At 39.4% G+C, this 72,089-nt stretch overlaps 4 protein-coding genes, 1 long non-coding RNA gene and 1 pseudogene across 5 annotated transcripts; all 6 read right to left on the reverse strand.

Annotated features, from left to right (window-relative positions):
• Positions 1-3,440: 3,440 nt before the first annotated feature.
• Positions 3,441-6,746, reverse strand: LOC128314687 (40S ribosomal protein S16-like; annotated as a pseudogene).
• Positions 3,441-11,529, reverse strand: LOC128314688 (uncharacterized). Its single transcript, XR_008296558.1, has 2 exons — positions 11,175-11,529; positions 3,441-5,161 (listed from the first exon to the last, which is right to left on the reverse strand). It is a non-coding gene; the product is annotated as an uncharacterized LOC128314688 (long non-coding RNA).
• On the reverse strand, positions 9,015-10,032 carry LOC106980752 (olfactory receptor 2A1/2A42). Its single transcript, XM_015078823.3, has one exon. The coding sequence runs from the start codon at positions 10,004-10,006 to the stop codon at positions 9,020-9,022; it is 987 nt and encodes a 328-aa protein (XP_014934309.3). The 5' UTR covers positions 10,007-10,032; the 3' UTR covers positions 9,015-9,019.
• Positions 11,530-26,629: 15,100 nt separating the features above from the next.
• LOC106980731 (olfactory receptor 2A1/2A42-like) lies at positions 26,630-27,670 on the reverse strand. Its single transcript, XM_015078804.3, is given in 2 exon segments — positions 26,630-27,555; positions 27,557-27,670. Coding segments are annotated over 2 exon segments (924 nt in total). The 5' UTR covers positions 27,662-27,670; the 3' UTR covers positions 26,630-26,736.
• A 6,645-nt stretch (positions 27,671-34,315) lies between these two features.
• LOC106980732 (olfactory receptor 13) lies at positions 34,316-40,595 on the reverse strand. Its single transcript, XM_015078805.3, has 2 exons — positions 39,654-40,595; positions 34,316-34,453 (listed from the first exon to the last, which is right to left on the reverse strand). Exons 1-2 carry the CDS (start codon positions 40,584-40,586, stop codon positions 34,316-34,318), a joined length of 1,071 nt encoding a protein of 356 aa, XP_014934291.3. The 5' UTR covers positions 40,587-40,595.
• A 25,734-nt stretch (positions 40,596-66,329) lies between these two features.
• LOC106980733 (olfactory receptor 2A2-like) lies at positions 66,330-67,588 on the reverse strand. The gene is given in 2 exon segments (XM_027075781.2): positions 66,330-66,430; positions 66,433-67,588. Coding segments are annotated over 2 exon segments (933 nt in total). The 5' UTR covers positions 67,265-67,588.
• Between the last annotated feature and the right edge of the window lie 4,501 nt (positions 67,589-72,089).

Here is a 72,089-nt window from a genome sequence, read left to right on the forward strand (position 1 = left end):
TTCTGCAAATAGTCCATGAGGTCATATTACTCTATCAGTGGCATTGCCATAGCCCACAGAAGTATTCCCCCTGCACACACACTAACAATTTGTTCTGCTGGACCTGATGGAGAAAGATCGAACAACCCAGGCATGCTGGATATCTTCTGCGCTCTGGAACATTCAGTCCCTTAGAACTTTGCCTCATAACCAACTTCAGTCATTACTTCCTTCTGCTCTTCGGGTTCAATGCCAACGCCTTGCGCCTTGGAGGCATCATTTTGGATAGCTAGAAATGCAGCCTTTCCATTCTTCCCACCCTCTTAAAGTATCAGCTGTCCAATCTCCTATTCCTATAACAACCTGCTTTCTGGATAAGAAGGATCATAAACCTGTCTAACTTGGGGTTGGCTACCATTTCAGTCTCTGAAAACTGCCCTTTTGCCCAGTTACATCTTTTGTTCGGACACTTTCCTTTGGCTCTTCTCTGATATCTTCCTTAGAGCCGCACTGTCCTTGATCTCCTTGCAAGGGGGTCAGTTAAAAAATACAGAGAGAATGCAGGGAAGGGGAAAATAAAGGCGAGAGAAAAGAATTGATGAATCTATGCTACAGGACTAAGAACAATGTTTAGTACTTCTTTTCAGTTTAAAAAGTATTGACAGGTATATCACCTTTTCTGAAGCTCACAACACCCCCTTGGAACAGACAGGGTGGGTGGTATCTCATCACCATTGTATAGATGGGGAAGCACAACAGTAGCCATCTGATCGTGGCATACCTGAACCCAGGTTTACAGGATTACCCACTCCATCGCAATTCGGTGCTTCAGGGCTGATACCCGCCCTGAGACCCTCAGGAAGTGATCTGGGGAGCAGGAGCAGTCTGGAATGTCTGTACTAGAGTGGGTCCCGGGGGATTTGTCTTAAAACTCTATCTGGGTGGTGTTTCACATAAAATTGAAGATAAAAACATCGATTGTATAGATCAGTGGGAGTGCTGCTGTCAAAGATCTGTGGAGGAAGATCACATGTCTCTATTTCTTCTCTCAGTACCCTTTAGAGTTTCACTGTGGTCCTGAAGGGCCACAGGGCTAGAAACTCAGACCCTCTGAGTACTTGTGGCAGAGACTGCTAGATGTTTACCAAAGTAGTTTTCTCTTATTCCCGGGTACATATGGAGACTGTATCTCCCAGACTGCTTTGCGTCTTTGTGAGACCCTATGACCAAGTTTTAGCCAATGGGATGTGAGCAAAAATACCCAGTCCACTTGGAGGTCAGGCCCACTAAAGCCTCCATGCTTTTTCTCCTTCCAACATACGGGACAACCTTGGGAGCCACAAGGTGTAAGGACCTGAGTCCTCCCCCCCACCTTTTTTCTTTTAAGTTGCAACACTGGGGCACCTGGGTGGCTCAGTCTTTAAGTGTCTGACTCCTGGTTTTGGCTCAAGTCATGATCTCAAGTTAGGCTCCACACTTAGAGCATGGAACCTGCTTGGGATTCTCTCTCTCCCTCTCTCTCTCTGCCCCTCCCTGACTCGTGCTCTGTCTCCCTCAAAAAAATAAACTTAAAAAATAAAAATTGTGACACTAACACTTGATTACCTTAAATTTTTATAATAATGTAGTGTTATTTTCCATAGCACATTTCCCATTTTGAGAGTCATCTTCTTTGACCTTTTAATGTTTATCATTTTGAACATTTTCCTGTACCTTAATATGCCCGTAAACACACACACACACACACACACCCCTTTTTCTCTACATGAATGAGAAAGTACTATAACAATATGACTTCTTTTACTCACTTATTTTATGAGAATCTTCTCTGGACATTAGAGGGATAAACCTTATTTAAAAAACAAGAATCCCCAGATACCAAACGCCTGCCTTGTTACTTGGAGGACTAAATGTAGATGTTGTTAGTATACTTTGTAGAATATTGTGGACAGAGAAATAAGGCACTTTGCCGTTTGGTAATGGAAGGAAGGGCAGCAGATTTAGAAGAAGTACATGCACCCAAAACCACACCAAACCCAAAAACATAAACTCATGTCTAATGTGTCCAGTGTTCATAGTCAAAGGCTTTGTACTGCTACGAAAATTGCCAAATAGTTTTAATAATACTGGATTTGAAAAAAAAAAGTATAGATTTATAATGTTTTATTTAACAAACTCACTACTGAAGGATATTAGTTTGTGACATTCACTATTGTAAATAATGCTTCAATTTAAAATAAATGTACATGTATATATTTTGCACATATATATGAATATCTCTGTAGGATACGTTCCTAGAATTGGAGTTGCTGCATTAAAAGGAGTGCAAACTTTAATTTTTGAAGATATATTCCCAAATTATCACTGAATCAATTTATATTGCCATCCAGACTATCGCCCACATGCGCAGCAACATTGGAAAATATTCATCTTTTTATTTTAGTCCCATTTAACGGGCAAAAAATGGTATCTCATGCTTTAAGATTTGTTTCTCTAATTACTAGAGAGCCTGTACATCTATCATCATATTCACGAGTGGTTGTTACTCGTTCTACAGTGCATGGCTCATTTGTCTCCACTTATATCTACGTAATTTTTGCTCAGTTAAAAAACTGATGTGTATATTACTGTTTTGTTCATTATATAGGTATTGAAAACTCTGCTGGCTCTATTTTTATCCCTTTTTTTTTTTTAATGGGTTTTCAGAACATTCAGGCTGATTTTCTTGAATGTTACCTAACAATTGACGGAAAAAGATTCCCTGGGTCTAGGCTACAGAGAGGCCCTGTGCTTAGTGGCGGTGGGTGTGGTTTCTGGAGTCAGGCCGACCTGGATTAGAGCCCCAGCTGTCACGTACTTGTAATCACAGGAAAGCTCTCAGTCTCTGTGTCTTTCTTTCTTTCCTTCTTTCTTTCTCTCTCTCTCTTTCTTTCTTTCTTTATGAGTGCAACAAAAAGCACTCAGCTCATTAAACTCAGAATTGTCATGAAATTTGGGCGAGATAATAACGCGTATATCTCCGTAAAATGCCTGACACTTAGTAAGTGCTCGATAAGTACAAGATACAACAATTACTTACAATGTGGGCAACAGAAATACCAAATTAGATACAAAGTTTGATTTCTGGTTCTATAACCTTTCCCAGTGAAAGTTCTATTTAATAAGATCCAAGGAGGCTAAAAAAACTTCCTTTTCTAAAGAGAAGGCATTTCACTTCCTATTATGCAGTTTCAAGAGAGCACTAAAGTATTCAACTCACTTACTGACTCGGGCAGTTACTCTTGAGTTCCTACGATGTTTAAGGCCCAGGATATGTGGTTATCTTTGAGTCCATTTCATTTTCTTCACATGGAACTTAATTTTTACTCCTCTGAAAAAATGAAAATCCAAATTCCAATGAAATGAGAGGAAATCAACCAAGGGACAGAAAACTAGAAAATAAGAAAGACTCTTAAAGATCGTCTAGCTCAACGTTTCATTTTATAGATGAGGAAACTGAAGGCCAGAGGAGTTAGGCAACTTTTCTAACACAGTGAGTTAGTGCAGGGAGCTGAGAACCCACACACCCCAACTCTGAGCCAGCGCCGTGTGGACTAAATCCAGACATGTTCAAGGATCCGCCTCCTTTTGCGATCAAACGATTTCAAAAGTAAAAATTAAAACAAAAAACAGAGAAACACTGATTAAGAAAAGACAAATCAAAATGAACCCATAAAGTTTGTCAAGAAAGCACGGAGAGTAAGACCCTGCCCTGCTAGTTGAGGGAAGAGTCATGTTTTCATCCAGTGGGACTACATTCCTGCCCTCCTTTCAGACAAAATTCTGCCCTCGACAACCCATATTTAACACGGATGCTTTATACTCACAGCAAATAGTAAACAACAATCCCGAAGGTTGGCGGTTGGCAATCCCTGGTCCACATGCCAAAGATGCTGCAGGTGCTAATTCCAGGCGGCAAGTGAAGCCACCAGGCACAGATCCCCACCCTATCATTTCCAGTGGTTACTGCCCGCAATCGCCTCCACCCTCTTGCCAGTTTTCAAGGGCAACACCCTCACATGGCTCCCCATCTGGCACCAGGATCATCCTGGCCTTCCAGAATCACAGGCGCGGCAGTGTGGCACATTCCTTTGAGACCACTGCTTCCTGCGATAGAAATAAGTAAGCACCCCCAGGACTTTTGATATTTAGTGCTATGTTTCTATCCTAATTTTTCCCTTTCTTCTCTGTAATCTTAGAGCATCAACATATTCTTAATTATTAATGTCCATCATGTAAGAATATACTAAAAGCAAGGGTTGGATACATCTGATGGACTAGAAGATACCCTAACTTAGGGGCGCCTGGGTGGTCAGTCGGTTAAGTGTCTGCCTCTTGAGTTTGGCTCAGATCGTGACTGCGTGGAGCCTGCTTGGGATTCTCTCTCTCCTGTGCTCTCTGCCACTCTCTTGCTTGCTCTCTCTCTCTCTCTCTCTCTCTGTCAAAATAAATGAATAAAAGATATCCTAAATTAGAGGAATGAAGGGTAACCCATCCCCAGGCCCATATATTATGGGTAGAAATCTAAATGCAATGAATATTTGTTCGTTCATTCCGTTGAAGCTTACTAAGTACGTACTATGAACAGTTCTGATGCCAGGCACTCAGGTTGTGGGCATCAGTGGATCTGCTACAAAAGAGCAGTTCGGAGTTGATCTAAAACCAGACAGCCTAGTCTTGGCTTGTAGTTCCACCAGTGAATAATTTTGTGACCCTGGGTGAATTAATTCATTTCTCTAAACTTTATTTCCTCATTGTTATGTAATGACAGTAGCAGTGCTCACTCCACAGATTTGATGTGAAGATTATATTAAAGCATTTTATGTCACGTCTACCTACAGTAAGTGCTCAATAATTACCAGCTACAGTTAAACTTCCACTATACTATAAGCTGCCATTTGAGGCAGGTAAAGAAGGGTAGAAACCAGAAGATAGTTCAACGCTGAAATTTCGGAAGTGAGACAAATGGATAAATTGTCCTTTATTTACCTACCAGGTGAGTATGTTAAGGGTGCTTGGATCCTGGGGATGAAGAGATGAGCAGATTCTTGTTCTTCTCTTGAGGGAGAGAGGACACATAATTGAGAAAGGTCCTATAAATCCCAGATTAGAGATGGTACATGTTGGAAATCAAAAACAAAATCTGAAAAAAACAAAAACAAAACAACCCTGAAATCTGGACTCCTTTGCTTTAGGAAAGGTCCCCCATGTTTTCTTGGTGGAGGGGCCAGGAACAGGTTCAAAGGGAGAGAGTTTCCCCATGGTGCCTTTGCCAACTGACTCACAGAGAGGTCCCTGAGTCCGGGCTGCAGGCTGGCCTCAGGGAAAGGCTATTCCCTCCAGGGCTACAGGGGAGATGCAGAAGCCTCTGGGGACAAAGGTTTGGGTGACCTCCTCCCCCCTTGTGCTCCTCCTGACTAGGGGATAGCTTTGGTACCAGGCTCAAAAGTTTAGCAAGTCTGACAGTATTAGAATAATTTCTGATCTAATGTTAATAATAACAACAGCAATATGTTTGTGTAGTATTGCAAGTCTTTAAAATGCATCCATTTGCACCACTCTTGTTTGAGACCTTCAGCAGTCCTGTGGGGCAGCCTAGGCGGCTCTCGTTAGGCATAGTTGATGGATGGGAGACAGAGATTCAGGCAGTCTTAAAAGACTGCCCTGGAAAGAGCACAGCTAGCAACCAGTAGACCTGGGACTTGAACCCTGTCTATAGCCACAAATCGTGGGCGTTTAAGGGTCCGGGGCAGGATCTTGGGCTTCCTGGATGCCTGGGCTAAACTTAGGAGAGCACTGCAGAGTCCGGAGTCCATGCAGGTGGCTCCCTGGGCATGGTTTCTCCGTCCCACACTTTCCTGCTGCTCCAACTTGTCCTAGGAGAGCTATTTTCCTGTGAGATGCATCCCTAGAATGACAGCTGTTCACGATTTGTCCTGCCCACTGCACTGCATCTCACTGAATGTCGCCATTCAGCACAGCAACATCTGTCAGGAGGCAGATTAAACACTGTTTTAGGAAATATTGGAATTACAAAGTACATCCAGTTTAGGTAAGTTACAAGAACACTTTCTAAGGCTCTTCAGTTTGGTGAGCCATCCGTTTAAAACTGCATTGTTAACCTTTCTCTTCCATTGTTTTCTGTTTTACTGTCCAGCCTGTCGAAAGGCCCCTTCTCCATCCCTGACCCCTGGAGTCACAGCTTATTATTTTTTTACTTCTTCACCTTTCTTTTTAGTCCAGTATAAAGTCAAGCTGCCTTTTTTTTTTTTTTTAACCCTAAGTCCCATGACAACTGATTATACAGGTGAACCCTGATCATCATGATGGTTTATTGGTAGGATTTCCGGTAGCGAGCACAAGCACCAGGAATGCCAAACATTTTGGATTCGCAGTGCTGGGGCTCAGCTACCAGCAGGGTCTGGTCGTCCTCGATGAGGATGTCTTTGACCTCCTTCTTGGAAGCCTCATCCACATATTTCTGATAATAAGCCACCAGGGCTTTGGAGATGGAACCACAGATTGTGGAAGTCTGAGCCACGTGACCACCACCACACGGACTTAGAGGCCTCCGGCCTGGCAGGTCGCTCCTTGCCCAGCAGCAGGACAGGTTCCAATAGCTCGTCCTGCAGCGAACGTGGCTCGATTATCTCCAGGGGCCGCTCATTCACCTGGATAAGGCCGCTGCCCCATTTGGAGGGTGCCACCGCTGTGGCCATCTTCTTGCGCCCACTGCAGGGGACGCTTGCACCGCCTGGCTGGGAACACAGACCAGAGCGGCTCACCGCACAGCACGGCACCCGGACAAGGGCTCAAGCTGCCTTCTTTAGCACACATAAGTACCCTTTTTATCTGGAACCCGATATCTATCTCTGGCTAGAGGTTGAGTTTCTTACTCCCTTTCTCCACTTCAATTTCCTTCTTCTGGAACCTCACAATCTCTTTGACTTTTACTTGGTGGGTGGTTATGACTATCGGTTTGGCAGTCAGATCACCTAAGTTTGATCCTGGATTAGGTGCGTATCAGCTGCAACGTTTTGGTTAAGTTACTCAATCTCTTTGTGTCTGTGTTCTCTCACCCAAAGAGTGGTTGATAATAGTCCCTGTCTCATAGAGCTGTTATGAGGGTTAAAAAAGATAATACTTGTGAGGTGCCTGGCTGGCTCCGTCAGTTAAGTGTTGGACTCTTGATATCGATTCAGGTCATGATCTCGAGGTCGTGAGGTTGAGCCCTGCATCAGGCTCCGTGCTGAGTGTGAAGTCTGCTTGGGATTCTCTCTCCCCCACGGTCTCTGCCCCTCTGCCACTTGCACCCTCTCTCAAAATAATTAAGTAAACGTTTTTTAAAATGCTGTAAAAAAAGACAATACTTGCAAAGTGCGTAGAACAGGCATCACCTTAGTAAGCACTTCATAAGTGTGTGTGCACGCATGCACACCTGTGTGCACGATCATGTGAGTGGTGGGAAAGTGGAGATGCCTTCGTTCCGGGTCTCGCCACCATGCTGAGTTCTAAACAGAACCTCAGTGAGAACAGCCTCCATTCCTACCCTCTCTGTGCTCCTCTGAAACTCCTAAGGTTCTTTGTGACCGTGACCATAGGGCTCACTAACCCAGACAAGAAGCCTTCCATGCATAGTCTCTGGCTCCCCCAGCCTCATTGTGGCACAAAAATAGACTGAGAAGAAAGCCACATTCACTTAACGTATCCTAGCTTGGGGGTAGATTAGTCTTACTCTGAAGTTGATAATATTGATAATGATGTACTACATTTGGTGTTAGGTAGAGAAGGCTCGGGAGTCAGATCGTTGGGGCCCAGGTCTAGCATTTGCTTAATGTTTGCATCTGTAAAATGGGATGCTAATGAGAAATGGGTTTTTACGATAAAGTGAGATGATCTCTGAAATCAGCTACATATGTGCAGTGGATGGCACAGAGTGAGTACGTGATAATAATGTTGACTACTACTATTATTATTAAAACCCTTTTTCCCCCCACTCAGTTGCCTCTGCTTGGGACATTCCAGCCCCACCTGATAATTGAGAGTTGGGTTATAGGACTTGCTAACTTCTTTTTTTAACGTTTATTTTTTAGAGAGAGTGAGAGTGTGAGCAGGGGAGGGGCAGAGAGAGAGGGAGACACAGAATCCGAAGCAGGCTCCAGGCTCTGAGCTGTCAGCACAGAGCCAGATGCAGGGCTCGAACCCACGAAGTGTGAGATCATGACCTGAGCCGAAGTCGGACACTCAACTGACTGAGCCACCCAGGTGCCCCGGACTTGCTAACTTCTAAGTGGAGAGTGTGTGTTTATTCATAGAAAATCACAGATACTCTTCTTGAGCAGATGAGAAGAGTTTAGAAGCAAGTAGCCATCAAAAGCTCAGGGCAGACTGGAAAGGGGATTTCGTTGGGTAATTCCTTGGGATGCCAGCTGAATATGTGTGGACTTATTTTCTGACCCCAGAAATTATAAACCAGATTACAGGGTTGAATCAACAAAGTCAGTTTTCCCCTTAACCTAAGTAGGCATTTAGGTGCATTGACTATAAGAGGAAGTACAATGGATGGAAAACATCCTAATTGGGGTATAAATGAAAAAGGTATCAATGGGTCCTAAGTCTCTGTGGCTGCAGTATTTTTAAAAATTGTCACTGATGTGGCTACGTCTGCCAAAGCCTGTGTTCTGCTGTTATTGAACATACCTGACCAAGTCAGAGATAGAGTGCCTATTTGAACTTTTTGGAACCCACAGCGGGGGATGAGATAAATTTATTCCTCTAGATATTCTTAACAGACTATGCAGTTAGATGAAAGAATATGTTTGACAGAATTAAATATAATGATGCAATAAAACCTAAACACTTTCTAGACAGAAAAAGGGAGTGCTTTGCAGTTTCTTGGATTACCCAGTCTCAGACATAAAAAGAGTGATGAGCTTAGTTGTTTCTCAGTACCCAAGGCTCTAGGGGACTACTGAGGCTAAGGATTCCAATGTCACTCCAATTAGGAATGATTTTCCTTGTATAGCACTCTCCTCAGGGCGCCCTTGACCTCTGCATTCCTCAGGCTGTAGATCATTGGGTTCAGCATAGGATTGAAAAAACTGTAAAACAGGAAAAGGATCTTCTGTTGCTCCTCAGGGTGGCGGGATTTGGGGGCCATGTACATGACAATGGCGCTTCCAAAGAAGAGCCCCACCACGCAGAGGTGGGAGGAGCAGGTGGAGAAGGCCTTTCTGCGGCCCTCCCCGGACTGGATCCTCAGGATGGCCAAAAGGATGCGCGTGTAGGACACCAGCACCAGGCAGAGGGGCCCGACTAAGATAAACACAGAAGCAGTAAAAATGACAACTTGGTTGAGCCAGGTGTCAGCGCAGGCCAGCTTGAGGACAGACAGGATCTCACAGAAGAAGTGGTTGATTTCATGAGGCCCACAGAAGGGCAGCCTCAGGATGAGAACCACATGGACCAGGGCCAGCAGGGAGCCACATGCCCAGGAAGTCACCACCAGGATGATGCAGCCTGTCCAGCTCATGATGACAGAATATCGGAGCGGGTGGCAGATGGCCACATACCGATCATAGGACATCACCACCAGGAGAAGACATTCTGTTAGAGCAAAAGTCAAGAAAAGAAAGGTCTGCGTCATGCAGCCAGCAAAGGAGATGGACTGGTCTGGCTTCAGGAGGTTTACCAGCATCCGGGGCACCGTGTTGCAGGCATAGGCTATGTCAACGATGGCCAGGTGGGAGAGGAAGAAGTACATGGGGGTGTGCAGTCTGGAGTCCAGCCAGATGAGCCCCAGGATGAGCCCGTTCCCCAGCAGGGTGAAGGCATAGAACAGGGAGAAGAGCCCAAAGAGAAGCATCTGAATCCCTGGGTCAAGACAAAATCCCAGTAGAATGAACTCTGTGACTGATGTCTGATTTTCCCCCATTTCACTATGAAAAAGATAAAATGGATAACTTGGGACAGAATTGTCGAAAAACATCCAGGCATTGCAGTATACATTTTGTCATTTTTAACAGATAAACTTTTGACGTTAACAATCTAGTTACACCTGAAGTTAATCACTTAACCTGACAACGAGTTTTACACGAGAGGGTCGTGTCATTGGAGACAGATTACCTAAAGCCAATGACAGTGTAAGGGGGAGGAAGAGTGTCAAGCCAAAAGAGAAAAGAAAGTAACCATGAAATACAGATTATCTTGGAGCTGCACACGCCAGGATTATTCAGAGAAGTTGCTGGAGTGGAGAGGTAATCAGTGCTGGAAGAACTCCAGACATGAGGATTAGAGGAGCCTCGAGAAGAGGTGTGAAAATTCGGTTTCTCAACAGAAATATCGGCTCTTCTGCGTTCGGCAATGGAGATCCATCTTTGTGCTCTACAGAAGCTTATGCCATGAAAGAAGGAGCATTTTTGGTGATCGTTTAGGTTGCTAACAAGGAATCAGTGGGTGTGCTACGTATGGGCTCTGCTGACTATATTTTCCAATGGGTGATGGATACAAACCGACAATTGGCCACTTAGCAATCTACTGATGGGCTCTCAGTTACTGATTTACCAAAAAGTTGTTTTGAATAATAACACACAAGCTTCGTAGGAATTGGTGTTCCGGTGGGCTGCCCAGTGTTCATGCATCACGAGTCTAGACTTTGTGTGCAGAGGGTGTAAATGTGTGTGAGGTTAGGCGTTCACACTTGATTTGAAGGCTGTGGTGTGTATGGATCTGTGTGAAGACATGTCAAGATGCAGCTCTCTATGCACGATTTGTAATTCACCTCATCTCTACTCCCATTCAGAAAGCAAATCCAGGGGCACCAGGGTGGCTCTGTCAGTTGAGCAACCGACTCTTGATTTTGGCTCAGGTCATGGTCTCACAATTCATGAGTCCGAGCCCTGAATTCTGTTCTGTGCTGACAGCATGGAGTCTGCTTGAGATTTCTCTCTCCCTCTCTCTCTCTGCCCCTCCCCAGCTTGCTCTCTCTGTCAAAAATTAAAGAAACATTATATCTATCTATATCTATATCTATATCTATATCTATATCTATCTACCTATCAATCTATCTATCTATCTATCTATATCTCAAGATCTCAAGGTACTAATCCAGGTACTAATTAGTATACAGGTACTAATATAACTAGGAAAGGCCATACCTGGAATGACACCATGTTGGAGGACTCACTCTTTGTGTGATGGCTTAGCATTTGTATCACGTGCCCTGTGTGAGATTCAAAACCATTATAAACAACCATTTACCAAAAAATGAACTCTGCCTCACTTCAGCAATAGAAAGATCACCAAATGCTTGATAGATAGCTAATTTAATTTTTTTTTTTTTGGCAAAGAGATAATTTAGTGAATTTGTCATTCACAGATTGCTGTAGCAATACTCTGGCAGTCGAGTGGGTATTTGAGACTTCTATGAATTGATGATGAACCAAATAATAGTTGGCTTGTCCTTGTGTCCTCAGTAACAGTGTGCAATATACCACGTAGAAATCAGCATCTTTCTAGTGCACACATTTTGTCAGTGCCTTTACTGGGCAAAAATAACCTGAGGCTGAACGATTGAACTTGTACCTGCTTGCCTCTTGAGGAAAAGGCTCTCCAGGATTACAACAAGGAGGGTGCTGCTGTTTTAAGACCCTGGTCCAGGGGTGCCCGGGTGGCTCGAGCAGTTAAGTGTCGGACATCAGCTCAGGTCATGATCTCACGGTTCTGTGCTGGCAGCTCGGAGCCTGGAGCCTGCTTTGGATTCTGTCTGTCTGTCTGTCTCTCTCTCTCTCTCTCAAAAATAAATAAACATAAAAAAAAACCCACCCTGGTCCAGCTGTCATTAATTCCAGTGGAGAATCAATGAGATGCTCCCTGAGGAACCTGAAAATAAGAGCAATAACACTGCTTCTTGAAAACTAGAACTTGCAAATCCACTCATAATGGATGAGAAGAACTGGAGGAGGAAACATGACAACCACAGTGAACGTGTAGGTGGGGGCTGTGAGTACATCCCAGACTCCACTCGAGATGCTTTGATGCAACCTCCTGGGACTCGGGGAGGAGGATCCAACTGTAATTAGGGGACCCACATGTAATAGGTGTGCAGGATACGTGTCTACAGAAAGGCTGAGGGGTAGAGAAGGGGGTGATCCCCGAGGGCCAGTGTGTGCCAGCACATTTTCAGCACCGTCCAGGGAAAAGTGGCCTGCTGATCTGAGAGAGCTGTCCTCCTGGCCAGTGTGGACCCACGGTCCAGATGGCTCGCATGATCAGCAATCAGCCACCCTAGCTGTCGGGTCTCCAGTGAACCCCCCGCCTCTGCTCTGAGCCCGTGCTCACCAATTAACCAGGAGGTATTAATCTGCCTTCTTGTGCAGATATTGTGACAAAGAGGAAATGTGCTACCAAGCAAAGCTCTTGCCAGTTTTTTTAATGATAAATAATTCCATTCAGATTTGTTCATGGTTCTTTTTCTCCCCCCCCCCCTTTTCAGTTTGGATAGTATGAGACAGATGGAAATGTATATACTAAACAAAATTTCCAAAGCTGGATCTACAAAGTGAGGACCAGGCCGTGGGCAGGGATAACCTCACTGAAATACAACACAAGGAAAATTTCTCTGAGCAGCTAATTGGGACCTGAAGGACATCCCCATTAGATCCCTCTCAAGCAGCATTAAATGCCTTTTTTTAGAATAATGATTATCAATAAATTAGATCATCAGGTCACAAATGAATCTAATGACTATACTATGAACTTCTAACACATTATCAGGACTTTTTTTTTTTTTTTCTGGAACAATGCTGTGCGAGGACAGCCTTTTAAATTTATTTGGAGGTGCCTGGGTGGCTTGGTAGGTTGAGCATCTGACGTGAGCTCAGGTCGTGAGCTCACAGCTTGTGAGTTCAAGCCCCACATCAGGCTTTCTGCTGTCAGCATGGAGTCCACTTCGGATCCTCTGTCCCCTTCTCTCTCTGCCCCTCCCCCACTCATATTCTCATATTCTCTCTCTCTCTCTCCCTCTCTCTCTCCCTCTCTCTCTCAAAAATAAATAAAAACATTAAAAAAATAAAAATGTTTATGTGGAAAATATACAGAGTATATGGAAATGTTTAGTTGTGAAAATGCATTTGAACCCGCATCTCATAAAAAGCATAATCTCTTTATTCAGTCCTCCCTTAATTCCTTTCTTAGCTTCCAAAGGGTTCCATAAAGGGGAAAAAATTACTTGCCAAGTATGAATCTCTTTGAAACTTAAAGGGGCAGACAAGAGAAAGGAGGGGGCCTAACGAGTACATTAAGGTTAGGAACAGTTGCCCTATGGACTGAAAGTCTGCTTTCTTTTACAGGAGTGGGTGATAACACACCCTTTGTGAATAAGGAACAAGGGCACTCATTTTTGTAATTCTGGCACTTAGCAAATATTTACTGAGTGAACAAATGAATGAATGAATGAATGAATGAATATACAAGAATAAGTGAATGCCTAAATATTGAATTTTTGAACTCTCCTTGTACTGGGTCTGGAATTTCTAGCTTGCTTAAATTTTGGTTGCCTAATTAAGGACATTCTTCCTGAGGCAAAACAAAACAAAACAAAAAAACAAAAACAAAAAAAGCCCCTCTATTACTAGAATCTCCAAAATGTTGAAGCATTGGACACTTGAAAGATACTTCCATTTTCTTTTTTCCCCATTTGTTATTTCATCCCACATAATATTGAGAGCATCTTACCTGTGGCACCTGGGTGGCTCAGTCGGTTAAACGTCTGACTCTTGGTTTCAGCTCAGGTCTTGATCTCATGGCTTGTGAGTTTGAGCTTTGCACCGGGCTCTGTGTTGACAGTGTGGAGCCTGCTTGGGATTCTCTCTCTCCCCCTCTCTCTCTGCCCCTCCCCTGTTCACACTCTCTGTCTCTTTCAAAATCAACAAGTAAACTTTAAAAAGTTAAAAAATAAAAAGAAAGCATCTTACCTGAATGCAACAGATTAAATTTGCTAGGACTGACAGAAGTGAGAGGAGGAACTAAAAGAGAAATTAAATGCCTCTCAGTTCCAAATGTAACATTCAGACCTTGCTTTGTGCTATAAATGATACATCCTATATGTATGTACAAGTTAGCAATTTAAAAACTGGCCAACCGTTTGATGACCAATAAATTATCCAGTGTCTTCATGGTTTCAAAGTAAATATCTAAGATTGAAATCATTTCTTTACACAGGAACAAACCTGTCAGTACGAGATGGGGCCTAGGTTTCAAAAGTAAAATTTGAGATCCGATGAGCTGACAAACTTTTCTAATGCTGTAGGCATGAGTCACACAGCATTCCTAAAATGAAAGCTATTTTTAAATCCTTAGTTCAACTGAAGTATTAGATGGTTTGCCTCCAAGAAATTAAAAAAATAATTTTTGTTATAACCAATTTATTCAGCATAACCCTTTTCTGTTTCTCCTTTAGTTCAAAATATTGTAAAGTTTCTGAGATTTTCCTCCCTGGCCCATGTGTTAGTTAGAAGAATGTTGCTTAATCTCTGAATATTTGGGGATTTTCTGGCTCTCTCTCTGCTACTGATTTCCACTTTAATTCCATTGAGGTCTGAGAGCGTGCATTGTGTGGCTTCTTTTCTTTTGAATTTGTTCAGCTGTATTTTATGTCACAGAATATGATCTATCCTGGTCAATGTTCCATGTGAGCTTGAGAAGAATGTGTATTTTGCTGTTGTTAGATGAAGTAGTCTATAGATGTTCACTATGTCCAATTGATTGATGGTGTTGTTGAATTCAACTGTATCCTTACTGATTTCCTGTCTGCTGGGTCTACTGCTGATAAAGGGATGTTGAAGTCTCCAACTCCAACAGTAGGCTCATCTATTTCTCCTTTTCAATTCTATCGGTTTTGCCTCATGTATTTTGATGCTCTGTTGTTAGGTGCGTACGTGTTAAGGATTATGTCTTCTTGAAGAACTGACCCTTGTCGTGCATGACCCTCTTTATCCCTGGTAACTTTCCTTGCTCTGAATCCCCCTCTCTTGATGATTATGTCTCCCCGTCTTGGTTCCTCTACCTCATTCTATCATTGTCTCTATCCTGATCTCTTTTCTCTCCTGGTCCCCTTTATGACATTCTGTTTCCATTCCCAGTTTTCCTTATCTCTCTTCTACAACCCCCAATTCCCGAAATCTCTTATTTCCTCTTCCACAGTATTTCTAGAGACTTCTCAACAGTTCCAATATTTGAGTGGTGTCTTAGAAGATTTTGATTACATAGAAAAATCTATATTCGGGTTAATTGTCTACATTTAGGTTGTCTTATAAGAAACCTTGGGAAATACTATCTTGTAATTCACCATAGCAGTAATATCTGTCAGGACATTTATCTGGGATATTGAAATATTACCTCTTGATATCATAATGACTAATGAGGGCTAGCTACTTGTACTTAAGAATTCATCTAACAAAATATACCCTCAGATTGAAGGAATCTTTTTGATCTAGCAAGTGATGAAAAGATCATATATTGGATCATGCACTGTGCCTGGAACGTTGTAGGTGTTCAATATTTTTTTGACTGACTGGATATCAATTTGATGAAATATGAGAAAACAAAACATTAATGAGCTCTCTGCATTCTGTCTTGAGCCAGATTCTAAAAAAAAAAATCCAACCCCCCCCCCAAAAAAAAATCCCCAAATATTGAAAGGCAGCATAGAATAGCAATCAGAGAGCATGGGCTTAGGGGGTGACATACACATGTACTTCTTTGTATGACTCTGAATATATTTCTTAACTTCTCAAGCCCTATTTTACCACTTTTTTGAAAGGAGTGATTGTATTTATTTCACAAGGTTGTTGAGAAGACTGAGATAATACATTTTAATTAAGATAAGTGTATTAATTAATTCAATGAATTAATCGAGATAATATATTGAGCACATTCCTGCTGCACGGTGAACATTCATTAACTTAAATCAGTTATCGATCTTTAACAATCACTGATCTTTAACAGTTTCTTGAATAGCCTATGACTGTATGAATCTGACAAGCCCTCCTTTTTTGCGGTTCCAGGAGGTCCCTAGAAATCACTCCCCTTATTGGCCATTATCCTCTTTAAGCCAGTTTTTTCAAAGTCTTCACAACAATGTAAGTCTACAATGTGATCTTGTGGATAATATGTTGTTGAAGGACTACTGAGGCAGATTTGGCCTCCCGACCTTTTGATGTCTTTCCAGGAAAAGAGCACAGTCTGTTGAAGAGCTTGGAGGGATTAAAAAGAGCACAGAACTACAACAAACTATTAAAGACGAGAAAGAGTATCCTCTACAAAACAATGCCTTCTCTTTTCTGCACTTCCTCTAACCTCATCACACACACACACATACACAGGCACATTCACTCACATGTGAGTCCAGGTTTGGGAACGTCTCACATTTAAAAGCTGAGTACTTTCTGTGTGCCTGACACTGTTCTCCAAGTTATAAGTAATGCAAGAACTGTGTATGGGCAGCATAGACTACGTATTGTGGTTCTATTGACAGAAACATAAGGACTAAACCAACGTCAGTTTTCCTGAAATGTAAAGCCCCTCCATAATACACCCCAGTGTAAAGTTCTTTGGCTTAAGAAGGTTATTCTACCTATGTAACCTAAGTCCGTCATGCAGAAATTTCCTATTCTGTATCTAGCTTCACCATCCACAAGGTTATTGCTTTCATGCAGCCGCTTTGCACAATGTAAAATGAAATTAACTGAATTCTATACCTACTTACATTATTTGTGAGCAACATGTTCAATCAACTTAGCTTTGGTTTTTCCTCAAACTATCCCCATAGCAGAATAACAATCAGCTCATATTTAGACAAGACTGAATTTCCTTACCTGACTTTAAAAAGAATAGTTAACAGAGTGATAGTCCACTGAAGGGTAGATGTTACTCCACGTCTAAGAGGAATTAATGATGAAGTAAAATAAGGTGGCTTGGTTAGCTCCCACGTTTGGACTCAGGGACCCCAGAAGGGGAAAATACCTCAAGGTTGGGCAAGATCGTGCTTTCTGGGAGTGCCTGTGGGAGCTGCAGAACCCTCACTCCTGTTCCTGACTGCAAAGGTGGCAGAATCCTCAGAAAAGGCGCTTTTATTCTCCTATGGCCTCAGCCTAGTCGGTAGCGTCTAAGGGCTCCCTGGAGGGGTGGGCTGCGAGATACAGTGCATGCCCACTCCACTGGGAAGGGGACAAAGCAGTTCCCCAGTTCTGCTCTCATCCCCAGCAGGACACATGATCAGGATCACAACCAGCCACAGAGCACACCTCTGAAACAACACCGGTCATTACGGCCCCGGAAAACTTGGCATTATTTGGATTTCATGAATCCCAGCACTGCCCTAATTCCCAAACCATCAGGTCCTTCAGGGGAACCTAGAAGGAAGCAGAACGAGTGTGACAATGAAGAAGCTCCTGGCATTCACCTCTGTATTTCAGCTTCTCCCCACTGTACTCTGGGCCACCTTGTGTAGCAGCAGAGGGGGGAAGGAAGGACCCTGAAAAATCAGCTGGTTCCAAGCAACAGCTCAAGATGTGGAGATGGCATAGAGAGCAGGTTATGGAGGCAGGGAGCAGACCGGGGAGTCTGAGGAGAAACACGGAGTCCCAGTGGGGCTTATTAGAACATGCCTGAGGAGGGGTTTTCTAGAAAACAAACCACCCAATTAGGTCAATCTTGGAAGGATTCTCTCATCTCTATTCTAAAAAAGGAGCTGAAAGAATCTATTCCATCCGACGAGGGGAGGAGAGAACCCTCTCGAAGGCAGCTTCCCCTCCAAGCCACTACTTCTCCCAGAAGGGTGGAGATATTTGCTGCCTAAGGTCTTCTCATGTTTATTTCTCTATTAAACTAGACAGAGGAGAGCTAGGAATTTCATACCAAGCAATTGTGCAACTTACAAATTAATGAGTTTGTTACAGTATGACCCTCCTGGGGTCATGGCATAAACTCGAGGAAAATCTTGCACAGATTGTCACACGTGTCTTGCGAACACGCTTACCCGTGCTCCAACTGTAGATGTCCATGGAGAAGGGCCGCACATTCATCCAGGGACAAAGAGGTTGCTCCTGATTAGATAAGAAGCCTGGTGTGCGGGAGGCAATCCATAAACACTAGAATCTTTTCTTCTTCTCTTTTCACACTCAGGTGAACCACAGAAAATGTGGAAAGTAGGAAACACAGATGAACAACAAAAATCCCGCGAAGACAATAGTTAGGACGTGTTTTTCTACATTTGACATCGTGAAAACATCAGTTACAAAAAATCATTTTGGGGCACAAAAAAGAGAAAATTTTAACTAAGATGATCAGAAATATAAAATTTTGTGATACCAAACACAGTAAAATGTAGGCAAGACATCAAAATAAGGTGTTTTCTATTAGCATGAAATTGATGCAATTTTAGCCTGTGCACAGCTTCTAAAATGTGGTCAGAGTGAAACAGGACCATGTTCAAAATGTGCAAATATACAAAGGAAAGTAACACACAGAGAACAGACAGATCTTATTTGATATGACTATTCTCTCAAGTGCTTACCGTATATGCCCGGCTGCGGCACAGGAAGCCACCTTTCGTGAGCAAGTACTAAAGTGAAAACCTGGGTAAAGAACGATTTTAGAGAATACATTTTTATTGTCAACATGTTAGGAATATTGGTTCTAAATAGACATTTTGATAAAAATGAAAAATTAAAAGTTAATAAGTAACTCAGGATAACATTCGGGATTATTGCACAAACTAACAGGAAAATCCTTCAAAAGATAAACAAACGTCAACATCTATAAACTCAAAATTGTCAATATTCTGTTAAAATTAAACTGCAATAACTTTTATCTTGATCGTGTTTACTTTTTTTTTTATTTTGAGAGAGAGAGTGGGGGAGGGGGCAGAGGGAGAGAGAGAGAAAATCTCAAGCAGGCTCCATGCTCAGTGTGGAGTTTATTTTTTATTTTTTAGAGAGAGAGTGATAGTGTTTACTATTTAAAGAGAGTAACAATAACATAAATACAGGAAAGAACTAGGGTACAGAAAAACAAGGTCAGGATTAATTAAAATGAAAACATTATCTGCTAGCATTGGGCATTTGATTTCACCAGACCTTTTCATTTATACCTTTTATGCACGAAGTCAAGTACTGCCACAATTTGACTGTGGGGTTCATTTGATTGGTACATGGATAAAAATCAGGGTGGAATGGGTGGATTTAATCATCTCTCCAAGTAAATTACCGTAATGGATGTTTTTGCACAAAAAGCAGAGGGTAAGGTTGTGACAAATGACCAAGACATGATTTTCAGGATCGCGTTTTCAGAATGGCATGACCACAGTATATTGGTACAGAATGAAAACGGTAATGTTCTCAGTTGTATTTCTTAAGTAGTTATCAGCGAAAAGAGCAGACATTTGTTTGGAATCCTTAACAAAAGGGAAGAAGGAGGCGGGATTTCCAACGGCTGTTTTTAGAAATTTTATTTTTGTCCGTTGCTAGTGTTATCTTAAGGAAGACCCAGCTCCTTAAGAGATCCCTACTTCTCTTCTATACACCGTTGTCTCTGGGCTGCGGTGGCCAGCACGTGGCTGTACTTCCTAGCTCTCTGCCATCGGTGGTGGTGGTGGTGTCATATTCTTACAAAAGGAACATAAGCAGAAAAGATTTGTGCCGCTTCTAGGGCTACAGTGGGTATGCCTCCCGCACAATTGCTCTTCCCATCACTGGCTGGAAGCAAAGATCTCCAAGGCCAGGAGGATGGTGGTAGGTCCACGAGATGGAAGGTCCCTGCATCACCGCATGAGAGACTCTCACTTGCCTGCATCGGACTTAGCGGAGCAGGAAGTAAACTTTTGTTTTGTAAAAATTACTTTGATTTGGGGCTTCGTCTGTGACACCTTTACCCACAAATCCGTTACTTCACATTGCTTTTGGAGAGAAAAGGAATGAGGAAGGGCTGGTAACTCTCAAGTATTCGTGGCTTCTGAGACCAATTCACGTTGTAAAGAGCATCTCCTTATGGCGCAACATGCTAGGTTTTTATTTATGTCACGTAGCTGCCTTAGAGTCTGGGGAAGCATAGTTTACTCTGCATGATATTCGGTGTCCCATTCAAATTATTTCAATTAATAACATAGGTCATCTCACCCCTAAACATTACAGCATATGATTGAATAATGAAGTAAACAGATACAAAAAGGACATTTTCAGAGACACCTTGATACAATTCAGCAGTCCCACAAGATTCTGAACTGCTTTTAATTGCTTCGTTCTGGCTTTCCCTAAGATATGTAAAAAATGTGTACCGATAAATATTTGAGAACGTAAGGGTCCAGAGGTGCCTTGGAAGAAGTTTTTTTTTTTTAAGTTATAACATTAATACATGTTCATTGTAAGATTACTAAAAAACACAGAAGTATGTATTTCTCAAGCTTACTCTTATTTTTAAAAGCAACTTCTATTGGCTACTTCAGTGTGCATCATCCTTATATTCAGACATCTAAACACACACACACACACACACATGCACCCATGTGTATGGATATGTATGTATGAATTCGTGAAGAGCTAGAAGTTTCTCCTACAAAATGAAAATGAATTTTTAAAGTATGACACATTTTCTTCATTTAATTACATTTGATGAGTAATTTCCATGGTAGCGCATTATAGATAATACTCTTTTTCAAATACTGCATATATACTTCTTATAATTTACTAAGTCCAAAATTAATACATTTTAGATCATTTAGTATTTTTTATAATAAATGTCAACTCAAAATCCTTGTACCCATTTCTTCATGCAATTACATATGTTAAGTATTTCTCTAGACTAGGTTCTTAAAATTGCTATTTCCATTTTTAAGCGTTGAGTAGATATTTCCAAATTTTTTAGCATATAAAAATCTGTGCCTATTTATACTGCCACCAACAGTGTCTGAATGTTTGCTCTGACCCACACACTCACGAACAATAAAAGTATTGGCTTTGACCCACAATTTGTTGGTCAAAACATGGGTTCTCATTTTAAAGTAGATTTTCCTGGATGAGGATAAAGACATCGTCATATTTATTTTTGACTTGTGTTTATTCTGTGAATAGTCTGTAGCTACATATTTTCATTTTTTCATGGATTTGTATATTGCCCTTCTGTTTTATATACATTAAAATATCGTAGGTATATTATTATACCCTTTCTTAGGATGAGTTTTCAGGCCAGTTAAAAATTCAGTCTACTCTTCCCAAGCTTTAGTTTATCGTAGATACTTGGGGCGCCATAGGTCAGGCTGTGTGTGGGGACAGCCTAACTTAGTAGTTATAAATATGGTCTTTGGCCTTTGGAAGACCGAGATGAGGGTTCTCCTGTTCCACTCACTAGCTCTGTGAGCCTCAAGGGGTACTTAACATCTCTGTGTCTTGATTATGTTCATGTATAAATGAAATCTAATGGTAAAACATACTTCTGGGAATTATTGTGAAGATTAGATTGATATTAATGGATAGGTCCTCATAGAACAGTACTTGATATGACATAAGCAGTCAATAAAAGCGAGCTATTAGTATTATTATGCTAGTTACACAACACCAGACAGAGATCTGGGACCCTTTGCAAGTGAATGGTATTATTAATCCTTCCCCAACAGAATAACAAAACTTTTCTTTTTTTGGTGGGGTAGGACAATTCATGTAGAATATATCTTATGCCATCCGTAGTTCCAAGATCATTATTATATGCAAACCATTCATTCGGTATTTACTTTTGAATTCCTGTGCAACGCTCAGGAATTAATTGTATAGATTAGTCTCAAAATAATCCATTTAATTTTGTCTCTTATGTAAGAGAAAAAAAATTGAAATTTTAGAAAGTTAGTTGAGAGGCATCGAATTAGAGGTAATTATAGATCATCTAGTCCAATGTTTCATTTTCCAGGTAGGGAAACCATGCCCAGAGGAATTAAGTGATTTTTCTAAGGTCACACAGTGACCTGGTAGAACTGAGATAGGAACCCAGATGTCTGGCCCTCTGAGCCAGCCCTCTAAGGGCGAAACCAGACTGTGATCACAAACACACCTCTTCTCTCGGCCCAACGGTATTACACAAATTAAAAGCAAACAAATAGAGAACAAGCAAAACAAAATACCAGATGACACTAAAACAGTGCTGTAGTCAAAGTTCATCAGGAAGGAAAGAAAGCAGACCCTTCCCTGTGGTCTGGGAAAAGACATCAAAACTATGATGTCCAGTGAGGCCACATTCTAACTCTCCTTCCATTTTCCTCCCTAAGAACGAAAGATTTAACAGGTCTTCTCTATTGCATCAACATTCAAAGTGTGGTCTGTGGCAGCGAGATAAGAGAGATTGTTAGAAATGCAAATCTCTGCCCATCCTATTCAGGCCTGCTAACCTGCGTTGTTGCAAAATCTTCAATGATTTGTATGCACACTGATGCCGGAGAAGCACTGGTCTACACCATCTAACAAAGAATAAACAGTCATCCTATAGGTCAGTGGTTGTCTGTGCCCACTCCACATGCCAAAGACACTGGGGAACTCGATTCCAAATGGCTTGTGAACTAGCTCCCACCCACAGCATCCCACCCTATCATTTGTACTAGTTACAACCCCTAATTCTCCACCATCTTGCAAGTCGTAGGAGGATTAACACCCTCTGCTTGGCTGCTCAGCTCCCACGAGCACCTCCTGGCACACCATAATCACAGGCTTTCACAATTTGGCGTGCTCTTTTTGAAAGGCTCATATCCTCTGTTCCACATGACAGAAATCAATATACATAGCTCTTTATGTTAAGGAGTAAATACCTTCTCCTAATATGTTTGTAATTCCCTTGTGATCACTGGCAAATGAAACATGATTCATCACCAATATTCACTCTATAAGAAACTTGTAAGAACTGAGTGCATTTGAAACTAAAAGTGACTGATGGACAATCAGATGTCTAACTTTGAAAGAATAATGGCTGCTATATTTAAGTTACGTATTTCATGGAGCTGTACTGTTTTTTGCTTTTTGGTTTTGATAGGAGTTTAGGCTAAATGATCATTGTTAGCCAGCATTCACTAAAGTACTACTCTGACATGAGCCTGGTCTAGCTATTGAAGTATCAGAAGGTCCTGTTCAAAAGAATCATGCAGTTAATCTAGTTTGGATTTGATGGGATTTGAAGTGTTGGGGTTTGGAGACAACAGTCAAGGAAGAATTATTGAGATGTCTTTGGTGCAAAAAGGTGTTTTATTTTTTTATGCTGGCTTTATTAAAGCAAAGGGACAGGACCCCTGGGCAGAAAGAGCTTCCCGGACTGTAAGGAGTCAGTAATTATATACTAGCGAGTTGGGGGAGCTAAAGAGAAGGGAAAGTTTCCAAAAGGATTTTCATATGCTAAAGAATCACAGGATCCCAGAAGCCTACCTATTGTCAAGCTAGGGTTGTTTTCCCCTCTAGCAAAGTATTAACAGTAAGATAGTAGGGACTTCCTGCAGGAATGTTTTACTCTGTCTGCCTCAAGTATTTGTCAGTGGGCTGCAGGTTATAAGGAAAATTTAATTTTGCCTGCCGTTTCCTTCTGCCTTTGTTTCCCACATCAGACTGACTGGATTTGAATTCTGATTCCACTACTAGATTTTTGTGACATAGGGTATGTTCACTAATTCTTTAAACCTCAGTTTCCCTTCTGTAAGTGGAAATACCATTAATAATTCACAGCTTTGAGGTGAGGGTTACACCTAAAGAATTTAATATAGTGTCTGGTACACAACCATTGCCAAATAAATTTTAGCTGCAATTATTTTCTACCATACTAAAGGATTTTGAAAAATGTGGAAATCATAAGATAGTTTAACATTGAAGATTGCATGTAGCTAAGTGATAAAGGCTCATGAGTGCACCTGACCAGTGCTCGCTGAGCGCCTCCTATGTTCGAGGCAGGGTGCTAGTGTGGATGAAAAAGAAGAGGTGGAGAGACTCCAGTTCTTGCCCTTGGGGAGCTCCCATCTTACCTATGAAACTCGGTACCTTCCTGAGCAATATTCTATAAATGCCCCCTGAAAGATTATTACAGCAATTTTCAACACCGAAAAGGAAATCTAAATTCCTTTGTCTTGAGAACGGGCTCCTTTAGGTAAACTACTATCAACTACCCATTCTAATTCTACTCCATCAAGCGAAACTGAAACGTCGGTCTTCTCTTCCACTGTTTCCTGCTTCCCTGCACAGCTCCTGGCCAGAGCCCTCCTCTGGTCTCTGACCCTTGGAGTCAAGGTTCGTTCTTGTTATCACACCCACTGCTTACATAAGTTTAGAGTCAAGGTGCTTCCTCTAGCAAACAAAGCTTCTGTCTGAAGCCTAGTGGCATCACTTGATCTTAGTCACTGATTTTGTTTTACCAACTTGATCTCTCTGGTCATTATCCACAGATAGCTCCAAAGGGGCCATGTTTCCCAGTGGTTATGGCTATAAGGTCAAGAAATAGATTGCCTTCGTTCAATCCTGGCCTGGACAGTTAGTATCTATGATACTGGGCAAGTTACTCCATCTCCTTGTGCCTGAGTTTCCCTATATGTGAAGTAGGGATACTGTCTCTTGCCTCAAAGGACCATTTTGAGGATTAAATAAGAAATATATGTAAAGTGCATTAACTGGCCTATAGTGAGAGAGACAGAGAGAGAGGGAGAAAGAGGGAGAGACAGACAGACTATGGTGTTGCTATCTTGGTGTATTGGTTCTGGGTCTTAGCTCAGCTAAATCACCAATCTCAATAAGAATGGCCTTTATCTTCATCTTCTTTATGTTTTGTGTTCCTTTAAAAGTCCAATGATTTTTGCGACTCTGCCCATAGGAATCATTGTGCACAACAACCAACTTCCCATAAATGATTTCATCTTCTAGGCCTTACAGAGCACAGATCAACTCACTGTGGCATAGAAGGCTGGAAACAAGCCCTCCTTATGTAACACATTCACCTTTGGGATAACTTAGCTTTGTTCTTTATCGATAACACTGATGTTGAGGCACACAGTGCATACTGTTAAGTACTGAGGGCTTGGGAGCCAGACTGTCAAGATAAAGTCCAGATACTTGTTACTTTCTGGTATAAGTGTATATCAAACTGACAATAGGACCTTCTTCACAGCTTTGTTATAATGCCTAAATGAGATAGTCCATGTCAAGTGTTATCATTTCATAGAGTATGGCACTGGGAAAGCCATTAACCAAAATGTTAGTATTATAAAAACCCATTTTGTTTTCACATTTAGTGAGCTTTGCTGCCCAGTAATTAGGAATTGGGTTGAGTAATTATTATTTTTTTGAAGATTTTTTTATTTTGAGGGGAGGGGGCAGCGAGAAAGGGAGAGAGAAAGAATCCCAAACAGGTTCTGCACTGTCAGCACAGAGGCCAACGTGGGACTTGAACCCACGAACCATGAGGTTATGTTATGACCTGAGCTGAAGTCAAGAATTGGTGCTTAACTGACTGAGCCACCAAAGTGCCCCTGGGTTGAGTAATTATTGATTCCCAAATGAAGGGCAACACATGTATTCTTCTGAACAAGTGTTCCATTCACTCTTAATATGAAATTGTGAAAGACTGGACACAAAGTGGCCATTTTAGTCTCCAGGCAGGTTAGAAAATGGACTTTATAGGTGACACCCTACAAAGCCACCTGAAATGTATGGGATTCATCCCTAATCATTGGATTTGTAAAGTAGAATGAATTAGTAAAAACCAGTGCATTACCAAGCCAAAATAGCCAGTTATACTCTACTAGCCACTTACGTTCTCTGGTCAGATTTCCTATTTCAAGGATAAAACATCTAATGAGGGAAATTATGTACATGTGGACAAGCAAGGTGGACATGCTAATAAAAAGACTCTCATAAAAAAGAAAAGCACATATTGAGATACTCTGTACATCTAGATAACTTACAGCTTACACTCAAAGTTTTCTGGCGAATCCACAAACAACCCTAAATATATGTTTTCTTTGATACCCCTTATCAGCCTATTCAAGGAGAGAATGCACAGTTTTGCTCTTTTGTTACCTACGAGTAACCAGTTTATCTCCAGAGCTATAAACAATGTGCACTATTCCCATCCTGTCTACAAATTTTTCCTTCTTCTCTCCTTTTTCCTATATTCTTTGCATTAATTTTGTTCTTTCAATCAGCCTGCTTGTTTACTTCCTAATGTGAGTTAATTTTCATACAAAATTTCTCACCATCATGCAACACGTTAAGTAAATACCTCTGAGTTTCTTTAACAGTTATTCTTTAATAGGGCAAGTACAATTTTGGGATAATGGACAAGTGTGCCTCTGGGTTTGGAGGGTCACTATCTTTCACTGCAGCTTTCTTTTTTTCCCTAAGTCTTATGATATATACAGTTTAGTGAGTTTAAATACTTAGGTTAGAAAGAGAGATAGACTGTGTTCAACCTTTGGGACCTAGAAAATGAACTTAAACATTTTTTAATGTCACAGATATTAAATTCAATGAGCAATAAAAGAAAAAGATCGTATCTGATAAAATCACACCTGTAGATAATCAATGAATACAACATATCTAAAGCTTTTCATTCAAAGGAAGAGGAGGGCTTGTCCTTTAGGTATACCTAAGATGAGAAAAGTGAAGTTTCCTGGATTTAGGCAGTGATCAAGCACTTAGTCTGGTGATTCCAATGTCACTCCAATTGGGAATGACTTTCCTTGCACATTGCCCTTTTCAGGGCACTCCTGACATCTGCATTTCTCAGGCTGTAGATCATTGGGTTCAGCATAGGGTTGAAAAGGCTGTAAAACAAGGAAAGGATCTTCTGCTGCTCCTCAGGGTGGCGGGATTTGGGGGCCATGTACATGACAATGGCGCTTCCAAAGAAGAGCCCCACCACGCAGAGGTGGGAAGAGCAGGTGGAGAAGGCCTTTCTGCGGCCCTCCCCGGACTGGATCCTCAGGATGGCCAACAGGATGCGCGTGTAGGACACCAGCACCAGGCAGAGGGGCTTGACTAAGATAAACACACAGGCAACAAAGATGACAACTTGGTTGAGCCAGGTGTCAGCGCAGGCCAGCTTGAGGACAGACAGGATCTCACAGAAGAAGTGGTTGATTTCATGAGACCCACAGAAGGGCAGCCTCAGGATGAGAACCACATGGACCAGGGCCAGCAGGGAGCCACATGCCCAGGAAGTCACCACCAGGATGATGCAGCCTGTCCAGCTCATGATGACAGAATATCGGAGCGGGTGGCAGATGGCCACATACCGATCATAGGACATCACCACCAGGAGAAGACATTCTGTTAGAGCAAAAGTCAAGAAAAGACAGGTCTGCGTCATGCAGCCAGCAAAGGAGATGGACTGGTCTGGCTTCAGGAGGTTTACCAGCACCCAGGGCACTGTGTTGCAGGCATAGGCTATGTCAACGATGGCCAGGTGGGAGAGGAAGAAGTACATGGGGGTGTGAAGTCTGGAGTCCAGCCAGATGAGCCCCATGGTTGAGCCCGTTCCCCAGCAGGGTGAAGGCATAGAACAGGGAGAAGAGCCCAAAAAGGATTATGTGAATCCTTGGACCAAGACAAAATCCCAGTAGGATTAATTCTGTAACCATTGTTTGATTTTCTCCATTTTACTATTAAAGAGAGAACCAGATAGCTGTATGACACAATTATTTTAAAACAACTCTTTTTTATTATTCATAAATTTTTGGTATGTACAAAATTATTAAGAAACAACTTTAAGAAGTCACTGAATTAAAGAAGAAAGGAAGGAAGGGAGGGAGGAAGGAAGGAAGGAAGAAAGGGAGGAAGGGAGGAAGGAAAGTAGGAAGGCAAGCAGGCTTACCTATTTAAACAAATTTAACTGTCTTTAAGCTAAATTCTTAATCTGACATCTAATTTTACAGGAGAGGAATATGTTATGTGATTACCCACATGGAGCCTTTGACACTGTGATGGAATTAGGAAATATCAAACCATATTACAAAGAAAATAATCATGAAATCTGGATTGTTTCAGACCTACATATGTAAAAATATGTAAGAGAAATTCTAGATAGTAGAAATAAGAGGAGCTTTAAATGAGAATGGTCTCTGGAAAAGAAAATAATTTCACTTACTTCAGCTGAAATCATGATTGAGTTCTATCAGTATCTAAATCCCATGTTCGTGGACTGGAAGAATTAATATTGTTAAAATGTCCATAGTTGTCAAAGCCATCTATTCAATACAATTCCTGTCAAGATTCCAATGACACTTTTATGGAAGTAGAAAAAAAATCTGAAATTTTAAGAAAGCATAAAAGACCTCGAATCCTGAGAAAGAAGAAAGCAGGAGTCATCATCCTTCTTGATTTCAAGCTATATATGAAAGCTATAATAATCAAAACAGTGTGATACTGGCATAAAAACAGACATACAGACCAATGAAAAAGAATCAAGAGCCCCAAAATAAACTCATGTAAATAATATTTGACACAGGAGCCAGTGGAGAAAAGACACTGTCTTCAATAAATGGTCCTGGAATCATTGGATATTCACATGTAAAAGAATGAAACTAGACTCCTACCTCACACTACTCACAAAAATTAACTCAAAATGGATGAAAGACCTAAATATAAGATGAAAAACCTTAAAACTCCTAGAATCAAACAGGAAAAAGTCTTCCTGACATGGGTTTTGGCAATGATTTTTTAAATATAATACCCAGGGGGGCCTGGGTAGCTCAGCTGGTTAAGCACCTGACTTTGATTCAAGTCATGATCTTATGGTTCGTGGGTTCAAGCCCGCATCGAGCTCTGTGCAGACAGCTCAGAGCCTGAATTCTGCTTCAGATTCTGGGTCTCCCTCTCTCTCTGCCTCTCCCCTGCTCATACTCTGTTTAGCTCTGTCAAAAATACACACACACACACACACACACACACACACACACACACACACCTAACACCTAAAGCACAAGCAACAAAATAAAAAAATAAACAAGTGGAATTATATCAAACTAAAAAGCTTCTGCATAACAAAAGAAATGATTAACAAAACCAAAAAAAGACAATCTATGAAAAGGGAAAAAATATTTGCAAACTATATATTTGATAAGGGGTTAATATCCAAAATATATGAAGGACTGTTGCAAATCAACAGCAAAAACAACAGGGGCACCTGGGTGGCTCAGTCAATTAAGTGTCTGACTTTGACTCAGGTCATGATCTCACAGTTTATAAGTTCGAGCCCTGCATTGGGCTCTGTGCTGACAGCTCAGAGCCTGGAACCTGCTTCTGATTCTGTGTCTCCCTCTCTCTCTGCCCCTCCCCCACTTGTGCTCGCTCTCTCTCAAAAATAAATTTAAAAACATTAAAAAAATTTAAGCAACAACAAAACATGAAAAAACCTCCCAAATAACCAAATCAAAATGGACAAAGAACCTGAATAGACATTTTTTTTTCAAAGATGACACACAGCCAATAAGAGCATGACAAGATGTTCAATATCATTAATCATAAGGGAAATGCAAATCAAACCCATAATAAAATAGCTCTTCACTGCTGTCAGAATGTCTATCATCCAATAGACAAGGGTTAACAAATGCTGGAGGAAAGGGAGCCCTTGTGCACTGTTGGTAGGAATGTAAATTGGTGCATCCACTAAAAAAAATAATATGGAAGTTCCTTAAAAACTTAAAAATTGCATTTGCATATCACCCAGCAATTCCACTTCTGGGAACATATCCAAAAGAGCACACCATGTGGGAGAGATGTTTGTGCCCCGTATTCATTGCAGCATTACCTATAATAGTCAAGGCACAGAAACAACCTAAGTGACCATTGATGGATAAATGCATAAAGAAGTTTTGGTATACATATAGGTTGGAATATTATTCAGCCATAGAAAAGAAAGAAATCCTGCCATTTGTGACAACATGAGATCATTGTGCTAAGTGAAATCAATCAGACAGAGAAAGAAAATATGGTATGTTCTCACCTATACGTGGGATCTAAAACAAATAAACAAATGAAACCAAACTTATAGAGGGAAAAAACCTGATCTGTGATTACCTGAGGAGGGGGGTGGGTGGAGAGGGAATTGGCGAAAGGTGGTCAAAACATCTTTTGATCAAACTGATCAAAAGATCAATTTCCAGTTCTAAGATAAATAAGTACTGGGGATGTCAGGTATAATATCATGACTATAGTTAACAATTATGTATGATATATTTGAGCGTTTTTTTTTAAATTTTAATGTCTATTTTTGAGGGGGGGAGTAGGGGAGGGGCAGAGAGAGAGAGAGACAGACAGACAGACAGACAGAATCCGAAGCAGGCTCTAGGCTCTGAGCTGTCAGCACAGTGCCCAATGTGGAGCTTGAACCCACAAGCCGTGAGATCGTTATCTGAGTCCAAGTCAGATGCCCAACCGACTGAGCCACCCAGGTACCCCTGTATTTGAACTTTAAGAGAATGAACTCTAAGAATTCCCATCACAAAATAGAAAACCTCTTTTCTTTTTCTATACACACACACACATATATATATATATATATATATATATTTATATATATATACATACATATATATCTATAGGTGTATATATATACACATATATATCTACAGGTGTTTATATATATACATATATATATAGGTGTGTGTGTATATATATATATATATAGGTGTATATATATATATAGGTGTATATATATATATATATATAGGTATCTGAGATGATAAATGTTAACTAGACTTACTGTGGTAACCATTTCACAATATTTTTAAGTCAAATCCTTATGCCTATATACTTTAAACTTATATAGTGTTGTATGTCAATTTTTTTTAATATTTATTTTTGAGAGGAGTAGGGAAAGGCAGAGAAAGAGGAAGGGAGACAGAAGATCTGAAGCGGCTCTATGCTGACAGCAGAGAACCTGATTAGGGGCTCAAATTCATAAACCGTGAGATCACGATCTGACCTGAAGCTGGACTCTCAGCAGAGTAAGCCACCCGGGTGCCCCTGTCAATTTTATCTCAGTAAAATTAGGGGAAAAAATTTAAAGGTCATAACCTAGAATGAATAGAAAGAGGAAATATACTCATCTTGCTGTTAATTCAATCCTTCATATTTCTAACATGTATTATAACTGAAATCCAAAACATAAGAAACTACTATTTACATCAACAAACAGTGGCTGACCACAACACCATGAGTTAAAATATACTTTATAAGTAGCTAATAGGAACAAATTATTGACCAATGGTAATTCAGTTTGTCTACTGAGAAATGGACACATCAACAAATTAGTGATAAAATACTTAGTCTATGAATTTTATCCTAGACTTGGTAAACAAGAGAATATCTGGAAATATATGACTGGAGAGTTTTGGGAACCTCCAAAAGTCTAGTCAAGGTGCTTTGATACAACCTCAGGGAGGCAGGGCAGGAGGATGTGACAGCGAACCCACGTGTAGTTGCTTGTGTGGGCTACCTGTCTGGAGACAGACTGTGGAAAAAATAAAGGCGATGATCCATACGGAGCATAGACACAAAGTCTATGAGAGAGGCAGAACTTGTGCGTCTTTAAAGTTTTTTTTTTTTTTTTTTTTTTTAAGAGAGAGACGGAGACAGCACAAGTGAGGGAGGGGCAGAGAGAAGTAGAGAGAGAATCCCAAGCAGGCTCCACACTGTCAGTGCAGAGCCCAATGGGGGGATTCAAACCATGAAGCCATGAATTCTTGAGCTGAGTTGAAACCAAGAGTTGGACGCTCAACTGACTGAGCCACCCAGGGCCCCTGTCTGTGCATCTTCAATGGCCTTCAGGGACAATAAGCCTGACCATGTCATACCTATATGACATGCATTAGTTTTACAAAATCAAATGAAATGCAAACAGATTAAATTTCTTATGGGCTGGTGGGGGTTATGAGGGTGGCTCAAAACTGTAATGTGTTCCAGGTCCAAATGTAACCTTCAGGCATAGCGAGGTACATTAACTTACATAGGTACAATTTCAGAATTTCAAAAAGGATAAATTGTCTGGTTAATGAATAATCAGGTAAATCTAAACTTCTAAAGTAAATATCTAAGAAGGAAATAATTTCATATATAATCATCAGAACTTGATAGAACCTATGTTTTATTATATATATATATATATATATATATACACACACACATATATATGTATGTGTGTGTGTGTATAATTTATTGTCAAATTAGCTAACATACAGTGTATACAGTGTGCTCTTGGTTTGGGGGGTAAATTCCCATGATTCATCGCTTACATAAAACACCCAGTACTCAACCCAACAAGTGCCCTCCTCAATGCCCATCACCCATTTCCCCTATCCCCTGCCCCCCCTATCAACCCTTGTTTTTTCCTCTGTATTTAAGAGTCTCTTATGGCTTGCCTCCTCTCTGTTTGAAACTATTTTTTCCCCTTTTCTGCCCCCATGGTCTTCTGTTAAGTTTTTCAAGTTCCACATATGGAGTGAAAACATATGATTTCTTTCTCTGACTTATTTTACTTAGCATAATACCTTCCAGGTCCATCCACGTTGTTGCAAATGTCAGGATTTCATTCTTTCTCATTGCCAAGTAGTATTCCATTGTATATATAAACCACATCTTCTTTATCTATTCATCAGTTGATGGACATTTGGGTTCTTTCCATAATTTGGCTATTGTTGAAAGGGCTGCTATAAACATTGGGGCACAAGTGCCCCTATGCATCAGCACTCCTGTATCCCTTGGATAAATTCCTAGTAGCTCTATCGCTGGGTCATAAGTTAGCTATGTTTTAAACAGTAAATCTTGAAGAATGATGAGCTGGCAAGTTCTCCTCTAAAGTAGTGGGCACGGGGAAGGCAGAATTCCTAAAATCACCACCTATTGTTAATCTTTGACTCAGAGGAAGCGTAGGACTACTCACCTGCAAGTAGTAAGGAAAGACTGAAAACTGATTCATCTTATTTGCTTATGTAGTTACAAGCCAAGACTTTGCCGAGTGTTCTTCTGGGGTAAGGGCTGATAGGATAAGTGAGTTTTCTGGATATAAGAACTATTGTGGACCGTAAAGAACTAGGTGTCAGTTCTGTGTAATCATAGCCTATTGGAGAATCTGTTAAAGGCTAATAGTTGATCATACTCATGAGTGCCCCCTATGTGCTGGGCACTGTGGAAACACATAGTAAAAGCAGGAGGATGGTGCTGAGCTTTGTGAAGATTTTCTCGTACAAAAGTGCTTCAGAAGAAAGCAGTGATAAATAAAAAGATACACATTAAACACAAAAGTCCTATAAAAAGAAATGATTGACTATCTCGTCCTTCTCCCACCTCACACACCAGCACCTAACACCGTGGTCCCCTTTCTATACTTTTCCCATCCCCACTGCACAAACTTATCTTCCAAGCTATGAAAAATCTAACACTTACACATATTTATTGAATACATTCTAGCTGTCCTTAATGCTAAGCTTAAGATAAGCATATGACATAGATTTAGTACGCACTGTACCTGTGTTGACAATAAGTAAATGCATATTTTATATAATAACCAACATGTTAATTTTCCTGACATAACACCATTCTGTAATATACCCTCCTGTAATTTTCTTTGGCTAAGATTATTCCATATGTTCTGTTTCAATGCATGACACAGAAATTTCTTACTCCTTCTGTTAGTGCTCTCTTTTCTAAGTAAATGTCTATCACGTGGATATTTCTCCACCAATGAAGCAAATTAACCAAACTCGAAACCCAAAACATCTTTATATAATTTGTCTATAAAATGTGCATCTAATATTTCCCCTGAAACTATTCATATAGAATGTGAACAATGAGCATATATGTTTAACATTAATAAAGAGTATTTACTTCTCTAACATTTAAAATAAAGATTGTCAGAAACAGACGGATAGTCCACAGAAGTGTAGATGCTACCCCATGTCTAAGAGGAATTAATGATAAAGTAAAATAAGGTGGCCTGGTTAGCTCCCACGTTTGGACTCAGGGACCCCAGGAGGGAAAAGTACCTCAAGGTTGGGCAGGATCGTGCTTTCTGGGAGTGCCTGTGGGAGCTGCAGAACCCTCACTCCTGTTCCTGACTGCAAAGGTGGCAGAATCCTCAGAAAAGGCACTTTTATTCTCCTATGGCCCCAGCCTAGTTGGTAGCGTCTAAGGGCTCCCTGGAGGGGTGGGCTGCGAGATACAGTGCATGCCCACTCCACTGGGAAGGGGACAAAGCAGTTCCCCAGTTCTGCTCTCATCCCCAGCAGGACACATGATCAGGAACCACAACCAGCCACAGAGCACACCTCTGAGACAACACCAGTCATTACGGCCCCAGAAAACTTGGCATTATTTGGATTTCGTGAATCCCAGCACTGCCCTAATTCCCAAACCATCAGGTCCTTCAGGGGAACCTAGAAGGAAGCAGAACGAGTGTGACGATGAAGAAGCTCCCGGCATTCACCTCTGTATTTCAGCTTCTCCCCACTTTACTCTGGGCCACCTTGTGTAGCAGCAGAGGGGGGAAGGAAGGACCCTGAAAAATCAGCTGGTTCCAAGCAACAGCTCAAGATGTGGAGATGCCATAGAGAGCAGGTTATGGAGGCAGGGAGCAGACCGGGGAGTCTGAGGAGAAATACGGAGTCCCAGTGGGGCTTATTAGAACATGACTGAGGAGGGGTTTTCTAGAACACAAACCACTCAAATAGGTCAGCCTTGGCAATAGTCTCTAATCTTGATTCTGAGGTGAGGAGATTCTAGGGGTCCAGTCCCTCAGGCCAGGGGGAGAGAACCCTCTGGAAGGCATCTTCCCCTTGAAGCTTCCTACCTCTTCTGGGTTGGGAGAGAATTTCCTACCTGTGATGATGTCATGTTTATTTGCATCCTATTGTTTTCCTATACTGGATGTGAGGGACTCAAAATGTTATCTGAGAAATCTCTTATCAATCAAGCATGAGATTCAGAAACTAATTAGTTCATTACAGTGTGATTCCTGGCTTCCTGGGGTTATCCCATAAACTTATGGAAAACTGGTTACAATTATCAAGTTTCTTTTCTTTTTATGTTTCAGGTGACTTGTAGAAAAATGTGGATATCTGGAAACTGATGTTTAAAAGAAAAAAAATAGCGTCACACTGAAATTGTGAAAAAAATAGGATTTTTCTCATTCATCACTGTATGACTATCAGTTATAAAAAGTAGGAACTTTGAACTAAGACAATAAGGAAATTAAATATAAATTTTTATGATACCAAACAAACTTTAACTTTGGGAAATGCATCATCTCAAGAGTACATGTTCTCTAGTACATATCAAGGTAACATTGTTTTAACTTATGGACAACTTCTAAAAGTGGTCAGAGTAGGGGCATCTGGCTGGCTCAGTCCATAGAACATGCAACTCTCAATCTCGGGATCATGAGTTCAAGCCCATGTTGGATGTAGAGCTTACTTTAAACAAAAAGTGGTCAGGGGTGCCTGGGTTGCTCATTGGTTTAAGCATCCAACTCTTGATTTCAGCTCAGGTCACAATCTCACCATTCATGACTTCAAGCCCCATGTACTGTTGACAACACAGGCCTGTTTGGGATTGGGATTCTCTGTCTTCCTTTATCTCTGTCTCTTCCCTGCTCACATTTGCATGTTCATCCTCTGTCTCAAAAATAAACAAATATTAAAAAAATGAAAATAAGAAATTTTAAAAAGTGGTCAGAGTAAAACATAAACATATGTAAAACATAAATGTTTACAAAGGAAAATAACACATAGCATAATTAACTCTTAATTGCAAAAAATATATATATTTTTAAAAAAAATATGTTCTTTTTTACATTATCTGTTAGCATCAGACATTTTCTAACCATCAATCTTATGGTTATCTCAAGGTCCACCAGAATTTGGACATCATTTCCATTTGGAAGTAGAATAAAAATCAATACTTTGATAATTTAAACACTTCCCAAAGTAAATTGTCTCAATAATTGGTTTGAAAAATGTTGGCTTTTTAATGTTTACTTATTTATATATAGAGAGAGTGTGTGTGCATGCAAGCAGGGAAGGGGCAGAGAGAGAGGGAGAAAGGGGGAATCTTAAGCAGGGACACTGGGCTCGAACTCATGAACTGTGAGATCATGCCCTGAGCCAAAACCAAGAGTAGGACACTTAATTGACTGAGCCAATAACAAAATGTTGGCTTTTAATTGATGAACTAAGTATCTGAGTCAGGGATGAACATATCTTCAGAAAGTCATAACATATATAATTAATGGAAAATAACAATTGCTATTATCAATGTTTCACTTGGAATCTTGAAAACTGGGAAAATAAAGAGGCAGAATTTGTTAGTTCATTGAGCACAGCCCAAGGTATAGAAACTTCAGTTGTAGACATCTAGGTTCATGATAAGAATAAATTGTGATCTATTGGGAGGAATTTTTCTATAGTTTTGAAGAAGTACCTTTCAGCATTATTCAAATCCATCTGTTCTGATTCTAGGCTCTTTGAGCCATATATTACTGTTTATTCATTTCTTGGATTTTTGAAAAGAGAACTGGGTTATTTTGGATAATGGGTATAGGTACTCCTTTCCCTGGGAAGGAACATCCTTCACTATAAAGGTTGAAATTGCATCTGGGTTAATCATAATTATCTTGTGAGTTTTGTGAGAGCCATTAAGTTCTGACAATTCTGATCAATTCCAGATTAACTGACAGAAAACTAGTTTCCAGACCTTCCAAACTGATGACCAGGACTTAGGCCCCCAAAGATTTTTTTCAAGAGAAGTTGAATTGAGTTTCTTTTTTTCCTTTTTTCTGGGATCCATTGAGCCACTGATGACTGTCCATGTGTTCCGTAGTGCCCATAAACTCCCAATGAAGAAGCCTCACACAAGATAAACCCTGAGGCTAAAATTGTGGTTCTATAGCCTGATCATCAGGATTTCCATAGAAAAAGGTTAACCAAGAAAGATTAGTATGCTTATTATTAAGGACTAAACATTAACCCCATAAGCAAGAACATTTGAAGTGATAGTTGTTCAATAATATAAAACACTTTGAAGTAACTAAGTAGTTTCTTTTAATCCCCCATATTCCTAACTGTTCAGTAGAGTTTAACTCCACTAAAGCTTGATAGAAGTTATTTCTTCAATTTACTTCAGGGTGTAATTTACAATCAAAACGTTCCTATAACTGTGCTTAAAAGACTTTACTTATCTTCAAGTTCAATGGCTTTTCAAGCACCTGAGCCTTAACTATATCCCAAAATACAATTTAAAAATTACAATTTGTAAAAGGTATTAATTTACTGAATACACCTTAAAAAACATGTTATTTTCTTCTATCAGTAGAAAAAGAACTAATAAAATTGTAAAATGTAAAAGTAATAAAAGCATCAAAATTTTGCCTATGTATTTAGCCACCATAGAATTTAGAGTTTTGTTTTTGTTTTGTTTTGTTTTGTTTTTTTACTTTCATGAGGAGGAAATCTTTGCAACTGCATAAAAACCTCACTTAACCCTTTTTATTTTGAGATTACAGTAATGCACATGGCATTCCATATAGAGAATGAGGAAATTCCTGTTTGTAAGGCTATCATTTGAAATTTATTTCAAGAATAGCCAGTGAATAATAAATCATGCACTTTCCCTATTTTGTTTACTTTTTAATCTTCAAAGGATCAACTAGCCCTTTGGACATTCTATCTTTTATTCATATCCTTTTTATCCATCATTCATCGTGTACCTTTCCTATAAACATTCTCTTACAGAACATCTCCCATATCTCAATTTTCTAAAAACAACAATGGAGAAATCTTGTTAAAGCTTCTACATTGTGTAAGTAGTGGCTTTTGCAAATCCTCCTAGATTTCTGTGAGAAACTTGGTTTTATCTTTAAATTTGTTTTTAATTTTTTTAAGTTTATTTATTTTGAGAGAGAGAGAGAGAGAGCACGCACAAGTAGGGGAAGGGGCAGAGAGGGAGAGACTCTCAAGCAGGCTCCACACTGTAAGTGCAGAGCTTGACATGGGGCTCAAACCCACAAACCACGAGATCATGACCTGAGCCGAAATCAAGAGTCAGAAGCTCAACTCACTGAGCCACACAGGCACCCTGGTTTTATCTTTAAAATCAAGGAGAGAAAAAATAGACTTAGTATACTGGGTAAGCAGTGGAATGCATAGTTTTTTTTTATCTCAGATTTAGAAGATTGTGAAATTGAATGAGGTCATTCCATGAGATGTATCTGTAAATGCTGACCCAAGATGAAGCAGAGGGTTGGATTCATTACCTCCAGATGATCCAGCACTGAAAAGGAGAAACAGTTATCCTCACTTTCTTTACCCAAAGAAAGCACACATTCTCACAGGCTCATCTAGGGTATTGCACTTAGGTCCTCTTTAGAGGCTCACCTTTCAGGAAAAAAATCATTTTGCTCTAGAAGGTGGTTATAGGAAATATTCACAATGAGTCAATCCAGATCAAGATTTCCTGGTCCTGGAAACCGCTAATAAGTGTTACAAAAAATTGTTTATGTGATCAAATAAGTTTGGAAAATATTGGCTAAAAACTGGAATAAAAATCTTCTTTACTGCAGATATTCTTACAGTTTTCACAATGATAATATGAATTGTGAGCTCTAAAGTAAGGCATCTAATACGCAATAATTTTCAAACTTACTTGACCATAGAGTTTATGTTAAAGCTCTCTTGAGGAGCTGGTGTTTTGAGAAAAAGACTTTGAGAGGCATGAGGCTAGACCATAGCTTGAGAAAGATGTTATAAAGAGTATTGTTCTAGACCTGCAGCTTCCAAATCTTGGCTCATGGACCAGCTGCATTACAATTAGCTATTGATAATGTTTTTTAAGTTTATTTATTTTGAGAGAGAGAGAGAGAGAGAGAAAGCAGGGGAGGGGCAGAGAGAGAGGGAGAGAGAGAATCCCAAGCAGACTCTACATTGTCAGTGCAGAGCCTGACATGGGGCTCAATGTCAGGAACCGTGAGATCGTGACCTAAGCTGAAATCAAGAGTCAGATGCTTAACCAACTGAGCTACCCAGGTGTCTCGACAATATATCAAGATATAGATCTCTAAGACATATCCCACATCCACTGAATCAGTGATCTAAGTGGTGGCTCAGAAGACTGACTGTATTTTTAATAAGGGTCTCAGATAATTCTCATGCTACAGTTGGAAACTCTTGAGATAATATCTTCCTAGGTCACTATCAACCTGACGCCATAATATTTTCATAGGCTCTCTTCATTCCTGGGACTCTTTTTTTTAAATATGTATATATATATATATGCATATGTAATATGTATATATATATACATGTATATATATGTACATATACATATGCATATATATACATGTATATATATGTACATATACATATGCATATATATTTTTTAAATAAATAAATATATACATATACACACACACACACACACATACATATATACGAGAGATGGAGAGGACAAGCCAGGAAGGGGCAGAGACAGAGGGTGAGAGAAATCCCAAGCGGGCTCTGTGCTGTCAGCACAACATGGGGCTTGAACTCATGAACTGTGAGTTCATGACCTGAGCTGAAACCAAGAGTCAGATGCTTAACTGACTGAGCCACCCAGGTGTGCCCCCAGCACTCTCTTTAAGGCATTCTTCACTTCTGAGTTCCTAAGACTATAGATCAGGGGGTTGAGCATGGGATTGAAAAGGCTGTGAAACAGGAGGAGATATTTCTTCTGCTCCTTGGGGTTCCCATGTCTGGGCCCAACATACATTATAATGGCCGTGCCATAAAAGAGTCCAACCACACAGAGATGGGATGAGCAGGTAGAGAAGGCTTTTCTTTGACCTTCCCCAGACTGGATCCTGAGGATGGCACAGAGGATGCACATATATGAGATTACAATCGAGGAGAAGGGTCCCACTAGTACGGAAATTGCTCCAGCCAATACCACAATCTCATTGATGTGTGTATCTGCACAGACAAGTTTGAGAAGAGCCATGATTTCACAGAAAAAGTGATTGATTTTCTGGGATCTACAGAAGGGTAAGGGTAGAAGTAACATGAGATGAATCAAAGACAGAAGGACTCCAAAGGTCCAGGAAGTCACCACCAGCATGATGCAGACTCTCCAGCTCATGATGACAGGATATCGGAGTGGGTGGCAGATGGCCACATACCGATCATAGGACATCACTACCAGGAGAAGACATTCTGTGACAGCAAAAATCAAAAAGAGAAAGGTCTGTGTCATGCAGCCAGCAAAGGAGATGGGTTGGTCTGGCTTCAGGAGGTTTACCAGAATCTGGGGCACTGTGTTGCAGGCATAGGCTATGTCGACGATGGCCAGGTGGGAGAGGAAGAAGTACATGGGGGTGTGCAGTCTGGAGTCCAGCCAGATGAGTCCCAGGATGAGCCCATTCCCCAGCAGGGTAAAGGCGTAGAACAGGGAGAAGATACCAAAGAGAAGCATCTGAATCCTCAGAGCAAGGGGAAATCCCAATAGGGTAAACTCTGTGATAGAGGTCATATTGGCTCCCATATCCCTATGATGGAATAGAGTTAATGTATATGACTTAAGAGAAATCATTCAAAATAAATTTATGTTGTTTGAAACCTTTTTTTTAGGACAGAAAGTTATTCAGAAACACTTTCAGTACATTTTTATGTATTTTAATGAATGTTTAAAGACTTTAGTAGCCCTGAAATAAATTTAAAAATAGATACACACACACACACACGTTTCCTTTGTCGTTAATGTTATTAGCAGAGTCTAAATTTTCAAAATAAATACATTGTCACCTGTCAGATACACAGTTTTTGTTTCATTCAGTGAGCTACCCCATATTCTTCAAATAAATTCTGCTTTTCTTTGCCAAAGTCCTTAAACAGCAGTATGTCTAATCTTGAGTTGGAAGGGCTCATTAAGAATAACAATATACTAGGGTTAGCTAAACCATCGGCCAGATTCACCATTAGCCATTAACCTCTCACCTGCTTGTCTAAACACACTTTTGGGGGGGGGGGGCAGAGGGAGAAAGAGAGAGAGACTCTTAAGCAGGCTCCACACCCAGAGCAGAGCCCAACTTGGGGCTCGATCTCACAACCATGAGATCATGACCTGACTGGAAATCAAGAGTCAGATGCTTAACCGACTGAGCCATCCAGGTGCCCATAAACACATTTTCCACTCCTACATCTACTGTCACCTCTATAGCTAGTATCTCACCAACTCTCTTCTTGATCAAGTGCAAATACTTATTTTCAGCCTAAAATACCACTTTTCTTACTTAGTTTTCCACAATATTTAGATGAACGTATATGTGAATGACTGAATAGCTTTATACTATCATTTATTTAAATATAAGAACAGAATCAAAACTTTGTCACATTTCAACTCAATGTGGCCAAACACTCTAATAATACCAATTTTAGACACTGTCTCTGCAGGAGACTGACAATAACTCCTAGACTTCTGTAAAGGATACTGCAGAAGGGGTCTCTGAAGTCCTCGAGAGATTGAACTAAATCTTCTTTCTCTATGACTTCACAATTAAAGTGTAAGTACATTTTTTTTCAACCATGTGACTACAGGTAGCCGGTGCCAACTATGAACCAGGAAGAGCATGTCCCTTGATCTTGGACTATGAGTCAGAACTGTGAGAAATAAATTACTGTTATTTATAAGCTAAAAATAAAAAATAAAATGTAACTACAAACATGACATTACCCTTCTCGCTTAAACTTTATTCCCAACTTTTACGTAAGATCGTCTTGTCTTGGAGGCAATCAGGATGAACAATAAATCCTAATTTAAATGGCTATAAAACTATAAACTTACTTAAAAATGACCCCATGTGCACTGAAACTCTCTTATAACCACTCCAATAAGAAGTGTCATGTCCAGGATGTTGAAAATAATTTCAAGTATTTACTGATTTCCTGTAATGCACCTGCCATTGTTCTTTGGGTAGAGGTATCATGATAGGAAATCAGGCTTCACACTATCGCACATAATAAATAGATAAGCATTTGCACACTTATTCAATAACCCTGGATAGTCTTTCTTATATATTTAGATATTTGACTTCCCTGTATGAGTGACACATTAAATCTAGTTTTTTAATAGAGAAGTGCTGGGATTTTTGTTTAATATTAAATCTTTACCAGAAAGTCACTTGTACATACTTACCTCCTTATCTCAGAAAGAGCTACCAGTCAAAAGCAGCCATTAGTACATTGATTGTATTAACATAATGATATATTAAGAATATATTTTACTCGGAATATCCTATTATTTAAACTATCAGTGAGCAAAATTTGAGACTTAATAACAATGTACTTTTGCATGATATTAAATTGTGATAGCAAAAGCTAACAGGCAATGAAAATGATGCTAAAATATATTTGGCCAGAACGTACGAAAGCAATTAGGAAACCTGCATGTCTAGAGATGACTGTTGTATAAAGATCCCAATACATCTTCACGCAGAAAAGGCAAACATATCTAGGGTGGCTGAATTTACTGATGGTACTAGAAGCCTTGTTGCTCATCTGGGAACTGCCAAGGAAGGATTTTGGCTCTTCAAGTTGCCTTTAAGAAAAGGCTTTATTAATTTATCATCTCTACAGGGCACCTTCCCAATTGCCTTGAGACTCTGTGTGGGATACGAGACAGGTCTCTCCTGTACCAGCATGCTCCCTACAGACACATGAAGAACCGAACCACTGTTATCCTCCTGAGAGGGGAGAGGAATGGCAGTCCCTGTCTCTTTCTGTCTTTCAAGAAGCCAGAGAGACAGTGAAATCTTTAGAAGTTAAGATAAAAACAAGTAGTACCTTTCTAGCTAAAAGAATACACACTAATATCAAGTCGTACTCTGGCACCACATGAACGTTACAGCTACCCAAATACATGAATGTGTTATAGTTTCATGAATTTTTATGTTGTTCCACGTCCTAAACATTCAGGAGGCCCTTGGGAGATTCAAAGATCCATGCCTGGTTATTCTTTGGTAGTGAAATAGAAACATGACATTAATTTCTACAGCCTTATTTCTTCAGGGTGGTCTAGTTCTCCAACCATCCTAAAGGTAGTAGGAAAATGAACCTGAATTCAAATGTCTTAATCATGACATCATTTTAGATAGCAGCTGCATCCTTGATCATAGATCTAGAGTGTGTGGGCATCTATGCTGGAAATCCATGGTAGCCATGCCCTGCTACTTGTTGATCTGCCTGGAGGGGCTGAGAAAAGTTCATTTTAGAACACTTTTCCTGTCTGATAACACCTGGTCCTGTCCTTCTGGGAAAGAGTTCTGTAAAAGTGGGAGGCCAATTCCTATCCTCTCTACTCTTATGGATGCAGCTAAATATATGTAATCTACCTACCAGTGTAGGCATATACCTATCACAGTATATCCTTCAGGATGTTATCGACAATGCAGTGCCCCAAATCTTTGTGTCAGGTCACAATTTCTATCAGGTCTACAATTTCTGAGTAATACGATATGAGCTGGGAGCAGTGAATCCCTTGGTCATCTGCTGTGAAGCAGGTCTAATGGACTAAGGTGATATTCTGTTGGCAAGCATATCGAAAGTCAGATTTTCTAATAGCCCTCCAATCGAGGTACTGACTAAGGTACTACAGCAAGAAAGGGAAATTCATAGTTGTATGTCATCTGCAATCATGATAAATCATTGCTCCATATAGGATAGAAGGAATTAGCGTGCTCATAACGGATTTACTGGTCTCTTTAAGGGGAAGGCACCATGTTGAGGGCCCAGCATTGGTCTCTGATGCTGATGGAACATGCAGTCAGCTGAGGAGAGCAGCAGAGTAGAGCCTCCTTGGTGTGGGGCAGCCTATGCTGGTGGATTCACGCAAAGCCTCCTTCTCTATTGCCATGGCTACTGCATTTGTGTGCTCTCTGTGCATTCACTGGGGTGGCCAAAAACAAAGTTGGCTGACATTCTGATAGAATCATCTTGTACCTGGTTGTTGAATGTTGGGCTTTTAAAAAGCAACAGGTGCACTTCTAATTTATCTACCAACTACCCAGAAGCTATTTTCAAGCCATAATCTGTCAGAACTGCATCCTGGACAGTCTTCGGGAACTGGGTCAACTAATTATTTTCATCATTTTGCTTCATACACAGTATTAGAAAAACAAGGCATTATGTAAATTTAGAGGAAACGTGTGGCTAGCAGCTAAATCCAGTCCCTTGTATTTTATTATTTTTCTTTAGATACTCTGCTTTGCAGATGCAATTTTTCATGGTGTCTTCCTTGGATGTCCCTTTCAGCTCTTTCTGAACATCCCACTTAGCCTTGCCTTTGAGGTCCAACATTTCAGGCCATTCCGTATTTATGTCACACACAGTCATTTGCTTGTTAGGCATTAATGTGCAATATACAGATTCTCATTCTTTGTGTTCCATTCACCTAATATTCCAACACTACTCCTTCTGATCTGTGACCCACCAGTCAAACCATTTGCCAATTTCCAGGGGTTTGCACATTCTCACTTCAGGCAACTTCTGTCCCCACAAGGTAGGTGATTAGGTGAATTGCCAGCTATGGAAAATGACAGATTAACCCTTATCTTTAAGGTCCCACACCCACGGTAGATACACTGCACTGAGTGGGAAGAACCATTGGTGATACAAGATACATGAGGATCTGGGCCATTCAGCTTACTTTTGTCTTCTGCACTTGATCTTGTCCTGACTTATACCACATTCTTTTTATGAGGCATGGCTGCTATGGTCACTCAATCTTATGATTAGGTGGGTTGTGTAACATCTCAGTTCAAAATAAGCAATCCTGCATTTATAGCTACTTGATACTCTATGAATAGTCTGCTAAGGTTCAGTAGTACATCAGGAGTCATGTTTTGAAATGTGTATTGTCTTCTGGTATAGAAGGAAAGACCTTGATGCGGAATTCCTGTTGCCTGTCCAATGACTCACCTATTGGGGCTTGCCAGAGACTCCACATGACATCTTTATCTATTAGAGATACTTTCCAATCCGTGCTGTCTGCTGATCATACAGCCCAAGTGCCAAAGCTATAAAGTATATAGATCCAATAATTTGTATATATTAACACACCTGTGTAAGCCCCATCCAGATCGAGATGTAGAACATCTTCACACAAGAGAAAAACTCTTTTTTTTTTCTTCCCTCACCCCACCACCTGCCCCAAATCACTTCCTTACTCTGTGGAAGGAATTCTGACCTCTATCATAATAGGTTAGCTTTGCTTGTTTCTGAACCTCATTGGAATAATTATTCAGTATGTATGCATGTTTTCATGTCTGTTTCATACATGTTTTCTTCTTTGGTTCAATATAAGGTCCTTGAGATTTATTCATACTTTTGTATCTATGTTGTATACATCATTTTCTGATACTGCATAATATTCAATATGAACATTTCACAATTTATTCTACTTTTGTGGAAGTTTGTGTTATTTCTAGTTTTTGGCTATTGTAACTCAAACTTCTTTGAATGTTCTTATACATGTGTTCAGTGTGTATATATAAAAGATAGAATTGCCCAATCCTTGGACAGGCACATGTTGAATTTTAGTAGATATTGCCAAACAGTTTTCCAATGTGGTCTTATAATTTTAGTTTCCCACCACCACTTGATATTAATTTTATAATGTTACCCATTGTGGTATTTGTGATTTTATTGATGATTAGCTGTACTGAACATATTATCATATGCTAATTGATCTTTTGAATAATCTTTTGTATGAAGTACCTGTTCAAATCTTTTGCCCAGTTTCAACTGAGTTGTTTTTCTCCTGTCATTGATTTGTAGACATTCTTTCCAGAGTCTGGATCCAGGTGTTTTGTTGAACATGTGTACTAAGTCTGTCTTCTTCCAGATGTGGTTTGCCTCTTCACCTTCTTACTGATTCTTTTGATAAACAGAAATGATTCGTTTTAATGGCATTCAGCTGAATTTCTTCTTTTATGATTAGTGCTTTTAGCTTCCAACTTAGGAAAACAACTCATCCAAAGGTCATACTCCAATTTCTCTCCTCAAAGAGTTATTACTTACTTTCATGTTTAGATCTAAGATGTGCCTCAAATTATCTTTGTGTGTGGTACGAAATATGGGTTGAGGTTCTTTTATTTATTTTTTATAAAGAGGTCGACTGCATTTACCCATTGAGTTACACTGGCAACATTGTCAAAAATACTGATGAAATACGTATGGATCTATTATTGTAGTCTATTCTCTTTTCTATTGATTTATCCTTAAACTAATATCATCAATACAACATTATATACTAAGTCTTGCAGTCAAAAATGTAAAGCTTCCAATTTTGTTCTTTCCAAAATTATTTTGATATCTAAGGGTCTTTAAATTTTTATGCAAATCTTTGTGTAAGAATTACGTTTTTAATACTTGTTTTCAACTTAAAAATTTTTCATTTTTAGTTAAACTTTTATTTTTATATAATTGTATGTTCATGTGCAGGTGTAAAAAATAATACAAGGGTTATTATATTACCATTATTAAAATACCATACACTCTTTACTGTTTCCCCACATTGGTAACATCTTTCAAAACTATGATACAACATCACAATCAGCATGTTGACATTGGTTCAGTTGAGGTGAAAACATTTTCATCACCATAGAATCTCTCCCTGTTGCCTTTTTCTAGGCATGTCCTTCCCACCCTCATTGTAACCACAAAAATATTCTCCATTTCTGTAATTTTGATATTTCAAAATTGTTACATAAATGGAATCATACAGTATATAATCTTATGTGATTAACTTTCTTTTTTTTTCACTCAGCGTATAGGGAGGTTCATCCAGGCTGTTGCAGAAATCAGTAATTGCTCTTTTTTATTGCTGAGCTGTATTTTTTTTTTTCAAAGAAAGGCAGACTGTCACAGGCAGTGCCTCCTTTGGGTGTGTCTGGAGTATTGGAAGCTTGACTAGCCTACATTCTCCTACAAATGGACTATGAGTGCTTGGAGGTTCTAGAACAAAGCACAGCTACCTGTATACCCTTAGCCGAAACGGTCCTTCTCTATCAGGGAAGGTTGTCCTCTTCCTGAGGGACAGAAATGCACATGGAGCAGTGAGGGAGGAAGGGGACACCCGCTTAGCCAGCCCGATCAGCCCAAATCGACCCTGGCGATCAATGAGATCGCCCTCACATCTGAGCTGTATTCTATGGTGTGTATGTGGCACCTTTTAACCATTTACCTACTGATGAACGTCTGGATTGTTTCAGTTTTGAGCTATTCTGCCCCAAAATATATAAACATTTGTGTACAGCCTTTGTTTTTGTTTTGGTGTGTGTGTGTATAAGTCCTTTTCCTGAGATTTATGCTTTGGCAGTTTAAAAATTATGAATTAACTTTCCTTAGTAGTTGTAGGATTATGCGAATTATCTCTTCTTATTCGGTGAGCTATAGTAGTTTGTGTTTTTCAGGGAAGTGGACCATTTAATCAAGTTACTTGTAATTTCCTTTATCATCCTTTGGTGTCAGCAGCGATATCCCCCATTTCATTCTGGTATTTTTAAGTCATGTGTTTTCAGGTACTATTAGAGGTTTCTAAATTTTATTCACCTTTCAAAAGAACCAACTCTTTGTTTTATTGATTTACCTATTGATTTTTTTTAAGTTCAATGTTTTCTGTTCTTATATTCATTAACTGCCATCCCCTGCTTGCTTTGATTTTATTTTGCTCTTTTTTTTCTAGGCTCTTGAGGTAGGGACATCTATTATTAATTTGAGACTTTCCTTATTTACGTATTTATTCATTTATTAATTTTAATTCCAATATAGTTAACATAGTGTTATATTACTTTCAGGTGTACAATATAGGGATTCAACAATTCCATACACATCCAGTTCTCATCATAAGTGCCCTCCTTAATCCCCATCACCTACTTCCCCTATCCCTTCACCCACCTCTCCTCTGATAACCATCATTTTGTTCTCTATAATTAAGAGTCTGTCAGGGTGCCTGGGTGGCTCAGTTGGTTGAGCGTCCAACTTCAGCTCAGGTCATGATCTCACTGTCCATGAGTTTGAGCCCCGTGTCGGGATCTGTGATGACAGCTCAGAGCCTGGAGCCTGCCTCGGATTCTGTGTCTCCCTCTCTCTCTGCCCCTCCCCTGCTCATGCTCTGTCTCTCTCTCTGTCAAAAATAAACATTAAAAAGAGTCTGTCTCTTCTTTCCTTTGTGAATTTGTTTCTTAAATTCCACACATGACTAAAATATGATATTTGTCTTTCTCTGACTTATTTTGCTTAGTCTTATACTGTCTGGCTCCAACCACGTCATTACAAATGGCAAGATTCCATTCTTTTTTATGGTTGAATAATATTCCATTGTATATATGTATATATGTATGTATATACATATATGTAGGTACATATGCATATACACATGTATATACATATATACATATACATATGTACATATGCATATGTACATACATATATACATATACATATGTATATATGTATATGTATATATGTATGTGTGTACATATGTATGTACATATGCATATGTACATATGTATATGCATATACACATTGATCATCTAATGGACACTTGGGTTGCTTCCATAATTTGGCTATTATAGTGCTTCAATGAACATAAGCGTGCATGTATCCTTTTGATTTAGTGTTTTTGTATTTTTTGCAGTTGCTGGATTGTAGAGTAGTTCTATTTTTAACATTTTGAGGAAACCCCATATTGTTTCCACAGTGGGGGCACCCACTGTGGGAATCCAGCTTGCATTCCCACCAACAGTGCAAGAGGCTTGCTTCCTTTTTCTCGATAATCTCACCAGCACTTGTTTCTTGTGTTTCCGATTTTAGCCACTCTGACAGATGTGCAGTGATATCTCATTGCAGTTGTGAGACTCTTCCTCTTTTCTAATTGTATTTATTGTAATATACACATTGATTGAACATTTCCCTCTCAGCACTGAGGTGTTGTATTTTCATTCTCATTCAGTTCCATGTATTTATTTCTCTTGAGCTGACTTTGACTTATAGATTCAAAAGTAATTTAAAATTGTTTAAATGTTGGGAGAGTTCCCTATTTTCTTATGTTGATTTCTAGTTTGATTCCATTGTGGTTGGAGGACCCACTCTGTGTGATTATTTCTTTTAAATTTATGGAGATATTTTTTATGGCTTAGACTCAGTCTATCTTGGTTTATGTTTTTTCAGTCTTTGAAAACACTGTATTCTGCTGTTGTTGGAAGGAAGATTTTATAAATACTGATTAGACTCTTCAGGTTGATGGTGTTCTTGAGTTCTTCCATATTCTTGCTGATTTTCTAGTTGTTCTATCAGTTGTTGAATCAGGGGCACAGAAGTCTCTAACCATTTGCGGACTGTTCTAGATCATCTTCTCAGTTCTGCCAGTTTCTGCATCACATATTTTGAAGCTCTGTTGTTTGGTGAATACACATTTAGGATTGCTTTGTCTTCTTGGTGGATTAAACCTCCTGTCATCATATCCCTTTCTAACACTTTGCTTTCTCTGGTATTAATACAGCCATTCTTGCTTTCCATTCATTAGTGCTTGCATAGGATATACCTTTTTGTATCCTTTTATGTCAGTCTACCCATATTGTTGTCTCTGAAGTGAGTTACTTGCAGACAGCAAGCAAGAAATAGAAGAGTCATGTTTTAATATACTTTGACATTCTCTATCTTTATTATTTATTTTAAAGTTTATTTATTTTGAGAGACAGAGTGTGTGTGAGCAAATAAGGGGCAGAGAGAAAAAGAGAGGGAAAGAGAGAATCCCAAGCAGGCTCTGCACTGTGACCACAGAGCCCAACACAGGGCTCGATCCCAGGAACTTCAAGATCATGACCTGAGCCAAAATCAAGAGCCTGACGCTTAACTAAGCCACCCAGGTGCCCTGACATTCTCTGTTTTTAAATTGTTGTATCTAGACATTTATATTTAATCTAATTATTGGTATGATGGGGGTTAAGTCTGACTTTTTTTATTTTCTGTCTCAACTCTCTATTTTTTGTTTCTTTTCAAAGAATTTGACTTCCTGTGTGTTACTTGACCATTTTTTTAGAGTTCCATTTTGATGTGTCAATAGTGTTTTTGGTGTATCTCTTTGTATAGTTTTTTGGGTGTTTTTCATAGCTTAGTTGTTCTAGATATTATATATACATCATCACATTCAATTGATGTCATTTTTTACCAGGTTGAGTGAAGTATAGAAACCTTATCTTCTTTCATGTCTTTACTCTCTCCAATTTATAGTATAGTGATCTTTAATATTTCCCCTACATAAATTTAGAATACACCAGATAATGCCATAACTTTTGCTTGAGCCATCAACCATAATTTAGAAAATTTAAGAGGATAAGAAAAGCCTATGGATTTACTCCTAATTTTGCTCATTATGCTATTTCTTTCTTCCTGATATTCCCAGTTTCCTTCTTTTCTAATTTCTATTTAGAGCTATTTCATTACTTTAAGATGATATTCCATTGTATTTTGGCTTCCATGATGTTTGGTAAAGAAGTCAACTAAAATTTTACTGTTCCTTTTAAAGTAATGTTTTTTTTCTTCCCCCCAAAATTGTAAAGTTTTCTTTCTTTCCTCTTTCATTTTTCAGTAGTTTGACTAGTATGTTTCTAGTAAGGTTTTCACTTTTTTGGTTGAAATTATTTTTTTAAATTTTTAATTGAGTGTTATTGATAATGTTACATTAGTTTCAGGTGTATAACATAGTGATCCAACTACTTTATATATTATGCTATACTCACCACAAGTGTAGGAACCATCTGTCGCCATACAATGTATTATAATATCATGAACTGTATTTCCAGTGAAGTTTTCTTTATATTTATCCTGCGAGGACTTTTGAACTTCTTGAATCTGTGTATTGATATTGCTTATCAGACTTTATAAGTTCTTGTCATTATGTCTTCAAATAATTAATCTGTCCCATTTTTTCTTTTTCTTTCAGGAACTAGGAAATGAAGGTTTGTTAGAACTTTGGAGTATTACCCACAACTTTATTTTGCTATTTTGAGTTATTTCCATTCTTTTTTCTTCCTCTACTTTACTTTTGGTAATACATATTGAACTGTATTTGACTTCACCAATTCTGGCTTCACTTGTATTCTGTCTTCTATAAAATATTTTTTTAAGGGAAGATTTAGAATTTTCACTTGATTTTTTATTTTATTTTTTTTAATTTTTTTCAACATTTATTTATTTTTGGGACAGAGAGAGACAGAGCATGAACGGGGGAGGGTCAGAGAGAGAGGGAGACACAGAATCGGAAACAGGCTCCAGGCTCTGAGCCATCAGCCCAGAACCTGACGCGGGGCTCGAACTCACGGACCGCGAGATCGTGACCTGGCTGAAGTCGGACGCTTAACCGACTGCGCCACCCAGGCGCCCCTCACTTGATTTTTTAATAGATTCTTATTTTATGACATTTATTTAATAGTTGTATGGGTTTGTTTCATTCCATAAATATACTGTAACTTAGTGCATCTCTTTCTGACAATTAGATTATGGATTATGTCCATTTTATTTGCTATGATGTCTTATGGGGCAATAAATATATGTGCGATCTCTCTCTCTCTCTCTCTCTCACACACACACACACACACACACACACACGAGTTGTTTTTTTTTTTTTAATTAAAATCTTAGATGTATTCCTAGGAGTGGAATGGATGAGTCACAGAACATTTATTTTCTTGCTTAGAGACAAATGAAAGCAAGAGAAACAGATATTTCAAAGCTTAACTTGGTCCAGAATCCCTCATTGGGAAAGGGGGCCAACTCTGCAGTTTAGACTTTGCAAAGCCGAGTTCATCCTCCCCTTTAGTTTCCTACCTGATAGGTTCTTCCTCCATGCTTGCTCTTGGGAAGCATCTTCCTTAAACCTCTGACTCAAACGAGGAATAATATCCTCCCTATGGATTATTCTTACCATTACTTAGGAAGTGGAAAATGAGAAAACAGAAAAAGAAAAATAGTCTCCTCAAACTTGAATTCAATCACAGGATGGATATGGAGAGCTATAAATTTGAAGGAAGACGTTTCACTCTAGCTGCCAGTAGACAGCCTCCAGCTCCCAGCCCCTTCCAGGTGACTCTGCTGCAGCGATGCCTCATTCTAGTGCATGTGTTTCTGGTGCTACTTAGAACCAATGACAACTGTGGTGGGGATACAAAGGCCCAGCCATCATGGTGCAACTGGTAGGCCATGTGTGTTTCAGAGCTGCCTGTGGGATTGAATGAGTCTTTGTTGCACTGGCATGGTAGGTTTCTTGCCTCCATGTCCCTTCTACAAGTGTTGATCCCTAATAAATATCCTGCTGCCAAACTTCATTGTAGAGTCCACTTCTGTAGATCCACTCTGGGATAAGCTGACTAAATGTGTAGACCCTTGATCCTTTCATGATTATCTATCTTTCTATCTATCTATCCATCTATCTTTAAAAGTAATCTCTACACCCAACATGGGGCTTGAACTCACAACCCTGAGATCAAGAGTCTCATGCTTTACTAACTGAGCTCCCCCAGGTGTCCCCATAATTACCAGCCTTGAGATCTTGTCTCATCTTACCCTCTGCTTTGATCTAACTGCCCTTGAATCTCAAAGGGTTTGACACATTTCAGACACGCCTTGTCTTAGGGTCTTACCTGCTAGGTCTTTGGAGTTTTCCAAATGGCAGCTCCATCATATACACTACCCTTAGTCTTCCTTCATGATACTCACTTGCCACAGCACAACAGATATACCCCAAGTCCTCGATGCCTTACAATGATATACATTTTATACTTACACAAAGGCAGACATAGGCAAAGCAGCCCTTGCTCATTTTGTAGCTGTGCCTTAAGGAACACAAGTTCTCCTAGTAGATCACAGCAGGGAAACGGATGGGTGACACATACCTGCTTGCAACTACTGTAGCTTGGAAATGACACACATCACTTCTCACTTTTTTAGGACAGAAACCATCATATGTATTCATTCTAGTTTCAAGGAAGACTAGGAAATATAGGGAATTACATGGATATGTTATAATCTCTAACTTTCAAACATGTGATGGAACTGGTTTCTACTGGCTTACTAGCATTGGCTGTACTCATGCCTTTCCTACTTCGTGCTCAGTGGCGACGCAATGGTTGCACAGTGGCAGGAGTATTTACACTAGAACATTGGCAAACACTATAAATAAGGCCCTCTCTCCCCCTAAGAAAGCTCGTTGTTAAACACTTACCATTTCTTCATACACAAGAATTTTTCAAGTTTATTTATTTTGAGACAGTGTGTAAACAGGGTAGGGGCAGAGAGAGGGGGTGAGAGAGAATCCCAAGCAGGCTCCAAGCTGTCAGCACAGAGCCTGACATGGGGCTCGAACTCATTAACCGTGAGATCATGACCTGAGCTGAAATCAAGAGTTGGATTCTTAACTGGCTGAACCACCCAAGTGCCCCCACAATATTTTAAAAGCTCTATGCAATGTAGTGATTTTTCTCCCAATTTTAGGGTTTGCTCTAAGAATTACTCTTTTTCCTTATGTAACTGACCTCAAAAGGAAGGCTTCTCAACTGGACCTCATCTGCTATACAGAAGGACAATCAATTTATCATGTATTATGTAGCATAGCGTCACAGCATTTAAATACACATGGTAGATGCTCTTTTATTTTGCACAGTTGCAGCAAGTTTTCTACACAAATAGTTCTCAGTACATGGTGAGCTAAATTCACTTGTACTAAAATTATAATTTTTCTTCATGTTTATGATTTTGTTTAAGACCCATGCAAATAGCATGATCTGAGTAATGAAAACATAGTGGCAATAATTGTATATTCTTCTGTAGATTTAAGATGGAAATATATATATATTTGTATATGTTTATTTATTTGGGGGAGAAAGAGAGGCAGAGCATGAGTGGGGGCAGAGAGAGAGGGAGACACAGAATCTGAAGCAGGTCCCAGGCTCTGAGCTGTCAGTGCAGAACCCAACATGGGGCTCGAACTCTCGAACTCTGAGATCATGACCTGAGCTGAAGTTGGTGGCCTAACCGGGTCACCAGGGCTCCAAGATGGAAATATATTGAATGGAGAGTGCTGTGACATCCATCTTAGACACATGCATGGGTACTCACTGTTTACCCATTGAGTGGCTACTGATATATTTGCAGTTCAAAGGGCTATCTTAAAATGCATGAAAGTCCTGTGATATTCTGAGCCTTGACTTCTTGCTTGATTAAAGAGCTTTCTTTGCTTATACAAAAATAATTACCATAAAGAACAAGACAGGCAGCCAGCTCATCCTTTCTAGGCTTAGTTCCAACAGTCTGGTTAAAGATGGTCCTCACTGCTTCGGTGGATTCAGGCTGTTCTAGGCACCACCTTATGAATGCGGAGTGTCTATGAGCTGATGGTAAATGTGCAATCGTGGTCAAAGATATCAGTGAAAATAATTATATTGTCACTATAAATCTCTAATTTTTTAATACATAGTCAAAGATGAAACAGTGAGGATTGTGATACAGAAGCCAATTCACATGCTATGTTTAACATATAAAACGTATGTATTATCATATATATCATTTTGTCCTTCCCAATGATCACCCTGTTCATTATTATGTAAAAGACACTGAACGTTTTTGTTAAATGAATGAGTGTCAGAGTCAGTGAAAACTACATACATCCAGGGCGAAATAGGAGATCTTCTGTTTTTGCAAAGTTGTGACTTTTGCTTTAAAGAACATTTTTTCTGTTAGATGTTAATGATTTGACAATAACTATTTGAAAACTGTAACAATTCAACTAATTAGTTATGAACATATTGTTTCCAGACTGTAAATTGGAATTGGTTTCTTAAACTATCACAAACCTATGGAAAAATTATAACAAATGCATTTTGTAGTTTATATCCGTTTTGTGGTTATAGTTTGGAGAAATCTAAAGAAAAAGTTGTATTAATTAAAAGAAAAAGAGCTGGGCGTTTGGGTGGCTCAGTCTGTTGAGCGTCCAACTTCGGCTCAGGTCATGATCTCATGGCTTGTGGGTTCAAGCCTCTCATCAGAGCCTGGAGCCTGCTTCAGATTCTGTGTCTCCCTCTCTCTCTGCCCCTCCCCTGCTCATGCTCTGTCTCAGAAATAAATAAAAACATTAAAAAAGAAATTTAAAAAATTTTGATACATACTTAAAAATGTCCCTCAAAACTGGGGTGCCTGTGTGGCCCTGTCAGTTGAGCATCCAACCTTGGCTCAGGTCATGATCTCACAGTTTGTGGGTTTGAGCCCTGTGCCGGGGGCTCTGTGCTAATCACTCAGAGCATGGAGCCTACTTCGCATTCTGTGTCTCCTTCTCTCTCTGCCCCTCCCCCACTTGTGCTCTGTCTTTATAAAAAATAAATAAATGTAAAAAAATTTTTTAAATAAAAAATAAAAGAAAAAGAGCTGCTTAAAGTAACTTTGAAGTTAGTTTCAACATATGACAGACATTTGAAGTTTTTAAACTACAAATCTGAGAGAAGCATCAGTTAAGATAGAGTAGGGTCTCCTTATAAGCAACAGCTTACATGATGTCCTTACAGTATTTATAGAAAATGAAGTGTCATTCCATTTGACATCATATTTATAGAAAATGACACTTCATTCTGCATAACAGTGTATTGAATATGTGATATTAAATTTAGCTGCAAAAATAATTATCTAGAGTTCAGAATTGGCTAAGAAACATCAGTAGTATATCATTCTTTTTAGACACTAGAAACAATCAGCATGATTAAGATATGTCTAATCTCTAAATTAGAAAGTTAATAATTAAATTTAAAAAAACCTATGTCTACTGATTATCAACACTTGCCTCTTGTATATCACAATCTTACTTCCCAGATTATCTTTCCTTCAACTGTGGTTATTTTTCACTTTGGATTATTAAATCATTTATTTCACATTTTGGTTACATTATGTTGATACTATTTTTTTTTAATTGACCAAAACCAAAAGTCAAGATATCACAGAGCATGAAATCGTTACAGCAATGGAAGAGAGAAAATATGAAAGCATTTGATGGTTGAACAACAGCTCAATTTGTTAATTGACACAATTAAAGTTCATCAGTTCATGAAAATAAAAAATAGTAAAAGCACTTCCTCCCCTGCTGTATGTTTCCACTGAACATACAACATAGGAACCTCTGAAAAATGTTTCTTGAGCTAAGAAGTTTTCCTATATATCTTTGTCTCTACAATTGTTTGAGAGAATCCAGCAGTATTGGTATTCATCTTATTCTACTCTGGGACCAGAAAAATATTTCCTGAAAGACAGATGCTATCATAGTAGGATATATGTTATCACTTACAAGTAAACTGGGAGAACAGAACTCAACCTAACTCGAAGTCATCCTTTACTATTTCACTGTTTCATTTTGGAAGGCAATAAATTTTTGCTTATAAACGCTATCACTAGGACTTTTGTTTTTAGGCTGATTGCCAGTCACTCAGTGGTAACAAGATTAGTAGCAAATTTTATGTTGAAAATTCTGCTGGTGGAAGGTATCCACAGCTACATTTTTTTATCCTTAGCCTTTCATCTTTGCACATCAATACCTTCATCTATGTGTGTGAAGTTCTTTCAACTTATGGCTGAGTCCAGAGAGCCATAGACTGGACAAGGAGTCTCCTATTTTCTTTGCCTCCTATTCATTTTCATGTAAGTACCTGTTCTGGCCTCCACACCTAGTCACACTGTTGGAGGTAATGTGGAGAGTGATGTCAAATGACGTCAGGATGTCCACACTCACCTGGGCTCCAGGAAGAGCTCCCCAGGAGAATTTCTTTGCCAGTGCAGCTGCCTTGAACACAAACTCTGACTCAAAAAGACAGACATCCAGGATGTGATTTTTGTCTCACCATCATCCAGGTGATTTCTGTTTCCTCGTCCTACTGCAATAATCCATACCCTAAGCCACCTACCAATGCAAATAATGTGGTGGTGTTATCTCTGGCTATTACATTAGGATTTTACTTTAACCTAGAAGCAGTCCCACAGAGGGGAGACCTATTCCCCTTTCCAGCAGTCTCCAAAGTGAGAAATCCCAAGGTTGAAAATATTTACTCCACTTTCTGATGATGTTGGAGAATAATGTAGCTGTTCTCTGCACTTCTAGGAGCAAAGTTTGTAATCTATGATCATCAGCTCAATACAATTTTCATGACTCTCTTGAGAACTTTTATTTTCCTGGGGGTGGTGCCCGTACTCATTATACATACATGCGTATTTCCTAAGGGGAAAAGTTTTGCTAAACATTTGCTGAAGATCGTTTTTTTTACATTTTATTTGAGAGAGAGTGAGAGCAAGTGAGCGAGCTTGTAAGCAGGGAAGAAGGGCAGGGGGAGGGAAGAGAGGGAGCTAGAGAGAGAAGAGAGAGAGAATGTATCTTAAGCAGGCTCCATGCTGAGTGCAGAGACTGAAGCAGGGCTCCATCCATGACCCTAGGATCATGACCTGAGCTGAAATCAAGTCAGTCGCTCAACTGACTGAGCCACCCAGGCACCCCTGCTAAAGATCGTTTGTGTTTGATGGTCTCTGGAGGAAAATATATATGGGAAGAGAAAGAGCAGATACATTCTCATAGAAGGCAAATCGATTTCCGAACATCTCAAAGGCTATAACCTGAGGAAAAGACCTCAATTTATGGGACATAACACTTGGATGTATAATAGTTCTCTAATTCAAAGGTGGTTTATAAGATCTGTGTTCCCTGATATTTAATAAATGGGTGCCTAGGAGCCTGTTCTGTCATCTCTAAGGGGAATAAATCCTTTCAAGAAGATGACTATTTTCATCCACTGAAGAATAAGATTGGGAAGTAAAGTAAGATTATCATAATGACATTGGTATCAATTTAGCATTTATTGTCTTTCAGGACCTCAGATATATACATCCCACATACTATTTTAACATGTTATCTCCATATTATAGATGTGGATTGTGAAGTTAGAGAAATAATTGTCCATTCTGTCAACTACCAGCACCAAGAGTAGTACAGAAACTAAATCCTTTGCTCTCATTACTGAAGATCTACTCATTTTCAAAAGTTCGTAAGAAATTTTTGAACCGAGTAATTGCTCAGAAAGGCTTCATCTGCTTTCCTCAGTCTTTACCAACTCTTACTGCTTTTGTAATCCTTCCGGAATTCCCACTCATATTTCCCCGGTATGACTCATAACCTCAGAAGAGAGTAACTTCTCTCTCTCTTACTGTACAATTCTTCAGATTATAGGCTATATGAATCTAATCTCAAAAACATCTTCAAAATGTTTTTATTATTTTATCATTCTAGGATTCTTGCTCCAGTTCTGTTCCATTGGGCAAGTCACATCAGAAGATGTCAACATTCTTTTTCATTTATCCCAGCACATTTACATACACGTAAGGTGTAAACATGATTACGCAACAAATGCAAATTACTTCCTTCAAATTGGCTTTATAAGCAGTAAGCAAAACAGGAAAATTAGGTGACCTGTTGGTTGAGATAGGTGAATCAGAGACAGAGAATTACTGTGACACGCTAGCACATTATCTTCTTGAAATTATTGGGTAATGATAATCAAAGAAGATAATATATATTTTACAATTCACTGTTAAAATTTTGAGACTTAATACCTTTATTCCTAGTAGGTGCATCTTTGGGGCATCTGGTAGGCAGAATAATGCATGCCCCACCAAGATTTCGACATCCTAGTTCCAGGAGTTTAGTTGAAGATCTTGAAATGCAGAGATTATCATGGATCATTCACAGGGGCCACTATAATTACAAGAGTCCTTGTAAGAGGGAGGCAGGAGGTCAGAGAGGAAAGTACATGCTATTCTGAAAATGGAACCAAAGAATGTGGGCAGACTGGAAAATTTAACGAACAAGGAAATAAATTGTCCCCTGAAGCCTCCAGAAAGAAAACAACCCTGCAGACCCATTTTAGAGTTAGGACTTTTAGAATTACAGGATGATAAATTTGTGTTGTTTTAAGCCACTAAGTTTGTGGTAATATGTTTCAGCATGAATAATAAGGTAATATAGGAATGGTCATGCTTTATTTTCAATATGTTATAAAAAATAAATCCATTTCTAACTTCTGTGGCCACCCCAATACAAATTCAAAGAGAAATTAGTGATTTCTGGTTTTTATTTAATCATATAAACAGCTTGGAAGTCAACAGTCCTGTATTCACACAAGAAAAAAATCTTAACCCATTGAAAATAAAAAATCTTCATTATCAAAAGAGAAATAAGTTGTATTTCATTAAAATTAAAAGGTTGTGCTCTGTGAAAGACACCGTTAAAAATATGAAAAACTGGGTGGCTCAGTCGGTTAAGCATCTGACTTTGGCTCAGGTCATGATCTCACAGTTTGTGAGTTTGAGCCCCACATAGGTCTCTGGGCTGATGGCTTGGAGCCTGGAGCCTGCTGTGGATTCTGTGTCTCCCTCTCTCTCTGACCCTCTTCCGCTCATGCTCTGTCTCCCTCTCTCTCTCTCATAAATAAACATAAAACATTTTTTAAAAAATATGAAAAACCAAGCCAAAGACTGGAGAAAACCTTTGCACATAGAGGAAAAATGACTTGATTCCAAAATACACAAAGAACTCAAAACTCAACAAGAAAATAAACAACCCAATTTAAAAATGGACCAAAACCCTAACAGACATCTCTTCAAAGAAGATAACAGATAGCAAATAATCACATGAAAAACAGTCTATATGATGTCATCAGAGAAATGCAAATCCCGATTAGAATGACTAAAATCCAGAACATTGAGAATACCAAACACAGATTAGGATGTGGAGAAATAGGAACTTTCATTTATTGCTGGAGAGAGTGCAAGACTACACAACCACTTTGGAAGGCAGTTTATTACAAAACAAGACTACAGAACTAGACATTCTTTTACCATGTGATCTACCAAACTGCACTAGTTGGTATTTACTCAAAGGATTTGAAAACTTATGTCTATGTGGAATATCCAGACATTGGAATAGTCTTCTGCACTAAAAAGAAACGAATTATCAAGCAAAGACGAGACACAAAGGAAACTTCAGTGCCTATTACTAGTGAAAGAAGCCAATATGAAAAAATCTACATACTGTATGTTTTCATCTGTAGGACACTCTCAAAAGTCAAAACCGTGGAAGCTGTTATAAGATCAGTGGTTGCAAAGGGTTAACAGACAGAGTGGAGCACAGATGATTTTTAGGGCGGTGAAACTTCTCTGTATGATATTATACTGGTAGATGTACATAATAATACACTTGTCCAAACACACAGACTCTGTGGTCACTATGACTGAACCCTAATGTAAATGATGCACTTTGTGTGACAATGATGTGCCAACATAGGTTTATCAATGATAACACATGTACCACCGAAGTGGGGGGATGTTATGTGTGGAGGCAGAAAGTATGGAGGGTATCTCTATACCTTCCACTCAAGTTTTCTGTGAATATAAAATTGCTCTAAAAATAAAGTTCATTAAATAAAAATGGGCAAGAGATATGAAGAGACACGGCAAGGAAGCACCTGCAAAGATACTCTGTGGCATATGTCATTGGAAAATTTCATATTAAAACAAAAAGGAGATACCACCCACTGCATACCTACTAGAATGACAGTGGTCCAAACCCCTGACAACACCAAATGCTAGCAAGGATGTGGAGCAACAGGAACTTTCATTCTTTGCTGGTCGGATTGCAAAATGGTACAGCCCCTTTGGAAGATAGTCTGGTGACTTAATGCAAAAACTAAGCATACTCTTGCCATTGATCCAGCAAATCAAGCTCCTTGATATTAACCTAAAGTTAAAACTTATGTCCACAAAAACCCTGCACATACATGTTTATAGCAACTTTATTCAGAATTATCAAAAATTAGAAGTTCCAAAGATGTCCTTCAGTAGGTGGATAAACAAGCTGTGATACATCCATAAAACAAAATATTATTCAGCAATAAAAAGAAATGACCCTATGAGGCCATGAAAAAAACATGGAGAAACCTCAAATGTGTATTCCTAGTGAAAGAAGCCAATCTGAAAATGCTGCATACTGTAGGATTTCAACTATATCACAATCTGGAAAAGGCAAAATTATGGAGGTATTAAGAAGATCAGTAGTTGCAGAAAAAGAAATTGAGGCATCAATCCCATTTATAGTTGCACCAAAAATAGTAAGATACCTATTAATAGACCTAACCAAAGTAGTGAAATACCCGTACTCTGAAAACTTAAAACACTGATGAAAGAAACTGGAAATGACACAAGGAAATCAAAACACATTCCATGCTCATGGATTGGAAGAACAAATATTGTTAAGATGTCTATAATACCCAAAGCAATCTACACATCTGATGCAATCCCTATCAAAATACCACCAGCATTTTGTCATGGAGCTAGAACAAACAATCCTAAAATTTGTATGGAACCACAAAAGACCCCAAATAGCCAAAGCAACCTTGAAAAAGAAAAGCAAAGGTGGAGGCATCACAATGCTGGACTTCAAGTTATATCACAAAGCTGTAGTAATTAGAAGAGGAGATCTTGGCACAATAAGAGACACATAGACCAATGGAACAGAATAAAAAAGCCAGAAAGGAACCCACAGCTATATGGTCAATTAATCTTTGATGAAGTAGGAAAGAATACCCAATGGTAAACAGTCTCTTCAACAAATGGTGTTGGGCACACTGGACAGTAACATGCAAAAGAATGAAACCGAGCCACTTTCTTACCTCATACACAAAAATAAAGTCAAAGTGGATTAAAGACCTAAATGTGAGACCTGAAACCATAAAAGTCCTAGAGGAAAACACAGACAGTAATCTCTCTGACATTGGCCATAGCAACTTCCTTCTAGATATGTTTCTTGAGGCAAAGGAAACAAAAGAAAAAATAAACTATTGGGACTTCATCAAAATAAGCTTCTGCACAGTGAAGGACATAATCAAAAGACTAAAAGGTGATATACTGAATGGGAGATATTTAGAAATAACATATCTGATAAAGGGTTAGTATCCAAAATATAAAAAGAACTTCTAAAACTCAACACCCAAAAATAAATAATCCAATTCACAAATAGGCAGGATACATACATAGACATTTTTCCAAAGATGACACACAGATGGTCAACGGGCACATGAAAAGATGCTCAACATCACTGATCACCAGGGAAATACAGATAAAAATTACCATGACCTATCACCTCACACCTGTCAGAATGGCTAAAATCAACATAAGGAACAACAGGTGTTGGTGAAGATGTGGAGAAAGGGGAACCCTCTTGCACTGTTGGTGACAATGCGAACTGGAGCAGCCACTCTGGAAAACAGTATGGAGGTTCCTCAAAAAGTGAAAAATAGAACTACCCTATGACCCAGCTATTGCATTACTAGGCATTTACCCAAAGAATACAAAAATACTACTTCAAAGGGATATAAACCCTGGTGTTTATAGCAGCATTACCTACAATAGACAAATTATGGAAACAGCTCAGGTGTCTATTGACTGATGAATGGATAAAGAAGATGTGATATTTTTATACAATAGAATATTACTCAGCCATAAAAAATAATTAAATCTTGCCATTTGCAACAACATGGATGCAGCTAGAGAGTATTATGCTAAGCGAAATAAGTCAGAGAAAGACAAATACCATAGGATTTCACTCATATGTGGAATTTAAGACACAAAACAAATGAGCAAAGGGGAAAAAAAAGAGAAATAGAGGCAGACTAAGAAACAGACTCTTAACTATAGAGAACTGATAGTTACCAGAGAGGACGTGAGTCAGGGGATGGGTTAAATAGGTAATGGGGACGAAGGAGTGCACTTCTGATGAGCACCAGGTGTATGGAAGTGTTCAATCACTCTACTATACACCTGAAACTAATATTAAACTGTATGTTAACTGAAATTCAAATAAGAACCTAAAGATATTTAAAAAATGGTTCAGCATCAGTGGTTTCCAAGGGCTTGGGGAGAGCAAGAGCAGGATGAGTTGGTAGAACATAGCGGATTTGTAGAGCAGTGAAAGTAATCTGTGATGGAGTGCCTGGCTGGCACAGTCAGAGCGTGAGACTCTTGGTCTTGGGATTGGGAGTTTGAGCCCCATGTTGAGTGTAGAGATGACTTAAAAATATTTAAGAATATTAAATTAAAAACACTATTCTGTATGAATCTGTAATGGTGGATATATGTCATTATACATTTGTCAAAAGTCATGGAATGTACAAGACAGAGTGAACACTGATGTAAACTATGGGCTTCAGTTAATAATAATATATCAATATTGGCCTATTGATTGTAACACATGTACCACATGTAATGCAAGACACTATAAACAGGAGAAACAGCATGAGAAAGGATGAGGGAGTATATGGAACTCTCAACTTAGCACTCAATTTTTGTGTAACTTGAAAATGGTACTAATAATAAAGTCCATAATTTTTTTTAAAAAAGGGCATTAATGACTTATCTAATAAACAAGTAAATATCGAGTTAAGTCTGTTATTCAGTTGACAGTCCTTAATAAGGAGAACACTTTCAATAAAGAACTGAGAGTTGATGGAAGGAAGTGGGTGTGCTAGATGGGCTAGACGGGCGATGGGCATTAGGGAGGGCACTTGTGATGGCACTGGGTGTTGTATGTGATGAATCACTAAATTCTACTCCTGAAACCAATATTATAGTATATGTTAACTTGAATTTAAATAAAAATTTGAGAAAAAAAGAGAAGAACTCTTACATATTGCTAGTGAGAATCTGCCATCACTGTAGAAAACAGTTTGGCAATTTTTTTATAAACATACACTTGCCATATAGTCCAGAAATCTAATCCCAAATAAAGACATACAGATATAATTTTTTTTTTTTTAAAAAGAGAACACTTTCAGAACTAAAGGAAATGCTTTTGCTGACAACTACAGAAAAACACACTTTGTGTAAAAGTGATCTTACAAATATTAGCGTAATGAGTATTGCTCACTCTGGTTTCACAATCCAGAGGGCTTTTGCCACCGTGAAAGGTTAAGTGATGTTGATGATTTCAAACCTATCTCCCATCTCTTGGTTTCACCCCAAACCATCTTAAGATGGATTGATTCAAACACTAAAAATATAGGTAGGAAAATTTATCCAAGAGTCTCTACAGGTGAGCCAATCTTGAAATACTGGCAATTATCATAAGCCAGAAGTAAATGTAACACTAAATCAGTGCTCAAAACCTTAGCTTCCAGGACCATTGAAGCATTTTCTAACAGACTTCATTGACTTTATCCTATCATAACCTGAAATGTGTCTTAAAATTGTTTATGTAATTCTAGTTGAGTTAAAGATTTCCACAACTTTTCATCATTTACTTGGATATGATTTCAAACAGAATTTGCAGTTTCTTCATCATTTAATTCACTATCCTCATTATCTTTATTAAAATTATGTTCCTGTGAAGGCAGACCAATCAACTCTCATTATGGTGGTATAATCGATCAAGACTGCTTTTTGTACAGTTATCAACCGAAGCATTTAATATATTGTGGAAAAATATAAAATTTTATTGATTTTAAAACGTACAGCTCAGTGGCCTTACTCACACTGTATGCCATCACCATCACCACCTTCGATCTCCAGAACTCCCTCATCCCAGAGGGAAACTCTGTCCCCATTTAATAATAACTCCCCATTCCTCCCTCCCCTAATCCCTTATAACCACTGTTGTGTTTCTGCTCCCATGACTTTGACTCTTCTGCATATCTTCTTGGTATCAGCTTGCCAAGTGCTTGCCAATATTGTTGAATTTTTCAGAAAACCGATTCTGGGTTTCATTGGTATTTTTTCCTCCTTTTATTGAGGGGTTTTCTATTCTCTAGTTCCTTTGCCTGTGCCCTAATCTTCATTAGTTCCTTCCTTCTGCTAATTTGGGATTTGGTTTTTCTTCTCTTTCTGGTCCTTGGAGGCATAAAGTGGGGGTTGCTGATTTGCGACCTTTATTCTATTTTAATGTAGGAGTTTATGCTGTAAGCCACACTTTTAGCACTGCTTTTGCAACATTCCATTTGGGGTCTGTTGTGTGTTTCATTTTTTTTTTTTTTTCATTTCTCCCCAGCTAGCTTCTAACTTCTGCTCCTGAACCCCTCGGTGAATTTTTCACTTCAGTTCTCGTATTCTTCAGCTCCAGAGTTTCCGTTTGGCTCTTTTCCACAGTTTTTATCTCTTGGTGATATTTTCATTTTTCTCATGCATCATTTTCCTTGGTTTGTTGTTTATTTGTGTTCTCTTTGAGACTATTGAGCATCTATCTTTAAAATAATTATATTGAATTCTTTGTCCGGTAATTCACAATCTGCATTTCTTCAGTGGTAGTTTCGGGAGATGAATTTTGTTCCTTTGGCTCATGTTTTCCCAGTTTCTTGGCATATCTTGTGAATTTGAGTTGAAATGTGGGCTTTTGGAAAAACAGCTACTTCTCCCAGTCTTTACTGGCTTCACGACGGGGAAGATCTTCGGCAATCTGCCCTGTTAGAGATTCTGCGGACCTTTTCAAGCTTTAATGGGGACGTAGTTTCTCTGAACTGGTGCGTGGATTTTCTCAGTTAAGAGGTTTGCCTGCTTCTTCTCTGGAGCCTGTAAACACTTGCTCCCCCTGGTGTTTGTCTGAGATGCTACAATCTCCCTACAGCTCTATAAGTTAGTGTTTGTTTGTTTGTTTGTTTGTTTCTCAGGGGCCCCAAGGTGGCCCCCAGACTGCCATTCCCAGCAGGGCTCTAAATCACACCAGATGGAAAACATTCCTCGGCCATCTCTGAAAGCCAGAATGTAATACCCATGGTCCACTCCTCTCCTTTCATCCAAAGAGAAAGTGGAGTTAGGAAGGAATCCTTTGATCATGCCACACGGGGCGAGGGATGGGGAGTGACTAGAACAGGAAAAATATCATAACCTTGCCTGATCACTTTTCTGTAACTCTTCTTGACTTTGTGCTTCTCCAGGTGCTGCAGCCTCTCTACTGGTTTCTCATAATGGCTATTTGATCTATGTATTATTGTCTCCTTGGAAGAATGGAGGAAACTCAGGGATTTCTATTCTGCTACCTGGGTAATTTAACTCTTTTGATAATTCTCACCATCAAATCATGAATCTTCTTGGGGAAATTTCTTGAGTTTTAATACACCAGCAATCATATCTCTTGAGAAGACAAATTCCCTGCTGAGAAATTCTACATTCTTCATATTGCCCTCTTTTTCTGCAATGCTCTGTTAAAAGCAGCCTTCATCTGAGCATTCCTTAGACTGTAGATGAGAGGGTTCAACAATGGGTTGAAGAGTGGTGAAACAGGGTAAGGATTTTCTGCTGCTCCTCACGTTGACTATTGTCTGGGACCAAGTCAACCATCATGGCTATGCCAAAGTAGACTCCAACCACACAGAAGTGTGAGGAGCAGGTGGAAAAGGCTTTTCTGCGCCCCTCCTTTGTCTGGATCTTCAGGATGGCCCAGAGGATGCACACGTAGCAGATCAACACCGGGGAGAGGGGCCCAACTAAGATAAACACACCACCAGCAAAGACAAAAACTTCATTGATCCAAGTATCACCACAGGCCACTTTGAGGACAGATAGGATTTCCCAGAAGAAGTGGTTCACCTCCTGGGGCCCAGAGAAAGTCAACCTTAGAGAGAGAATTACATGTACTAGGGCTAGGGAAAATCCACATGCCCAGATAGCGATGACCAGGAGCATGCACACTGTCCAGTTCATGATGACAGTGTACTGGGGCGGATGGCAGATTGCCACGAACCCGTCATAGGCCATCACTACCAAAATCAGGCACTCTTCACCAGCACAAGTCACAAACAAAACTATCTGCATGGCGCACGAGACAAAGGAGATAGTTTTTTTGTGCTTCACTAGGTTTTTCAGCATATTGGGCGAACTGATGGAAGCATAGCATATGTCAATGGTAGCCAGATGAGAAAGGAAGAAATACATGGGGGAATGCAGTCTGAGGTCCAGCCAAATGAGTCCCAAGATCACGCCATTTGCCAGCAGGTTGAAGATATATAACAGGGAGAAGACACAGGAGAGGAGCACTTCAGTGTCTTTACTGAGCTGGAATCCCACCAGGATGATTTCTGATCCACGATTGGTTGGCCCCCCCCCCATTCCTTGATGAAAGTTTATCAAGGACTGAAGTGTGATAGAAAGGTCAACGCTGGATATGAATGAAAATTGAAGTTATTTACTCAGAGGAAAGGAAAGTTATGAACTCAGAGGAAGCTTTTATGCCTGTCCCTACTTGACTTTTTCTTGTCCAATGTTTTAGTTTAAAATTTTTATTCAGATAAGTATCCAAAAATTAAAACAATATGATTAGATATAGTTTACCAAATTGTTTTAAAGTTTGCTTCATCAATTTTTTTTTTCCTATGTACACATTTTTCCCCCTTGGCCACGTAAGAGTAAAATGTAGGCGTAATGCCAATTTGTCCCTTCATTTTTTTCTAAGACAAGGATATTCATATTCAGGATAAGTAACCAAAATCAGGAGATGTAACATTAGCATGATTCTCTATTCTAGATACAGCATTTTCTGCCCCTCCAAGATGCAATCTTGCACACATTGCATCTCCTCTAATATGAAATAATCACTCAGTCTTTCCCTTGAAATTGATATTTTTGAAGAATACACACCAGTTGTTTTTTTATGTCTCTCAACTTGGGTTTTCCATTTATTGCCCCTTTTTAGTTCAAAATATAAATTTCTAATAGGATATAAAAAGTGTCCTTCTTAATGGCTTCCATTAATATACAGGTAATGTTAATTTGTCCCAATACTGGTGGTACAACGTGGATCTTGGTTAAGGTGGAGTCTTCAAGTTATCTCCAGCATAAAATTATTACTCCACAATTTAAAGCACTTTCTCACTTCTGGCTTCCTAAATTGTTCTAGCCTCAAGTTGTTTATTTCCCACTTCAGCTTGAAATAAGTTATTTCACTAAAAAGATCTAGTTCCTTTCAGTGAAGAATCTTATTTTCCAAAAAAAATCTGATTTTATTGGATATTTAACAATATTTTTATCATGATTATTGCCAAATTTCTAATATCCTCGTTTAATTAGTAGAGCATATAATTTGACACGCAAACTGTTAAGGGGATGATAAATTCTTAAACTTACTTGTTTAATCCTAATACATCTTTACAGACTTCCTTTGGAGAGCCAAATCTATTTTACTAAATTAACATTAAGATTAAAGAAAATGATCTTGATATGATGCAGTGGTTTATTTTGGGCAAAAGGATACTTCTAGTCTTATTTAAAATTTTTGTTTTTCTTTATATTTAGACAATCATAGATTCTTGGGAATTTCAGATTCACACATTAGTTTCAACAGCCTGATACAATCTGTGAATGAAGACACACCTCATATGAAATTTTGACCTCAAGTTTTTCAAAGTGTCTTAGGAAAACATGAAATTTAATGAAAGACTAAAGAGATAATAGTGGCAAACATGGCCAAAAGTGATCATTGTTAATAATTTGCATATAGTGTTTCATTACTTACTGTACATAGAATTTCATATATAATTAAAAATTAAACAGTGTTATTTCTTTTAGAATCAGTTCATGTAAATTCCCCACGACAAAATACTTTTCTGGAGCATATGTTGCCAGCTGCATACTATTTTATCTTTTAACTGATTTAATATATTACCTTCTACTATATTGCATGCAATAGAAATTATGGCCCATGCTGACTCCATTTCATACATAAATTTTTTGTACCTTTTGTTATTTTCCCATAATAGATTCATAGACACGAAAGTTCTCAGTCAAATCTATCTCTGTCATCATCTTTCTGTCTAAAAAGCAAACAAGCAGGAGAAAAGAAATCCAGACATATTATCATCAGAAGAAATCACTTGGGAGGAAAGAATCTCTAACTGAATTATCATGACTAATCTCAAACTAACCTTTCCTATGAAAGGACCCCCACTTCAGCTTTTCAGCTTCTATTATGCTGACTCTCAAGTTTTTATACAATTTAGTCCAACCTGGTGTAAAATGTACTTCCTCTGGTTCGTTCTTAGGTCACCTTCATATTAAATACCAACAAGGAGTAAGACTAGTTACTGGCAAGTGAGATTTTATGAAGGTTAAGTATAATCTGATGACAATGTATGTAACCTCTGGTGTACTGGGTTAAATCTGTCTTTCTTAGTTGATTACAGCTGAGGGCTGTCTAGCCTCCAATTTCAGGGAGCTGATTACAATGGACACCTGTCTCTTACTGCCGAAATAATTCCATGTGGAAGTAATTATCCTAACACCAACTATTCATCATTTCCTTCCCAGACATCTTTTTACATTTTAACACCAAAAGACACACATTTCTTTGTTTCCATCTATTGGTTTTTCTTAATTCCAGTTTGTGGCTCGACAGGTACTCCTGTTTCCTAGATGAATGACAACATGGAATGAGTTATTATTTGAGGCCAATATCATCCATTACACAGAAATGTCTTTACCTTTACATTCATTCAAGTTAAAAAATATTTAACGTGAGGGTCGTTTGGAAGATGGCAGTGTAGGAGGACGCTGGGCTCACCTCATCCTGCTGATCACTTAGATTCCACCCACATCTGCCTAAATAACCCAGAAAACCACCAGAAGACTAGCAGAATGGACTCTCTGGAGCCAAGTGTACACAAGAGGCCCACAGAAGAGGGTAGGAAGGGCAGAGAGGCAGTGCGCACTACACGGACTGGCGGGAGGGAGCCAGGGCGGTGGGGGGGCAGCCAGCCCACCCGGCAAGGCAGAGCCCCCAAGTCTGGCTTGCAAAAGTGGAGGGGCCAGATGGAGGGTGTTCTGACAGCAGTGGGACTTAACATCTAGAATGTTATAAGTCAACAGCTCTGTTCGGACAGCAGGAGGGTGAGAGGACACTGGGAGGGAGAGATATTGAGCCCTAGAAGACAGAGCTCAGCTCAGTGGGGAACAAAGGCGCTGGGAAGCACCATCTCCCTCACCCATCCCCCAGCTGAAATCCCAAAAGGAACCAGTTCCCATCACGGAACTTGCTTGCACTGCACAAACACCTAACACTGTGCTTCTGTGGATCCATCCCTCTGACGGGTCTGCCTCCCTCCCGGTGCCACAGAGCCTCTCCCAAAGCCAGACCACTGAAGTCAAAAAGAGCTGAGTCTACCCCTCCTGCCCCCGTGCACCTTGTGGATCCACCCCAGCTAATACGCCAGATCCCATAGAAGCAGCACTACAAGCCTGGCAGGGTGCAAGCAGCCCAGATGGGGCCACACCACTCCACAGTGATTCCTGCCCCTGGGAGAGGGGAAGATAAGGTACACACCAGTCTGACTGTGGCCCCAGTGGTGGGCCGGGGGCAGACATGGGGTCTGACTGTGGCCCTGACCACCAACACAAGTTACTCCAGACAGCACGGGGGAAGTGCCCTGCAGTTCCACGCCACTCCAGGGACTATCCAAAATGATGAAACGGAAGAATTCTCCTCAAAAGAAACCCCAGGAAGTAGCAACAACTAACAAATTGATCAAAAACGATTTAAGCAATGTAATGGAACATGAGTTTAAAATAATAGTCATAAAATTAATCACTGGGCTTGAAAAAAGTATAGAGGACAGCAGACAATCTACTGCTACAGAGATCAAGGGACTAAGAAATAGTCAGGAGGAGCTAAAAATGCTATAAATGAGGTGCAAAATAAAATGGAGGTGACCACAGCTCGGATTGAAGAGGCAGAGGAGAGAATAGGTGAATTAGAAGATAAAATTAAGGAAAAGAGGAAGCTGAGAAAAAGAGAGATAAAAAAATCCAGGAGTATGAAGGGAGACTTAGAGAACTAAGTGATGCGATGAAACGCAATAATATCCATAGAATAGGGATTCCAGAGGAGGAAGAGAGAGAGAAAGGGGCTGAAGGTGTACCTGAAGAAATCATAGCTGAGAACTTCCCTGATCTGGGGAAGGAAAAAGGCATTGAAATCCAAGAGGCACAGAGAACTCCCTTCAGACATAACTTGAATCGATCTTCTGCATGACATATCATAGTGAAACTGGAAAAATACAAGGATAAAGAGAAAATTCTGAAAGCAGCTAGGGATAAACATGCTCTAACATATAAAGAGAGACCCATAAGACTAATGGCAGACCTATCCACTGAAACTTGGCAGGCCAGAAAGGAATGGCAGGAAATCTTCAATGTGATGAACAGAAAAAAATAAGCAGCCAAGAATCCTCTATCCAGCAAGTCTGTCATTCGGAATAGAAGGAGAGATAAAGGTCTTCCCAAACAAACAAAAACTGAAGGAATTCATCACCACTAAACCAGCCCTACAAGAGATCCTAAGGGGGATACTGTGAAACAAAGTACCAGAGACATCACTACAAGCATGAAACCTACAGACATCACAATAATTCTAAACACATATCTCTATAACAACACTGAATGTAAATGGACTAAATGCACCAACCGAAACACATATGGTATCAGAATGGATAAAAAAACAAGACCAATCTATTTGCTGTCTACAAGAGATTCACTTTAGACCTGAGGACACCTTCAGATTGAAAGTGAGGGGATGGAGAACTATTTATCATGCTACTGGAAGTCAAAAGAGAGCTGGAGTAGCCATACTTATATCAGACAAACTAGACTTTAAATTAAAGGCTGTAACAAGAGATGAAGAAGGGCATGATATAATAATTACAGGGTCTATCCACCAGGAAGAGCTAATAATTATAAATGTCTAAGCGCTGAATACAGGAGCCCCCAAATATATAAAACAATTACTCACAAACATAAGGAACCTTATTGATAAGAATGTGGCAATTGCAGGGGACTTTAATACTCCATTTACAACAATGGATAGACCATCTAGGTGGTCTAGATGTCAATAAAGAAACAAGGGCCCTGAATGATACATTGGATCAGATGGACTTGACATATTTAG

The sequence above is a fragment of the Acinonyx jubatus genome, chromosome A2 (genome assembly GCF_027475565.1).
Source record: "Acinonyx jubatus isolate Ajub_Pintada_27869175 chromosome A2, VMU_Ajub_asm_v1.0, whole genome shotgun sequence".
NCBI lineage: Eukaryota > Metazoa > Chordata > Mammalia > Carnivora > Felidae > Acinonyx > Acinonyx jubatus.

What these genes read in the sequence shown, in the direction of transcription:
- LOC106980752 (XM_015078823.3), bottom strand. Translation starts at nt 10,006, where the DNA reads ATGTTTTTCGACAATTCTGTCCCAAGTTATCCATTTTATCTTTTTCAT.
- LOC106980732 (XM_015078805.3), bottom strand. Translation starts at nt 40,586, where the DNA reads ATGGGAGCCAATATGACCTCTATCACAGAGTTTACCCTATTGGGATTT. An exon ending in GGGCACACCTGGGTGGCTCA is followed by an intron (nt 34,454 to 39,653) that starts GTCAGTTAAGCA and finishes GCTTCCTTCTAG; the next exon opens with GTTCCCCTGAAGGACCTGAT.